Genomic DNA, 71916 nt, shown 5'->3' with positions numbered 1-71916 from the left:
TTGCGCGCAGTGGTGATCTTTTTTATCCTATATGCTGTCGTTAGAGAGAACTTTGCCCTAGCCGGGAACAATGAAGGAAGTGAACGAACGTCGCCACTGATTACATACTCGAGGGAATTTCTTCTTGCCCTAAGGAATAAAGCTGTGTCTGTGGACTTAAATCACGTATCATCAACCCCTCATGGAAAAGCCCAAGGTAGGAAAACGAAAAAAAGAGGCTCGAGGGGGGGCGTTCGTAACAGGTTGAGAAGGCGAGGAAACAGACACCCGCTTCCCATCATAACTCTGTCAAACGTCAGATCATTAAATAATAAACTGGATGAGATCACAACACGTCTCCGATTTGATGAGGATTTTCGGAGGAGTAATTTGCTCTGCTTCACAGAGACATGGCTTCACGAGGACAGCACTTGCATTGATATGGAGGGATTTACAGTTATAAGAGCAGATCGTGATAAGGTGTCATCTCAAAAATCCATCGGGGGAGGACTCTGTATGTTTATTGACAGCGCTTGGGCTTCACAATTCAAAGTACTCAAGAGAGTGTGCACTAGAGACTATGAGCTGCTGTCTGTATCTATCAGGCCGTTTTACCTTCCGCGGGAGTTTGGGCAAATCACCATTATTCTTGTTTATGTCCCAGGGCCTAATAACAAAGAAGCTGCGGAAATAATAACCGACAGCTTCAATGCTGCTCTCTCCCGATCAGCAGATCAGCCGGTGTTTATTTTGGGGGATTTCAACACATGTCAGCTGTCACCTCATCTACCCACTCTGCAGCAGTATGTCACCACGCCCACTCGCTCCACTCGCATACTGGATCAGTGCTTCGGTAACATCCCAGACGCATATAAGGCAGTGAGTCGCCCTCCTCTTGGTAAGTCCGATCACAATGTCATTCATCTCCTTCCAACATACAGACAGAAACTCAGGCGTGAAAAACCACTCCTGAAAACTGTACGTCAATGGACTGAGGATGGGGAGGAGGAGCTAAGAGATTGTTTTGACTCTACAGATTGGCGCATGTTTTTTGACGCATGCTCTGATCATCACGAATTGACAGACACAATCACATGCTATATCAAGTTCTGTGAAGAAACTGTTATCACTTCCAAGATAGTTCAAGTGTTTAGTAATAACAAGCCATGGCTCTCAAAGGATCTTAAAATGTGTCTGAATGAGAAAAGGGCTGCATTTTTGAGAGGAGAAGCTGACTTAGTAAAGGAGAAAGAGAAGGATTTCAAGCGTAAAGCTTTTACAGCAAAAATAGATTTTAAGAATAAGGTTGAGCAAAGATTTTGTACAGGCAATGCAAAACAAGCATGGGAGGGATTAAATACAATAATGGGTAGGGAAAGAAAAAAACAAAGTGTAAACGTGGCAGATTGTGGCACATTTGTTAATGATTAAACATTTTCTATGGAAGATACGATGTGAGAGACCCAAAAATAGGGTGCAATATTACCTGTGATCAGATTGGTAGTTATGAACATATACAGCTTTCTGAAGAAGAAGTAGCCATGTGTCTCTCTAAAATCAGACCAAACAAAGCCCCTGGGCCTGATGGCCTCCAAGGAAGGGTGCTAAAGGTATGCTCTCAACAGCTTAAAGTGGTTCTTACTCAGCTGTTCCAAATTTTGCTGAATTGTGGTGTTTTTCCAAACGTATGGAAGAAGTCCACAATAATACCTGTGCCTAAGGTCTCTAGGGCTACAGACCTTGGAGACTTTAGACCGGTGGCACTCACTCCACTCTTAGCCAAGTGTATGGAGAGAGTGGTCAGCACCCATCTTATGGCTTCTGTTGGGAATCAACTTGACCCCCTTCAATTTGCCTATAGGTCACACAGGGGCACAGAGGACGCAACTCTTACTCTTGTAAATCAAATAGCTAAACATCTGCAACAACCAAAATCACTTGCTCGGGTTCTTTTTATTGATTTTACATCTGCTTTTAATACTATGCAAATTGATATTCTTTTAGAACAACTTCATAGGATGAATGTGAATGGTGGGCTCATTCACTGGATTAGAAGTTTATTAACTGACTGCCCTCAGAGAGTCTTAATGAATGGGGTCTACTCAGATGAGCTTGTCATAAATACTGGAGCACCACAAGGCTGCGTGTTGTCACCTCTGTTGTTTTCAATCTATATAAATGACATGACTGTGCACAGCACCAATGTTAGTTTACTTAAGTATGCTGATGACATGGCCTTGGTAGGACTTCTCACAGAAAATAATGCAGCACATGAGGAAGCTTATTTTAGCCAAGTCACTTTACTGCAGGACTGGTGTCAGACTGTTAAACTGGAAATTAATGTGACTAAAACAAAAGAACTTATAATACGAACGAAACCAAGAGGGGCCAGTAACATCACCCCTGTTGTACTTAACAGCCGGCCTGTGGAAGTAGTGGAAAATTTTAAGTACTTGGGTACAATCATTGATTGCACTTTAAGTTTTAATGTTAACTCAGAGAGTATTTTTAAGAGAGCTAACCAGCGATTGTTTTTAATTAGAAAGCTGAGGAGCTTCAAGGTCAGTCAACACATTCTTGAGATGGCATATAGGGGTCTGGTAGAAAGCATTTTACAGTTCAATATAACAGCTTGGTATTGCAATCTGAATGTGAAAGACAAAAACAAGCTTTCCAAAATTGTTAATATTGCAGGGAAGGTGATTGGCAAGTCACAAAGGCAGCTTGGGGATGTGTATGATAGGGCGGTACTCAGGAAGGCCAGACAGATATCAGCAGACACCCTACACCCACTCAACTCAGAGTTTGAGTTGCTCCTATCTGGCCGTAGATTCAGGGTCCCAAGGGCGAGCCGGAACATTTATAAGAGATCCTTTATTCCCCATGCCATACAGGAACTTAATTTAAACTGAAAGCGTCTTTGTGTTTATATAACTTCTAATCGGCTGCGCTGCTTTCCATTTTCTGTTGTTGTATGTTGACGGTGGTAGTGTCATACTTTTAAACTGTGTGTATTTTGTCATTTTAACTGTTGTGTCACTGATGCATATATGTTTGGAGAAGTCAAAGACAAATTTCCACCAAGGTGGACAATAAAGTCTAATAATAATAATAATAATAATAAGTGGCTGTTAGCTGTGTACGCCAGGGATGTTCTGGGGCGACTGGACGAGGTCAAGGCCAAAATAACATCTGTATTTGGCTCTGTTCTCAAGATGGACTCCACAAAAAAGGTATCACAGCCCTGTTTATATCCAGAAATTGTCCAGATATGGATATGTGTGTGTGTGTGTACATAATGCACAGTTATGAGTTTTTATTTTGTTTTGTTTTTAAAAATCTTTTTTTTCTTCAATAGGTCACAAAAAAACTTGCCGGTGCTGCTTCAGGAACAGCTGCCTGGTGCACAAATGTTGGTAACGAACACGGCCAAGTCCTTGTCTCTGTCCTAACAGCCGCCGAGGGACATGCACTGGACCCCATGGCAGCTGGCCTAATGAAACGCTACCGAGAGGCAGGAGAGGCATCCCCAAAGGTGATGTACGTGGACAGAGATTGCAGCAGTCAGCACGGCCAGTCTCAGGTGAAGGCCATGTTTTCGGAGTGGGATGAGCTTGAAGTGCGCCTGGACATCTGGCATTTCATGCGGCGATTTGCTGCAGGTGTCACGACAGAGGCTCATCCGCTCTATGGGATCTTCATGGCACGTCTATCCATGTCCATATTCCAGTGGGATTCAGAGGATGTGGCTGCTCTTCGCCGTGCAAAGGAGGGTGAGCTGGCAGCAAAGAAGACTGGCTACATCTCAGAAAAGGCGGTCAGTGCTCGCATTAACCGGAGGGAGTTGGCACTGCACTGCCGGAGGAGGACCAGGGGGGAGGAGGAGACCACCATATTAATTGGGTCACTGATTGATCAGTTTGACAGTGCGGACGGGAAGGATACTCTGGGAGTTCCACTTCTGAACCATGAACGGATCCAGCAGATATGGAAAGAACAGCGGAAGCATGTACAGTGTATCCAAGACCCAGAGCACTTTCCGCTCTACATAAAGAAGGGGACACTGAAGAAAGGCGGTGTGGAGCTGTGCTGCTACAGGTGTGCTCGAGGCTCTACCTCCTTGGAGTCATTCCGCCTCCACCTGAACCGTTTTATTCCAGGTATTACATACATATGGATTAGTAATTTTTCTGTAAAAAAATATAAGCACTGTAACTGCTTCCATTACGTTAAATTAATGTCACATTAATAAATGTCACACTTTTACAGTTCTTTTCTGATGTCATAAAAGCATTGACAAAGCTGTCTTGCCTCACAAATCACTAATAACTCTGGTTATAATGACAATAATTTTTTTATGTAATTACATAACTCTATTACATGTAACCAGCTACTTCATAGCACCTCATGTGTAGTAAATATATTGTACATATGTGACATATAAAACCCTTTTTTTTTTTTTTTTTTTACTTTTAGGAACCAGTGCCAGTGATGCGCATTTTCAAGCTTATCTCCTTGAGGGCTTGATGCGTTGGAATGATGACCGGATGGAAGATGCCATAAAAGGAGCGTCCTCCATCCGGTCATATGGCAGTCCCATGAGAGAGGTTGTGGACCAGCTTAGCAAGACAGTCTTTGGGAAGCCCTGGGATGAGCGCTATCGCCCTCCTGGAGCATATACAGGCAAGACATTCATTAATTTGTTATTTTGTAATACTCTACTAAGTATCAATTTAGCCTTAAATGTACTAGACAAAATATTAAGACATAGTTTTTCCCCTTTTATTCTCGTAGGTGAATTGCTAGGAATAGAGTACCTTTACAGCCAGACTGGCAAAACACTGACTCCAGTGCTCCAGAACCCAGAGGATGAAGACAGGCTGGTGGAGGAAATTGATGACCAAGACCTGCAAGATGAGGGGTTTGAGGAAGAGATCACGGAGGACATCACAGTTCCAGTGCTGTACGAGAATGACCCCTGCCATGATCTCGCAAACAGCCCCTCATCTTTGCCTCAGCCTCAGTCCCCAGCATCACTGGCTGATGTATCAATGGCTGACGTGTCACTGGCTGAGCCATCCACATCAACTAGAGAAGGACACCATCTTGCCCCTGCCCCTTCAGTGTTGTCACAGCCATCTGACACTGGAAGCAGTTTCTCCGACGAGGCTCAGGTAAAACACTTTAAGGGCTTTATTTAATTTCAATCTCGTTTTATTCCACATATATTAACATTAATCTGAATTTACTAGGGAGCAGTCATTGGGCCCGATGGCATTGCTGGGTGGGACAAGGTCCAGGATATGGCAGGTTACCTGGTTGTTCTTCGTGAGGCTCCTTACCTCACTGACCTGCAGGTGACAGAGGCCATTCAGCTGTGGACAGCTCTCCATGACATAGACAAACAGCGGGTCAACTATCAGCCTCGACATCAGCCTCAGCTGACACATGGACGCTTTAAGGCACCAAAGCGGTCCGGAGTCACACCGGGTGTGGAGAGTGTAAAACGGTGTCTGATTGGACATCCCGGGGGACCAGCACAGTGGCCCAGCACCAGCCGCTTGGTTGAGGCCATTTGTACAAAGCTGTGTGCTTTACACAAGTCGCCGACCAAGAAGGCTGGAGTTTGCCGCCCCAGGTGGTCTAAAATCCTCTCGGATTACCACCACATCCGAGAGCTGGTGCTTAACAATCACAGGCTGATGGATGAAACAATGATCCAGCTGTTTGAGCTAAACCAGAAGACACTCATTCAGTGGTAAGCAAGGCACATTATTTTCTTCAAATTAACTGAATACTTTTTTAAACATATATATAATACATGTAATTTATTTTCAGGTTTCAACGGCAGCAGAAAAAACAGGAAATGAGTGTCCTCGCTCAGGGACTGACTCCACCTGACCCAATTGCTGTGGCTGATACGCAGCTTCCTCCACCGAGGGAAAAATTGGATGAAGCGGCATCGACCTCACGCCCAAAACATACATTTACCCTTCCGCCAAATCGAGAAGGACAGGCTCCTCTTCTGCGACCAGGTCGACGGCCTGCTGCTGCCACCACCATGGTGTGCCCCATTGCAAATGCCCCCACAGCATCAGGAGTTGTGCAGCCCATTTCAGCACCTGGGTCATTGTCACTAGTCCTTAACCCAGACATGACCGTGTCAATGGTGATTCCACCTTCTGGTGCTTCAACATCCGGTGCAGGCCCAGCCCGTTACACCCAGAGGAACAGGCGCCGGCGGGCCCAGGAGAAGGAAAGCGGAGTCCATAAGAGGAAGTATGTGCGAGGGGTAACCTTTAACATGTGCAGCAAATGTGGGCAGCCCAAAACCAAAGAGTTTGGCCATAGCCGATATGGTAATGCCACATTTTGCTTGCGTGCCTCAAATGGAAAATCTTTAGATGACTGGTTGGCAGAACAGCGCCAGCAAAATACAAGCCAAACTCCACCTCCTCAATAAACAATTTGCTTTTTTCCTGTATATATTTTGTATATATTACTGTACATGGTTCCACCCAGTCTTTCATATTGTCCTATATATATATATATATATATATATATATATATATATATATATATATGTATATATGTGTGTTTGTGTCTGTGTACTCATTTCATTATTTGTGTGTATTCATTTTAATATTTGTTTTTTTACATTTAAAGTGTCATTTAAATATTTGTGTATTCATTTTAATAAAACATTTTAAGTGCCATTGAAATATTTGTGTGTATTCATTTTAATAAAACATTTAAAGTGTCTTAAAGTAATCTAATAAATCATATCTCTCAAATCATATCCCTCACAAAAAACACGCATATTTGAAGAAACATTTTTATTCATTTTATTCAATCATAAACAACATGTAATATGCATTTTTTTTAAATAATATACACAAAAAAAACATTTAATAAAATATTTGAAGTGTCTTAAAACAAATCTGATAAATCATGTCAATCAAATCATATCCCTCCATTTTTATTCATTTTATTAAATAATCAACAACATGTAATGTGCAATATTTAAAAATAATAATAATACACACAAAAAAATATAAATCAATATAATGATGTCATAGATAAATGAAGACGCAGGCGCAGTTGATCACACGCAGAACACAGGTTCAAATCCAGCCCGCGGAGGGTGACTTGTTTCAAATGTGACTAAAATATAGCCCTAATAATGTTGCAGGGGAAATTTGTGGGCAAATTCTCGTTTTTCGCGTCTTTTTGGCTTGTGTGCGGGGGCGCAAAGATTGGGCCCCTTCTTTTGCGCAGCGAGCGCTCTACCATTTGAGCTAATTCCCCTCGATGATGGAGAAGAGGTGTCCATCGCTCTCAAAGACAAAGACGAGGCGCGATCCCTAGCACGTGTGCAGGTGCTGCAGCGTGATTTCCAATGACCACAAAAAAGAGGCTGCATTTCCTCTGTGCTGGCAACTTTGCACTGGCTACCTTTTAATTGTAGATTTAATTAAAATATTGCGCTTTAAGCCATGAAAGCTTTAATGTTTTCGGCCCGGGCAGCAGCAGGGAGGACGTATGTTTAGGCTCGTTGGTCTAGGGGTATGATTCTCTCTTAGGGTGCGAGAGGTCCCGGGTTCAAATGCCGGACGAGCCCATTATCAGGCTTTGCTTTTAATTTCTTCAGCCTGATTAGGGCAACCAGGATATTTATGAGAAATTGGGGATAAAATGAGCCAGAGAGAGGCCGGTTAGCTCAGTTGGTTAGAGCGCGGTGCTAATAGTGCCAAGGTCAAGGGTTCGATCCCCGTACGGGCAACTCATTTTCTCTCTGGGACCTTCGCTCTGCTCTTCTCGAAAATGACTGGCGGTCTCCCAGACATGGCTGCTGGCTAAACCGCACAAGTACCTGGCCGAATTAGCTCAGTTGGGAGAGCGTTAGACTGAAGATCTGAAGGTCCCTGGTTCAATCCCGGGTTTCGGCAGAGGAACCACGTCCGCCTCTCTTAGTCGAGGCGGTCTATTGACTAAACGCCAGCTCTTATCTACCTGATTCCACCTATCTGCCTCTCAGACAGCCAGGTATCAGGGTGTGTTTGTTCCATGGTGTAATGGTTAGCACTCTGGGCTTTGAATCCAGCGATCTGTGTTCAAATCTCGGTGGGACCATCATTTGCCAGGAATGTGTGCAGTACCTCGTTCGAAAAAACATTTTCGGCAGCACTTAGTCGCAAGAGCTCATCTAGGTAGTGCCCCTTGAAGGGGGGCGTAAAAAGGATGTACAGCACTGGAGAATGCAGGCATCGATCCCGCTACCTCTCGCATGCTAAGCGAGCGCTCTACCATTTGAGCTAATTCCCCTCGATGATGGAGAGAAGGTGTCCATCGCTCTCAAAGACAAAGACGAGGCGCGATCCCTAGCACGTGTGCAGGTGCTGCAGCGTGATTTCCAATGACCACAAAAAAACAGGCCGCATTTTCTCTGTGCTGGCAACTTTGCACTGGCTACCTTTTAATTTAATTTAATCAAAAAATTGCGCTTTGACTCCAGCGATCCGAGTTCAAATCTCGGTGGAACCTTTTTAGGTTCTTTGTGGAAGGGAGGGAAAAAACAGAGGTGATGCGCAACTGCTGACGTGGCGGTGAAATTGGCACTCTCAAACCGAGTCGGAATCGGGGAAACATGGGCTTAAAAAGCAAAGGCTTCATTTGCTCCTTGCTATCGTGCTTCTGGACTCAATGACTTAAATCTCTGCTGCTCATGGGAAAATTTGACACACGCCAAGGTTCCATGGTGTAATGGTTAGCACTCTGGGCTCTGAATCCAGCGATCCGAGTTCAAATCTCGGTGGGACCTGCTTTTCCAGGAATGTGTGCAGTACCTCGTTCAAAAAAACTTTTTCGGCAGCACTGAGCCGCAAGAGCTCATCTAGGTAGTGCCCCTTGAAGGGGGGGCGTAAAAAGGATGGACAGCCCTGAAGAATGCAGGCATCGATCCCACTACCTCTCGCTTGCGCTTGCTGCTTCCTACCGATTGAGCTAAAGTAAGCCCAAAGTAAGCCCACGTGAGCCAATCGCGTTTCTCTGCTGTGGCTTACTTTTGACCAATCGCGTTTCTCTCCTGTGGCTTACTTTTGACCAATCGCGTTTCTCTCCTGTGGCTTACTTTTGACCAATCGTGTTTCTCTCCTGTGGCTTACTTTTGACCAATCGCGTTTCTCTCCCATGGCTTACTTTTGACCAATCGTGTTTCTCTTCTGTGACGTACTTTTGACCAATCAGCGGCTCCTATTATTGTCATCTTTGCAACAGGTAAGGCTATTCTTCATTACTGTATAATCGTTTAATATTTATTCATATACATTGTGTATTTTTGGAAAATTAGACATGCCAATATAGCTAGCTAGCGTGTATATTACAGGTTTACTTCAGTACCTGTGAACCTGTAACTTTTCCCATGATAAAATACAGAAAAGAAAACATGTAGCTACTGTTAAGTTAATTAGCCGCTAATTAAGCTATATCCTCCTGAGACCAAAAAAAGTTTAGTTAATAATTTAGTATTTTGTGTGTCATTACATTGTTTAGAGCATAAGAAAGTTTTTTGCAAAAACGTTTTTTTTTTTTTTTAATAATGTTCATATAGGTTATACTATGTCTTCTGTATAGGACACTACTAGGACTCATTTTTTATTATTATTTTATTTAAAAAGACGTGATCTAAAAAAAAAACATTGTTTTTGCCTATTCATGTCTTTAAATAAAATAATAATAAAAAATGAGTCCTAGTGTCCTCTACAGAAGACATAGTATAACCTATATGAACATTATAAAAAAAAAAAAAACCTTTTTGCAAAAAACTTTCTTATGCTCTAAACAATGTAATGACACACATAATACTAAATTAACTACACTTTTTTTGGTCTCAGGAGGATATAGCTTAATTATATCAGTGTTTTATATCCTGAAATTGTTTAGGTTTCAGGATTTTATATACCAAACTTTGTATGAAGATGATTCCCAACTATGTTATAAAAGATAACAGAATGATTTGATATAGACTTCCATTTTGCTTTATGCAATATGTGTGTAAAATGGCCATAAGCGGGTTTTCCCATTTTATACAATGTATCTATGTATCTAATTTGCATATTAATGTATTCTTGGGGCAACATGTAATGAAAAAAGAAGTGTAATAATGGGAGTTAGTAGTAATTGCCAAGATTTTCATAATAATATCTAATATTTCATATAATTTCTTTCCATATTGTCACCCAAAATGCCTGAAAAACATGATTTAAGTCCTGCTGTGTAGTTTGCTAAATTATTGTAACACACTTAACATACAGGTATCTTTTAGATTGACACAGGTAATAGTCTCTTTCTGATTTTCATTTCAGAAAATGTACGCATACCCCGTTTTTCGTCGCCAGTCAGCAACATCAAACCGTCTCCTCATGGCGCCATCGGCGGAGGCGAAGCAACTTCAAAATGTGGTGTCTGGAAGGGCCAAATCGAAGGAGGAGGTGCTGGCAGAGGCAAGTACTTTTGTCTGCACAAACGGTGGAGATCCCAGTGACCAGTTTTTAGTACTGGCTCACTGCAAACTTCAGTTTGGGATGTACCAGGGTCAGAGATTTAGATGGCTCCTGGAAAACTCTCTGGGGTACGCAGTGTATTTGGTGCTCAGCATTTCCAGTGAGAAAGCGCAGACAACCCCCCTGTCAGAAAATAAACAACTGTTCCTACAGTACACTTCTCATATTAGAGAGATGGCAGAAGAAGTAGAGAAGTATAAGAGGAAGCAGGAAATGCAAGCAGAAGCCCGGGCAACTGGAGACCAGGGCTGCTTGATGGTGGAGTTTGGTGACTTTCAGGGCCGGTCCATGAAGGATGTTTATGAAGACCAGAGCAATGAGGCCGAATCCCTCATCAGGTACTTGGTTAAGGCAGATGCCAGGCCCAACACTAACATGGCCATTTTCAAGGCGTATGTCCTGAAAAGACGGGCTTCTGATATGGGCACCAGTGTACATCAGCCTGCACGTCCACCTGCAGCCTCCAGTACCTCTGCACGTCCACCTGCAACCTCTAGTGCCTCTGCACGTCCACCTACAGCCATCCAAACTGATTTACAGCAGACCGCCACTGTGAAAGCACTGTTGGCGCGTGGCAAACATTTGTCACCTTCACAGCTGGCAAAAAAACTAATGTCACCAGTTAAACCCTGTGAGTAGGAGTGTAAATATAGAATTTTCCCTACAGCAGTTCTACATGTATTCATTTATCGTCATGGCAAACTTGTCCACTTGTTGTTTCCAGATCCATTACTGCAGTCCACTTTACCTCCTCCGGCAGCAGAACCCCCAGCCAAACATTTGGTCCCAAAGCAGCTTTTCGCTACTGGTAAGTAAGCAACATCTTACATATGTTTGTCTCCATGTATTGATCACAGTAATAGTTTTAACATTTGTGCTCCAGGCACTTCCATTCCCACTGCTGAAGATGATGATGAGGAGCTGGTATTTGCTGCATCACAATGTGAAGCACAGCTAAATACAGGTGTGGCATATGACACAAATGCAAATATTATAAGAATGTTTTGTGGAAACCCACTGAGAATCATTATTTTTGAAAATAAATAAACATTTTTAAATATTTTTTGTTTACAATACAGAACTATGTGACATCATGCCTCAAGCGGGAGGCATTCTTTGAGTGCACTTCTTCCAAACCTTAAGGATGTCCAAAGGTGTCAGTGTATTTATTTGCGTTTCCGAACTTACCTGTTGCTAAACAATCACTGGATAACTTTTTCACACCGCTTGCTCTTCTCACTCACTCAACCTGAGCAGACAGGATGGTGGAGATTCATTGTTCTAATAATTAGAGGAACAGTTTTTCCTTATTGTGTCTGTGTGCATGCTTCATGTCTGTGGGCATCATACTTTTTTTTACTGAATTCATCACGACTCATTTTCCTTCTTTCATTCCATCTAATCCTCATTCTCAAAGAGCTATATTGATCCCATATTCCTTACATCAATAAAGTGTACACTGTGTTCTTTGCTTCTTGACACTAATACCATTTTCTTCACTGTTATTCCTAAATATAATCATAATTATTATTAATACTTGTTTAAAATTACTGCTTCGCCGGCTGTTTGTGGACTGCATTTATGGCATATTACTATCAAATAACAGTCATCCTTATATTGTTTATGTTACTGTTCACTCAGAGGCCTGTGCCGGTCCGTCTCCATCAGCGGAAACAGCACAGACACCAGCTCTTCCTCATCATCAGCCACCAGCTGAGCTTCCTAGTCACTGGAGAGATCATCTTCCACCTTTCCAGCATGAGTGGATCCGGAACACACTGTTTAAGGCCAACATGCGAACCGGAAAGCCGGAAATAGTGTCCCAGCTGAAGCTTTGGTGGTATCCTCCTCAGCCCCCTTTAATAAACACCCAGCCACCCGCCTCACCTGACCTCTTCTTCTGTCGGCCCATTTTCTTATGGATGCCGCTAAAGATGTGGTTGTTTCCTCTTGTCTGCGTTCGCCCAGACTGTGGTAAGCACAGACTTACAGCGGCAGGACTTTACCGTACCGTGCGCAAGGTCTTGGACATTGATGGGTGGTATGACCTTGCCACTGAGTATCTGGAGTGCAAACGCTGCAAAAAGAAGTATCCAGCTTGGAATGAGGACATCTTAGGACAGCTGGATATGGGCCACCGCAGTCAGTTTCCAGCTTTGCTGACATACAGGTAATTCATAATGACAATCATTCATTATCAGGCGCTTTTATTTGTGTTATTTTTTCCAACCAAAGCATTTGCATGATTATACTGTTGTTTCTTTAGATACTCATGTGACAACCGGGTGGTGAGGATGATGAGGGAGAGGACACTGGGCAACAGTGTGACTCAGCTCTACAAGAAGCTGATGGAACAACACACTGAGGCATGGACACAGCGTGTCCTGCAGTACCTGACTGCCTGTGAACCATTCACAAGGTCCTCCCTTGTGCAGCCTCCTGTGTTTGCTGAGCCTCCCCTTTTACCTGCCCTTCCTAAACCTAAGTGGCTGTTAGCTGTGTACGCCAGGGATGTTCTGGGGCGACTGGACGAGGTCAAGGCCAAAATAACATCTGTATTTGGCTGTGTTCTCAAGATGGACTCCACAAAAAAGGTATCACAGCCCTGTTTATATCCAGAAATTGTCCAGATATGGATATGTGTGTGTGTGTGTACATAATGCACAGTTATGAGTTTTTATTTTGTTTTGTTTTTAAAAATCTTTTTTTTCTTCAATAGGTCACAAAAAAGCTTGCCGGTGCTGCTTCAGGAACAGCTGCCTGGTGCACAAATGTTGGTAACGAACACGGCCAAGTCCTTGTCTCTGTCCTAACAGCCACCGAGGGACATGCACTGGACCCCATGGCAGCTGGCCTAATGAAACGCTACCGAGAGGCAGGAGAGGCATCCCCAAAGGTGATGTACGTGGACAGAGATTGCTGCAGTCAGCACGGCCAGTCTCAGGTGAAGGCCATGTTTTCGGAGTGGGATGAGCTTGAAGTGCGCCTGGACATCTGGCATTTCATGCGGCGATTTGCTGCAGGTGTCACGACAGAGGCTCATCCGCTCTATGGGATCTTCATGGCACGTCTATCCATGTCCATATTCCAGTGGGATTCAGAGGATGTGGCTGCTCTTCGCCGTGCAAAGGAGGGTGAGCTGGCAGCAAAGAAGTCTGGCTACATCTCAGAAAAGGCGGTCAGTGCTCGCATTAACCGGAGGGAGTTGGCACTGCACTGCCGGAGGAGGACCAGGGGGGAGGAGGAGACCACCATATTAATTGGGTCACTGATTGATCAGTTTGACAGTGCGGACGGGAAGGATACTCTGGGAGTTCCACTTCTGAACCATGAACGGATCCAGCAGATATGGAAAGAACAGCGGAAGCATGTACAGTGTATCCAAGACCCAGAGCACTTTCCGCTCTACATAAAGAAGGGGACACTGAAGAAAGGCGGTGTGGAGCTGTGCTGCTACAGGTGTGCTCGAGGCTCTACCTCCTTGGAGTCATTCCACCTCCACCTGAACCGTTTTATTCCAGGTATTACATACATATGGATTAGTAATTTTTCTGTAAAAAAATATAAGCACTGTAACTGCTTCCATTACGTTAAATTAATGTCACATTAATAAATGTCACACTTTTACAGTTCTTTTCTGATGTCATAAAAGCATTGACAAAGCTGTCTTGCCTCACAAATCACTAATAACTCTGGTTATAATGACAATAATTTTTTTATGTAATTACATAACTCTATTACATGTAACCAGCTACTTCATAGCACCTCATGTGTAGTAAATATATTGTACATATGTGACATATAAAACCCTTTTTTTTTTTTTTTTTTTACTTTTAGGAACCAGTGCCAGTGATGCGCATTTTCAAGCCTATCTCCTTGAGGGCTTGATGCGTTGGAATGATGACCGGATGGAAGATGCCATAAAAGGAGCGTCCTCCATCCGGTCATATGGCAGTGCCATGAAGACAGGCTGGTGGAGGAAATTGATGACCAAGACCTGCAAGATGAGGGGTTTGAGGAAGAGATCACGGAGGACATCACAGTTCCAGTGCTGTACGAGAATGACCCCTGCCATGATCTCGCAAACAGCCCCTCATCTTTGCCTCAGCCTCAGTCCCCAGCATCACTGGCTGATGTATCAATGGCTGACGTGTCACTGGCTGAGCCATCCACATCAACTAGAGAAGGACACCAACTTGCCCCTGCCCCTTCAGTGTTGTCACAGCCATCTGACACTGGAAGCAGTTTCTCCGACGAGGCTCAGGTAAAACACTTTAAGGGCTTTATTTAATTTCAATCTCGTTTTATTCCACATATATTAACATTAATCTGAATTTACTAGGGAGCAGTCATTGGGCCCGATGGCATTGCTGGGTGGGACAAGGTCCAGGATATGGCAGGTTACCTGGTTGTTCTTCGTGAGGCTCCTTACCTCACTGACCTGCAGGTGACAGAGGCCATTCAGCTGTGGACAGCTCTCCATGACATAGACAAACAGCGGGTCAACTATCAGCCTCGACATCAGCCTCAGCTGACACATGGACGCTTTAAGGCACCAAAGCGGTCCGGAGTCACACCGGGTGTGGAGAGTGTAAAACGGTGTCTGATTGGACATCCCGGGGGACCAGCACAGTGGCCCAGCACCAGCCGCTTGGTTGAGGCCATTTGTACAAAGCTGTGTGCTTTACACAAGTCGCCGACCAAGAAGGCTGGAGTTTGCCGCCCCAGGTGGTCTAAAATCCTCTCGGATTACCACCACATCCGAGAGCTGGTGCTTAACAATCACAGGCTGATGGATGAAACAATGATCCAGCTGTTTGAGCTAAACCAGAAGACACTCATTCAGTGGTAAGCAAGGCACATTATTTTCTTCAAATTAACTGAATACTTTTTTAAACATATATATAATACATGTAATTTATTTTCAGGTTTCAACGGCAGCAGAAAAAACAGGAAATGAGTGTCCTCGCTCAGGGACTGACTCCACCTGACCCAATTGCTGTGGCTGATACACAGCTTCCTCCACCGAGGGAAAAATTGGATGAAGCGGCATCGACCTCACGCCCAAAACATACATTTACCCTTCCGCCAAATCGAGAAGGACAGGCTCCTCTTCTGCGACCAGGTCGACGGCCTGCTGCTGCCACCACCATGGTGTGCCCCATTGCACCTGTCCCCACAGCATCAGGAGTTGTGCAGCCCATTTCAGCACCTGGGTCATTGTCACTAGTCCTTAACCCAGACATGACCGTGTCAATGGTGATTCCACCTTCTGGTGCTTCAACATCCGGTGCAGGCCCAGCTCCACCTGCTCCTGTGTCTGCTGCTCCTGTTTCCCGTTACACCCAGAGGAACAGGCGCAGGCGGGCCCAGGAGACGGAAAGCGGAGTCCATAAGAGGAAGTATGTGCGAGGGGTAACCTTTAACATGTGCAGCAAATGTGGGCAGCCCAAAACCAAAGAGTTTGGCCATAGCCGATATGGTAATGCCACATTTTGCTTGCGTGCCTCAAATGGAAAATCTTTAGATGACTGGTTGGCAGAACAGCGCCAGCAAAATACAAGCCAAACTCCACCTCCTCAATAAACAATTTGCTTTTTTCCTGTATATATTTTGTATATATTACTGTACATGGTTCCACCCAGTCTTTCATATTGTCCTATATATATATATATATATATATATATATATATATATATATATATATATATATATATATATATATATGTATATATGTGTGTTTGTGTCTGTGTACTCATTTCATTATTTGTGTGTATTCATTTTAATATTTGTTTTTTTTACATTTAAAGTGTCATTTAAATATTTGTGTATTCATTTTAATAAAACATTTTAAGTGTCATTGAAATATTTGTGTGTATTCATTTTAATAAAACATTTAAAGTGTCTTAAAGTAATCTAATAAATCATATCAATCAAATCATATCCCTCACAAAAAACACACATATTTGAAGAAACATTTGTATTCATTTTATTCAATCATAAACAACATGTAATATGCAATTTTTAAAAAATAATATACACAAAAAAAAACATTTAATAAAACATTTGAAGTGTCTTAAAACAAATCTGATAAATCATGTCAATCAAATCATATCCCTCCATTTTTATTCATTTTATTAAATAATCAACTACATGTAATGTGCAATATTTAAAAATAATAATAATACACACAACAAAAATATAAATCAATATAATGATGTCATAGATAAATGAAGACGCAGGCGCAGTTGATCACACGCAGAACACGGGTTCGAATCCAGCCCGCGGAGGGTGACTTGTTTCAAATGTGACTAAAACTCCTTCATAACGCACAGGAATATAGCCCTAATAATGTTGCAGGGGAAATTTGTGGGCAAATTCTCGTTTTTCGCGTCTTTTTGGCTTGTGTGCGGGGGCGCAAAGATTGGGCCCCTTCTTTTGCGCAGCAAGCGCTCTACCATTTGAGCTAATTCCCCTCGATGATGGAGAGAAGGTGTCCATCGCTCTCAAAGACAAAGACGAGGCGCGATCCCTAGCACGTGTGCAGGTGCTGCAGCGTGATTTCCAATGACCACAAAAAAACAGGACGCATTTCCACTCTGCTGGCAACTTTGCACTGGCTACCTTTTAATTGTAGATTTAATCAAAAAATTGCGCTTTGAATCCAGCGATCCGAGTTCAAATCTCGGTGAAACCTTTTTAGGTTCTTTGCGGAAGGGAGGGAAAAAACAGAGGTGATGCGCAACTGCTGACGTGGCGGTGAAATTGGCACTCTCAATTCCGAGTCGGAATTGGGGAAACATGGGCTTAAAAAGCAAAGGCTTCATCTGCTTCTTGCTATCGTGCTTCTGGACTCAATGACTTAAATCCTTGCTATCATGCTTCTGGACTCAATGACTTAAATCCTGCTGCTCATGGGAAAAGTTGACACACGCCAAGGTTCGATGGTGTAATGGTTAGCACTCTGGGCTCTGAATCCAGCGATCTGAGTTCAAATCTCGGTGGGACCTGCTTTTGCCAGGAATGTGTGCAGTACCTCGTTTGAAAAAACTTTTTCGGCAGCACTGAGCCGCAAGAGCTCATCTAGGTAGTGCCCCTTGAAGGGGGGCGTAAAAAGGATGGACAGCACTGGAGAATGCAGGCATCGATCCCACTACCTCTCGCTTGCGCCTACTGCTTCCTACCGATTGAGCCAAAGTAAGCCCAACGTAAGCCCACGTGAGCCAATCGTGTTTCTCTGCTGTGGCTTACTTTTGACCAATCGCGTTCTCTCCTGTGGCTTACTTTTGACCAATCGTGTTTCTCTCCTGTGGCTTACTTTTGACCAATCGCCTTTCTCTCCTTTGGCTTACTTTTGACCAATCGCGTTTCTCTCCTGGCTCTGCTCCTGTGGCTTACTTTTGACCAATCGGCGACCGCTATTATTAGGCAAGGCAAGGCAAGGCAAGTTTATTTATATAGCACATTTCATACACAATGGTAATTCAAAGTGCTTTACATAGAAGAAATTAAAATAATCAAAAGAAATCAGAATAATTAAAACAGTTTGGAATAAAAGATAAAATACAGAAATAATCAAATGAAATCAGAATAATTAAAACATAAAATAAAATACAGTGCAAACAGTCGGACGAACAGTGGCACAGTGCTCATTCAGTAAATGCACAGTTAAACAGATGTGTTTTGAGTCTGGATTTGAATGTGACTACTGTAGGAGCACATCTGATCTCTTCTGGAAGCTGGTTCCAGCTGCGGCTGGCATAGTAGCTAAAAGCAGACTCGCCATGCTTAGAGTGAACCCTTGGTATTTCTAGCCGATGTGATCCTAATGATCTGAGTGATCTGTTGGGTTTATATTCACTGAGCATATCTGGAATGTATTGAGGTCCTAGGCCATTGAATGATTTATATACCAGTAATAATACTTTAAAATCAATCCTAAATGTAACTGGCAGCCAGTGTAAAGACCTGAGGACTGGTGTGATGTGTTCATATTTTCTGGTTCTGCTCAGAATCCTAGCAGCAGCGTTCTGTATGAGCTGCAACTGTCTTATGGTCTTTTTGGGAGGGCCAGTGAGAAGTCCATTACAATAATCCACCCTACTGGTGATGAAAGCATGCACAAGTTTTTCTAAGTCTTGACTGGAAACAAAGCATCTAATTCTTGCAATATTTTTCAGGTGATAATATGCTGATTTAGTTATTGCTTTGGCATGACTACTGAAACTAAGGTCTGACTCTACAGACACACCCAGATTCCTGACTTGATTTTTTCAGTTGTTTGACCCCTAGACTGAAGGTATGCGTTCACCTTGAGAACTTCATCTTTGTTTCCAAACGCAATGACTTCAGTTTTGTATTTGTTTAACTGAAGAAAGTTTTGGCACATCCAATTGTTTACTTCATCAATGCATTGGCAAAGGGAGTCAATGGGGCTGTAATCGTTAGGCGATAGGGATAAGTAGAGCTGTGTGTCGTCTGCATAGCTATGGTAAGCGATTTGGTTCTTTCTCATTATTTGGCTCATTGGGAGCATGTACAGGTTGAATAGGAGTGGCGCAAGAATTGAGCCTTGAGGGACTCCGCATGTCATGGATGTCCACTCAGACTTATGGTCTCCTATACTCACATAATAACCTCTGCCTCGTAAGTATGACCTGAACCATTTTAGGACTATCCCAGAAAGCCCGACCCAGTTTTCCAGCCTGTCAAGAAGTATTTTGTGATCGACAGTGTCAAATGCAGCACTGAGGTCGAGTAGTACCAGCACTGATAATTAGCCTGTATCAGTATTTAAGCGAATATCATTTATTATCTTTATGAGCGCGGTCTCTGTACTGTGGTGCGGTCGGAAACCAGAGTGAAAATGGTCAAAGTATCCATTCGAGCGTAAGAATTTGATCAGCTGATTGAAGACAACTTTTTCAATGATCTTGCCTATGAAAGGAAGATTTGATATCGGTCTATAGTTGTTTAATATGGTCTTATCCAGATTGCTCTTTTTCAGGAGGGGCTTGACGACAGCAGTTTTCAGGGAGGTCGGAAAACTCCCAGAGAGAAGTGAGGCATTTACCACTTCCAGGAGATCTGCTTCTAAGCTGTGTAACACATTTTTGAAAAAAGATGTGGGAAGTGCGTCAAGGGCGCAGGTTGATGTTTTTAGTTGCTGTACGGTTTCTTCCAAAATTTTGCCATCAATTTCTTCGAAATCAGACATAGTGGCTACTTTCTCGTGCTGTTGTCTGATCTGCCTGACCCCAGCGCAACTCAAGGATGAGCTGATCACCTTTCTGATATTATTGATTTTCTCAGAGAAGAAAGAAGTAAACTCACTGCACTTTCTCACTGAGAGCATTTCACTGGGAATCTGGCTTGGGGGGGTTGTCAGTCTCTCTACAGTAGCAAAAAGAGTGCGCGTGTTGTTTATATTGCTGTTTATAATATTCGAGAAAAAAGTCTGTCTAGCTTTGCTTAGTTCCTTATTGAAAGCATGGATGCTGTCTTTGTAGATGTTATAATGGACTACAAGTTTTGTCTTCCGCCACATGCGCTCTGCTTTTCTCCATTGTCTTTTCATATTTTGCACTGCTGTTGAGTTTCTCCAAGGTGCTTTTTGTCTGCCACTCTTCTTCCTGACTTTCACAGGAGCAATATCATCAATTACACTCTTAACTTTTGAGTTAAAAGAATCAAGGAGAAAATCAACAGAGTCAGCAGATATGCTTGGTGTTAAAGATATAGCCTTCATAAATAGTACACTAGTGTTCTCATTTAAGCATCTCTTCTTGACAGACACAGATCTAGCTTCAATGGCAGGAGAGATCAATATATCAAAGAAAATACAAAAATGATCAGACAGTGCTACATCCTTAATAACAATTGATGAAATGTTTAGACCCTTACTGATAAGTAAATCTAGAGTGTGTCCACGATTATGTGTGGGTCCATGTACATGCTGAGTCAGATCAAAAGTTTTTAAAACAGTTTTGATTTCTTTTGCCATATTGTTTTCTGCATTATCTATGTGAATGTTAAAATCTCCAGCAATGGCAAAGCAGTCAAACTCTGAGGAAATTGTTGATAACAGTTCTGTTAAGTTCTCAGCAAAAGCTGGAGAGTATTTTGGAGGCCTGTAAACAATGATAAGTAAATTGCGTGGAGCACCTTTTAACACAATACCCAGATACTCGAAAGACGGGTAATTCCCAAATGATATTTGCTTACATTGATAGACATCTTAATAAAGAGCAGCTAAACCTCCGCCTCTTCTGACAGCTCTGCAGACACTCAGAAAAGTAAAGTTAGGAGGGGCTGTTTCATTGAGGACTGTTGCACTGCAACTTTCTTCTAGCCAAGTTTCATTTAGCAACATAAAATCCAGGTTGTATGTGGTTATTAAGTCGTTGACTAAAAGTGATTTATTTTTAAGTGAGAGGATGTTTAAAAGTGCTAACTTAACAGTCTTACTTTTTGTCCCCACAGCAATCTTGGTATGTCGTGTAATAGGCACCAGATTAGATGGGTTTGCTGTACGGCTTTTGAAGGCCTTAGACTTTCTATCATGTAATCGAACAGCAATAGAAAAAGATACAGGCACACTGGGTTCCCGCTTGTTCTGTAAACATTTGAGAAAGTTATTGTTATCATAGCGGGGACCCGACACATATCACTGAGAGTTGGTATCAGTTGTTTTTGGTTCACCTCGAGCCGCTGGAGGAGGGTGTGGGCCCTGGCGCTGTGGCAGAGGCCGAAGAGCTCTCACAGGAGGAGAGGGAGGGCGAGCTGGGCCCGCAGGCTTTGGTGGTTGTGGGGCCTGGCGTTTTTTGGTTGGTATCTGGGGGCTCGCAGCAAAAGAGTGGGATAGTCTAGTTCCAGCATGCACCAGTTGTTCCATTTTCTCTGAGAAGCACAGAAGTGGAGATGCTGGAGAGAGTGGTAATGTTTCCGGTGAGAGGGATTTTTGCTCTGGTGTTATTGGAGGCTGTAATATGCTGTCCTGGTTTCCCTGGCTGTTTTCCAGAAAGTCGTCTATGGGTGCTGTATCTTGGAGCAGTGCTGGTATGTCACAGTCTGTCTGTGGTGAGCTCTGTGGGCAGGGCTCAGCTGAGATTGTGTCCGTGAGCAGAGGTTGTTGTGGCTGAGTGGTGTTATCACTGTCCTTGTGTGATGTGTCAACCGCATGTCCATTCAGGTGCTGAAATGAAATCCTGTGGTCATTCATACTGTATCCAGGTGTGTGTGTGCCATTCAGGTTGAGTGGATTGGCACACATTGCAGAAGGATGACGGAGGGAGAAGTAGATATTGTCCTTTAGCACTCTTGAACCAAGTTTGTTTGGGTGGTGGCCATCCTGTTGAAACAGTTGCCTCTGACTCCAGAAAAGATTGAAGTTGTCAATAAAGTTCACTCCTTTTATATTGCAGGTTTTTTGCAGCCATGTATTAAGCCCAAGCAACCGTGAAAACCTGTTTGTTCCTCTTGCTGGGAGTGGTCCACTGATGAATGTTTGAACTTTCAGTCTTTTAAGTGTTTCAAAAAGTTCATTGAAATCCTTTTTAAGAAGTTCCGACTGCTCTTTATGAATATCATTCTTCCCCACATGAATGATGAGTCGATTTGCAGTCTTATGTTTCATCAGAATGTTCTGAAGTTCCCTGTTTACATCAGAAGTTGTTGCTTGTGGAAGGCAGCACGTTGTTGTATCCCTGCTATTAATGCTTCTGATTACGGAGTCGCCCACTATCAGAGTCCTGGGCTCGGCTGCACTGTGAGCTGAGTGCCGACTGTCTGCTCGACCTTGAGCCCCAGTTAGCATCAGTGTTAGCTACTGGCTGATTCTGTCTGTGTGCGATCACATTCATCAAATTTGGGGATTCCTCATTCATTAATACTTCAAATCTGTTCTCAAGATGTATAGGCGGTGGTAGGAGACCAGTGTTTGCAGTCCTTGTCAGAGCCGTATCTGGGGTAGAGGATGCTACTGCAGTAATATGTGATGCTCGTGACAATCTGATGTCTCGAGTGCCTTTGGGTCTCGCACCCTGTTTGTGCCATCGATTAGTAAAACGATCGGCTTGTTTCTCTACACTCAGTATGGCCTGTCGAGAAGCACTAGATTCATGGGACTCACCGGCTGTATGCTGAGGACGTCCATGATGAAGCTCTGTTGTGTATTCCGTCTGGTTTGGTGGTCCCGCAATTAACTTTGTTTCAAGAATTGCAATCCTTTGTAAAAGTCTGTGGCAGTTGGAGCAGCAAGTAGATTCCAGAGGAGGCATTTTCTTATCCTTATGAATGTAGGCAGTTGTGTTTTCTCTTCCCCGGAATGTAAGCTTTCAGTGGGAGGCTGGTCGAATAAAATAATTCTGCTTTTTTTGTAGTAATCCAAGCGTTTGAGCACTGTGCTGATTTGCTGAAGTTAAAATTAGATGATAAAAGGAGATAAATTATAGAAATATAAAAGCGATAGAGCAAAGCGCGGAGCAGTAAGCGAGAGCGTCCGAACAGTAGCTGAGCAGGAAGTAGTCGTCATCAGTAGTAATTATCGTCATCTTTGCAACAGGTAAGTCTATTCTTCACGACTGTATAATCGATCATTATTTATTCATAAACAGTGTTTGTTTTTAGACAATTAAACATGCCAATAAAGCTAGCTAGCGTGTAATAGCACACGTTTTCTTCTGTACATGTGAACCTGCAACTTTACCATGATATACAGTAAAAAACATGCCACTACTGTCAAGATAATTAGCCGACCGCTAATTAAGCTATATCCTCCTTAAACCATTTTTTTGTTGTTGTTAATTTAGTATTTTTTTGTGTCATTCATTACATTATTTTGAGCACAAGAAGATTTTTACTAAAACCTTTAAAAAAAAGTTTAATTCATATATGTTATACTATACTATGTTATACACCAGTATACATATTTATGTTATCTTTTTAAATACTATGTTATACATATTTAAAAAGACATGAATAGGCAAAAACAAGTGTTTTTTTGTTTCAACAAATGATTCTCAACTATGTTATAAAAGATATACCAAAACGATTTGATATACCATTTTAAGTTTTAGATCTGTTTGATGATCATATTATTATGAATTGTCATAAACGCCTTTATGTTATATTTGGTGTTTCTTAGTAATCTCTGCTACAAAAGCTAAACAAAACAAAAGGATTTAAGCATGGCATGATACCAGCAAGATTGTACCAAGAAGTGTTATTGATTTTCTTATTAATAAGTTCATCACACTATTTACAATTTGTACACAAGGCAATTCAAAGTGATTCACAGTTGTATAAAAAACAATAATGCTTATGCTCATAATAATAATTATAATATTCATTAATTATTATAATATTATAATAATTAATTACATAAAAAAAATGCTGTAGTAAAATACTTTCAGTTGGAATATGACAGCTATGTAACGTTCTGTTTATGCCTGTGTCCTTTCAGATTATGTATGCATACCCGGTTTTACGAAGAACCTCTGAGGGTCGATTCCTTATGGGGCCAACTGAGGAAGCCAATAGGAGGGAGATCGTGTTGGCAGGGAGGGCCAGGTGTAAGGAGGAGGTCCTGGCTGAGGCCACTGCCTTTGTGAGGCAGAATGGAGGGAATCCTGGAGACCAGTTCCTGGTTCTGGCTCAATGCAAGATCCAGTTTGGGAAACACCAGGGTCAGAGGTTCCTGTGGCTGCTGGAGAACTCACTGGGGTATGCCTGCTATCTGGTCAGCAGCATTTTGGGGGAGGAGGAGAGGGACAACCCGCTGTCGGACAACAAACACCTGTTCCTCAGATACACCTCGCAGATCAGGGAGGTAGGCGAGGCTGTGGAGGTGTATAATATAAAACAGGCCATGCTGCAGGAGGCCCAGAGGACAGGAGACTCTGGATGTCTGATGGTGGAGTTTGGGGATTTTAAGGGTAGGTCAATGAAGGAGGTGTATGAGGACCCAAGCAAGGAGGCCCAGGCTCTCATCACCTACCTGAAGAAGGCAAAGGCCAGGCCTACCACCAATATGGCCCTTTTCAAAGCATACGTGCTGAAGAGGCAGGCTCCAGCCCACGTGCCCACCACCACTGTGCCCACTGCATCTGTCCTCACTGCTGCTGTGCCCACTGCCACTGTGTCTGTTCCTCCTCCACCTAATGCCACTAAGAACAGGCCACTGCTGGCGACCAATGTGAAGGCCCTGTTGGCGCGGGGGAAGCATTTATTTGCTTCACAGCTGGCACAAAAGATTTTGGCTCCAGCCAAACCCTGTAAGTGATTTGCAAGCTTTAAAATCAATATAGTATATATATTATGCAGTATATATGTCTAACGAAAATACGTGTTCAACAGCTGCAGGACCACGTGTACATCCTGCGTCTGAGTCCGCAGCCCGGAGACAGCTCTTTACATGTGGTGAGTATCACTTAACGCATACAAGTGTGTTGGTGACATGTGCTTAGTGTTTTATGTTATTTTACAGACTCTGCTGCTACGGATTTTTTTGAGGAGGAAGATGACCTGGAGATGGCAACTGTAGCCTTGCAAGCTGAGGAACAACTTCCTCAAGGTATGTAAATCTTAAACAATATTTTACAAACAATTACAAATAAAACAAAACAGTATTTTTTAAATGACATATTATTTTATTTCACAACACAGAGGAATGGCACTTCTCAGGTGTCAATCTACATTCACTCTTTGAGTGAACATCCTCAAAGGAAAAAAGATAATTTAAAGGTGTATGTAAAAGGTTTTATTTCATTTTTTATCGTAATCACTGACTAAAGCTCATTCTTGTCATCTCACACTTCCCCCCCTCCCCTTGGAATAAGTGGCTGTTGTAGTGTTTGGTCTGCTTCGCTTCACACTTGGCTGATCCCATCTTTTTTTCTTCTTGTATTTCTTCTAATGGTGCTTGGATGAAAAACAGGATGATTTTCACTGCTTCCTTCCATCTTTTCATCATCATGTCATCTCTCTACTTATCATACATGCTTTGCAGTAAACCTTGTAATCGCAGTAGCTGTCCAGCAGAGCTGAGAAAGTCAAGCAGTGAAAGTCTAAAACAATAAGATAATTTTGTTGTGTTTTTTTACGCTCCAGCCACTGCAGGCTCGAGAGGCCCTGCTCCTGCCCCGGCTCGTGCTACTGCCCCTGCTCCTGCCCCTTATCCTGCTCCTCCAGCATTGTGGACCCCTGGCCAGGTGTCCCAGTCGCCTGCAGAGCTTCCTGTCCACTGGAAAGAGCAACTCCCATCTTTCCAGCAAGGCCTTCAACCCCTGTCCCTCTGCACCAGGACCATCCTCACTACAGCCACCCACAGGACTGCAGCGCCCTGCCCAGCCTCCTCTGCAGTCTCCTCCTCTGCGCCCTGCCCAGCCTCCTCTGCAGTCTCCTCCTCTGCGCCCTGCCCAGCCTCCTCTGCAGTCTCCTCCTCTGCGCCCTGCCCAGCCTCCTCTGCAGTCTCCTCCTCTGCGCCCTGTTCAGCCTCCTCTGCAGTCTCCTCCACAGCCTTCTGTCCAGCCAAGTGCTGCCTCTGCTCCTGCAACATCAACTGGGTCCAGTGTTGCAGACCAGGCTCCTGTAAGTAAGCTTCTCATTATTCGTGTGCAGGTGCTGCAGCGTGATTTCCAATGACCACAAAAAAAGAGGCCGCATTTCCTCTGTGCTGGAAACTTTGCACTGGCTACCTTTTAATTGTAGATTTAATCAAAAAATTGCGCTTTAAGCCATGCAAGCTGAAATGTTTGCGGCTCGGCAGCAGCAGGGAGGATGTATGTTTCGGCGTATTGGTATAGGGGTATGATTCTCGCAAAGGGTGCGAGAGGTCCCTGGTTCAAATCCCGGATGAGCCCATTATTAGGCTTTGCTTTTAATCTCTTCAGCCTGATTAGGGCAACCAGGATATTTATATCCCGGGTTTCGGCAGAGGAACCACGTCCGCCTCTTTTAGTCTACCTGATTCCACCTAGCCTCATCGCTATCTGCCTCTCAGACAGCCAGCTATCAGGAAGTGTTGGTTCCATGGTGTAATGGTTAGCACTTTGGGCTTTGAATCCAGCGATCCAAGTTCCAATCTCGGTAGAACCTTTTTAGGTTCTTTGCGGAAGGGTGGGAAAAAGCAGAGGTGATGCGCAACTGCTGACGTGGCAGTGAAATTGGCAATCTCAAACAGAGTCGGAATTGGGGAAACATGGGCTTAAAAAGCAAAGGCTTCATTTGCTCCTTGCTATCGTGCTTTTGGACTCAATGACTTAAATCTCTGCTGCTCATGGGAAAAGTTGACACACGCCAAGGTTCCATGGTGTAATGGTTTGCACTCTTGGCTCTGAATCCAGCGATCCGAGTTCAAATCTCGGTGGGACCTGCTTTTGCCAGGAATGTGTGCAGTACCTCGTTCGAAAAAACATTTTCGGCAGCACTGAGCCGGAAGAGCTCATCTAGGTAGTGCCTCTTGAAAGGGGGCGTAAAAAGGATGGACAGCACTGGAGAATGCAGGCATCGATCCCGCTACCTCTCGCATGCTAAGCGAGCGCTCTACCATTTGAGCTAATTCCCCTCGATGATGGAGAGGAGGTGTCCATCGCTCTCAAAGACAAAGACGAGGTGCGATCACTGGCTACCTTTTAATTGTATATCCGAGTTCAAATCTCGGTGGGACCTGCATTTGCCAGGAATGTGTGCAGTACCTCGTTCGAAAAAACATTTTCGGCAGCACTGAGCCGTAAGAGCTCATCTAGGTAGTGCCCCTTGAAGGGGGGCGTAAAAAGGATGGACAGCACTGGAGAATGCAGGCATCGATCCCACTACCTCTCGCTTGCGCCTACTGCTTCCTACCGATTGAACCAAAGTAAGCCCAAAGTAAGCCCACGTGAGCCAATCGTGTTTCTCTGCTGTGGCTTACTTTTGACCAATCGTGTTCTCTCCTGTGGCTTACTTTTGACCAATCGTTTTTCTCTCCTGTGGCTTACTTTTGACCAATCGCCTTTCTCTCCTGTGGCTTACTTTTGACCAATCGCGTTTCTCTCCTGGCTCTGCTCCTGTGGCTTACTTTTGACCAATCGGTGACCGCTATTATTATCGTCATCTTTGCAATCTTTGCAACAGGTAAGTCTATTCTTCACGACTGTATAATCGATCATTATTCATTCATAAACAGTGTTTGTTTTTGGACAATTAAACATGCCAATAAAGCTAGCTAGCGTGTAATAGCACACGTTTTATTCTGTACATGTGAACCTGCAACTTTACCATGATATACAGTAAAAAACATGCCACTACTGTCAAGATAATTAGCCGACCGCTAATTAAGCTATATCCTCCTTAAACCATTTTTTTGTTGTTGTTAATTTAGTATTTTTTTGTGTCATTCATTACATTATTATATACATTACTCCAGCCCACGTGCCCACCACCACTGTGCCCACTGCATCTGTCCTCACTGATGCTGTGCCCACTGCCACTGTGTCTGTTCCTCCTCCACCTACTGCCACTAAGAACAGGCCACTGCTGGCGACCAATGTGTAGGCCCTGTTGGCGCGGGGGAAGCATTTATTTGCTTCACAGCTGGCACAAAAGATTTTGTCTCCAGCCAAACCCTGTAAGTGGGTAAGTTTTTTCTTTTTTCTCCAGCCACTGCAGGCTCGAGAGGCCCTGCTCCTGCCCCGGCTCGTGCTACTGCCCCTGCTCCTGCCCCTTATCCTGCTCCTCCAGCATTGTGGACCCCTGGCCAGGTGTCCCAGTCGCCTGCAGAGCTTCCTGTCCACTGGAAAGAGCAACTCCAATCTTTCCAGCAAGGCCTTCAACCCCTGTCCCTCTGCACCAGGACCATCCTCACTACAGCCACCCACAGGACTGCAGCGCCCTGCCCAGCCTCCTCTGCAGTCTCCTCCTCTGCGGCCTGCCCAGCCTCCTCTGCAGTCTCCTCCTCTGCGCCCTGCCCAGCCCCTCTGCAGTCTCCTCCTCTGCGCCCTGCTCAGCCTCCTCTGCAGTCTCCTCCACAGCCTTCTGTCCAGCCAAGTGCTGCTTCTGCTCCTGCAACATCAACTGGGTCCAGTGTTGCAGACCAGGCTCCTGTAAGTAAGCTTCTCATTATTCGTGTGCAGGTCCTGCAGCGTGATTTCCAATGACCACAAAAAAAGAGGCCGCATTTCCTCTGTGCTGGAAACTTTGCACTGGCTACCTTTTAATAGTAGATTTAATCAAAAAATTGCGCTTTAAGCCATGGAAGCTGAAATGTTTGCGGCCCGGCAGCAGCAGGGAAGATGTATGTTTCGGCTCGTTGGTCTAGGGGTATGATTCTCGCTTAGGGTGCGAGAGGTCCCGGGCTCAAATCCCAGACGAGCCCATTATTAGGCTTTGCTTTTAATCTCTTCAGCCTGATTAGGGCAACCAGGATATTTGTGAGAAATTGGGGATAAAATGTGCCAGAGAGAGGCCGGTTAGCTCAGTTGCTTAGAGCGTGGTGCTAATAACGCCAAGGTGGCGGGTTTTCATCCCCGTACGGGCCACTCATTTTCTCTCTGGGACCTTCGCTCTGCTCTTCTCGAAAATGACGGGCGGTCTCCCAGACATCCCTGCTGGCTAAACCATACAAGTATCTGGCCGAAATAGCTCAGTTGGGAGAGCGTTAGACTGAAGATCTAAAGGTCCCTGGTTCAATACCGGATTTCGGCAGAGGAACCACGTCCGCCTCTTTTAGTCTACCTGATTCCACCTAGCCTCATCGCTATCTGCCTCTCAGACAGCCAGCTAGCAGAGTGTGTTGGTTCCATGGTGTAATGATTAGCACTCTGGGCTTTGAATCCAGATATCTGAGTTCAAATCTCGGTGGAAACTTTTTAGGTTATTTGCGGAAGGGAGGGAAAAAACAGAGGTGATGCGCAACTGCTGACGTGGCGGTGAAATTGGCACTCTCAAACCGAGTCGGAATTGGGGAAACATGGGCTTAAAAAGCAAAGGCTTCATTTGCTCCTTGCTATCGTGCTTCTGGACTCAATGACTTAAATCCTTGCTATCGTGCTTCTGGACTCAATGACTTAAATCTCTGCTGCTCATGGGAAAAGTTGACACACGCCAAGGTTCCATCGTGTAATGGTTAGCACTCTGGGCTCTGAATCCAGCGATCCGAGTTCAAATCTCGGTGGGACCTGCTTTTGCCAGGAATGTGTGCAGTACCTCGTTCGAAAAAACTTTTTCGGCAGCACTGAGCCGCAAGAGCTCATCTAGGTAGTGCCCCTTGAAGTGGGGCGTAAAAAGGATGGACAGCACTGGAGAATGCAGGCATCGATCCCACTACCTCTCGCTTGCGCCTACTGCTTCCTACCGATTGAGCCAAAGTAAGCCCAAAGTAAGCCCACTTGAGCCAATTGTGTTTCTCTGCTGTGGCTTACTTTTGACCAATCGTGTTCTCTCCTGTGGCTTACTTTTGACCAATCGTGTTTCTCTCCTGTGGCTTACTTTTGACCAATCGCCTTTCTCTCCTGTGGCTTACTTTTGACCAATCGCGTTTCTCTCCTGGCTCTGCTCCTGTGGCTTACTTTTGACCAATCGGCGACCGCTGTTATTATCGTCATCTTTGCAATCTTTGCAACAGGTAAGTCTATTCTTCACGACTCTATAATCGATCATTATTTATTCATAAACAGTGTTTGTTTTTAGACAATTAAACATGGCAATAAAGCCAGCTAGCGTGTAATAGCACACGTTTTCTTCTGTACATGTGAACCTGCAACTTTACCATGATATACAGTAAAAAAAATTGTCACTACTGTCAAGATAATTAGCCGACCGCTAATTAAGCTATATCCTCCTTAAACCATTTTTTGTTGTTGTTAATTTAGTATTTTTTGTGTCATTCATTACATTATTTTGAGCACAAGAAGATTTTTACTAAAACCTTTAAAAAAAAGTTTAATTCATATATGTTATACTATACTATGTTATACACCAGTATACATATTTATGTTATCTTTTTAAATACTATGTTATACATATTTAAAAAGACATGAATAGGCAAAAACAAGTGTTTTTTTGTTTCAACAAATGATTCTCAACTATGTTATAAAAGATATACCAAAACGATTTGATATACCATTTTAAGTTTTAGATCTGTTTGATGATCATATTATTATGAATTGTCATAAACGCCTTTATGTTATATTTGGTGTTTCTTAGTAATCTCTGCCACAAAAGCTAAACAAAACAAAACGATTTAAGCATGGCATGATACCAGCAAGATTGTACCAAGAAGTGTTATTTATTTTCTTATTAATTAGTTCATCACACTATTTACAATTTGTACACAAGGCAATTCAAAGTGATTCACAGTTGTATAAAAAACAATAATGCTTATGCTCATAATAATAATAATCATTAATTATTATAATATTATAATAATTAATTACATTAAAAAAATGCTGTAGTAAAATACTTTCAGTTGGAATATGACAGCTATGTAACGTTCTGTTTATGCCTGTGTCCTTTCAGATTATGTATGCATACCCGGTTTTACGAAGAACCTCTGAGGGTCGACTCCTTATGGGGCCAACTGAGGAGGCCAATAGGAGGAAGATCGTGTTGGCAGGGAGGGCCAGGTGTAAAGAGGAGGTCTTGGCTGAGGCCACTGCCTTTGTGAGGCAGAATGGAGGGAATCCTGGAGACCAGTTCCTGGTTCTGGCTCACTGCAAGATCCAGTTTGGGAAACACCAGGGTCAGAGGTTCCTGTGGCTGCTGAAGAACTCACTGTGGTATGCCTGCTATCTGGTCAGCAGCATTTTGGGGGAGGAGGAGAGGGACAACCCGCTGTCGGACAACAAACACCTGTTCCTCAGATACACCTCGCAGATCAGGTAGGTAGGCGAGGCTGTAGAGGTGTATCAGAAAAAAACAGGCCATGCTGCAGGATGCCCACAGGACAGGAGACTCTTGGTGTCTGATGGTGGAGTTTGGGGATTTTAAGGGTAGGTCAATAAAGGAGGTGTATGAGGACCCAAGCAAGGAGGCCCAGGCTCTCATCACCTACCTGAAGAAGGCAAAGGCCGGGCCTAAAACCAATATGGCCCTTTTCAAAACATACGTGCTGAAGAGGCAGGCTCCAGCCCACGTGCCCACCGCCACTGTGCCCACTGCATCTGTCCTCACTGCTGCTGTGCCCACTGCCACTGTGTCTGTTCCTCCTCCACCTACTGCCACTAAGAACAGCCCACTGCTGGCGACCAATGTGAAGGCCCTGTTGGCGCGGGGGAAGCATTTATTTGCTTCACAGCTGGCACAAAAGATTTTGTCTCCAGCCAAACCCTGTAAGTGGGTACGTTTTTTCTTTTTTCTCCAGCCACTGCAGGCTCGAGAGGCCCTGCTCCTGCCCCGGCTCGTGCTACTGCCCCTGCTCCTGCTCCTTATCCTGCTCCTCCAGCATTGTGGACCCCTGGCCAGGTGTCCCAGTCGCCTGCAGAGCTTCCTGTCCACTGGAAAGAGCAACTCCCATCTTTCCAGCAAGGCTTTCAACCCCTGTCCCTCTGCACCAAGACCATCCTCACTACAGCCACCCACAGGACTGCAACGCCCTGCCCAGCCTCCTCTGCAGTCTCCTCCTCTGCACCCTGCCCAGCCTCCTCTGCAGTCTCCTCCTCTGCGCCCTGCCCAGTCTCCTCTGCAGTCTCCTCCTCTGCGCCCTGCCCAGCCTCCTCTGCAGTCTCCTCCTCTGCGCCCTGCTCAGCCTCCTCTGCAGTCTCCTCCACAGCCTTCTGTCCAGCCAAGTGCTGCCTCTGCTCCTGCAACATCAACTGGGTCCAGTGTTGCAGACCAGGCTCCTGTAAGTAAGCTTCTCATTATTCGTGTGCAGGTCCTGCAGCGTGATTTCCAATGACCACAAAAAAAGAGGCCCCATTTCCTCTGTGCTGGAAACTTTGCACTGGCTACCTTTTAATTGTTGATTTAATCAAAAAATTGCGCTTTAAGCCATGGAAGCTGAAATGTTTGCGGCCCGACAGCAGCAGGGAGGATGTATATTTCGGCCCGTTGGTCTAGGGGTATGATTCTCGCTTAGGGTGCGAGAGGTCCCGGGTTCAAATCCTGGACGAGCCCATAATTAGGCTTTGCTGTTAATCTCTTCAGCCTGATTAGGGCAACCAGGATATCTCTGAGCAATTGGGGATAAAATGTGCCAGAGAGAGGCCGGTTAGCTCAGTTGGTTAGAGCGTGGTGCTAATAACGCCAAGGTCGCGGGTTCGATCCCCGTACGGGCCACTGATTTTCTCTCTGTGACCTTCGCTCTGCTCTTCTCGAAAATGACGGGCGGTCTCCCATACATCCATGCTGGCTAAACCACACAAGTACCTGGCCGAAATAGCTCAGTTGGGAGAGCGTTAGACTGAAGATTTAAAGGTCCCTGGTTCAATACCGGGTTTCGGCAGAGGAACAAACTCCGCCGCTTTTATTCTACCTGATTCCACCTCTCAGACAGCCAGTTAGCAGGGTGTTTTGGTTCCATGGTGTAATAGTTAGCACTCTGGGCTTTGAATCCAGCGATTCGAGTTAAAATCTCGGTGGAACCTTTTTAGGATCTTTGCGGAAGGGAGGGGAAAAACAGAGGTGATGCGCAACTGCTGACGTGGCGGTGAAATTGGCACTCTCAAACCGAGTCGGAATTGGGGAAACATGGGCTTAAAAAGCAAAGGCTTCTTTTGCTCCTTGCTATCGCGCTTCTGGACTGAATGACTTACATCTCTGCACCACATGGGAAAAGTTGACACACGCCGAGGTTCCATGGTGTAAGGGTTCGCACTCTGGGCTCTGAATCCAGTGATCCGAATTCAAATCTCGGTGGGACCTTCATTTGCCAGGCTAAACAGCACAAGTACCTGGCCGAAATAGCTCAGTTGGGAGAGTGTTAGACTGAAGATCTAAAGGTCCCTGGTTCAATCTCGGGTTTCGGCAGAGGAACCACGCCCGCCTCCTTTAGGCTACCTGATTCCACCTAGCCTCATCGCTATCTGCCTCTCAGACAGACAGCTGGGAGGGTGTGTTGGTTCCATGGTGTAATGGTTAGCACTCTGGGCTTTGAATCCAGCGATCCGAGTTCAAATCTCGGTAGAACCTTTTTAGGTTCTTCGCGGAAGGGAGGGAAAAAACAGAGGTGATGCGCAACTGCTGACGTGGCGGTGAAATTGGCACTCTCAAACCGAGTCGGAATTGGGGAAACATAGGGTGCTTCTCAATATCCCTCCTCATCTCCTCGTTCCTCTGTCCTCCATCCTATGACCCGGAAACCGATCGAGCTCAGCCATCTTGAAGGACATCTCAATTATCTAATTGCACCGCGAGGAGGCGAGGATCGAGGAGTGAGGAGGCTTTCAGAGGAGTCATGAGCGAGGATACACAGGTGTATCCTATGCGGAAGTGTTTTATTGACTAAACGTGACGCACGTATACATTCTCCTCCCCCTTCACATCGGTCACAATCTGTTTTAAAGTATACTTTACCTTTGCAGTTTATATAAACCACACATTACACATATTTCAACAGGGTATCTTGCTTTATTATTATTTATTATGAATTTCTTAAATAAACAAACTGCAACAACATGAGGGCAGATCCTTTGAGCGCTGCTGATGACGCTATGAAGTGACGCTCGAGTGATCAAGTATTCCAATGTATAAAAAAACTTTCATTCGATTCCTCCATCCTCATTTTTGTCATTCATTACATTATTTTGAGCACAAGAAGATTTTTACTAAAACCTTTAAAAAAAAAAGTTTAATTCATATATGTTATACTATACTATGTTATACACCAGTATACATATTTATGTTATCTTTTTAAATACTATGTTATACATATTTAAAAAGACATGAATAGGCAAAAACAAGTGTTTTTTTGTTTCAACAAATGATTCTCAACTATGTTATAAAAGATATACCAAAACGATTTGATATACCATTTTAAGTTTTAGATCTGTTTGATGATCATATTATTATGAATTGTCATAAACGCCTTTATGTTATATTTGGTGTTTCTTAGTAATCTCTGCCACAAAAGCTAAACAAAACAAAACGATTTAAGCATGGCATGATACCAGCAAGATTGTACCAAGAAGTGTTATTTATTTTCTTATTAATTAGTTCATCACACTATTTACAATTTGTACACAAGGCAATTCAAAGTGATTCACAGTTGTATAAAAAACAATAATGCTTATGCTCATAATAATAATAATCATTAATTATTATAATATTATAATAATTAATTACATAAAAAAAATGCTGTAGTAAAATACTTTCAGTTGGAATATGACAGCTATGTAACGTTCTGTTTATGCCTGTGTCCTTTCAGATTATGTATGCATACCCGGTTTTACGAAGAACCTCTGAGGGTCGACTCCTTATGGGGCCAACTGAGGAGGCCAATAGGAGGAAGATCGTGTTGGCAGGGAGGGCCAGGTGTAAAGAGGAGGTCTTGGCTGAGGCCACTGCCTTTGTGAGGCAGAATGGAGGGAATCCTGGAGACCAGTTCCTGGTTCTGGCTCACTGCAAGATCCAGTTTGGGAAACACCAGGGTCAGAGGTTCCTGTGGCTGCTGAAGAACTCACTGTGGTATGCCTGCTATCTGGTCAGCAGCATTTTGGGGGAGGAGGAGAGGGACAACCCGCTGTCGGACAACAAACACCTGTTCCTCAGATACACCTCGCAGATCAGGGAGGTAGGCGAGGCTGTAGAGGTGTATCAGAAAAAAACAGGCCATGCTGCAGGATGCCCACAGGACAGGAGACTCTTGGTGTCTGATGGTGGAGTTTGGGGATTTTAAGGGTAGGTCAATAAAGGAGGTGTATGAGGACCCAAGCAAGGAGGCCCAGGCTCTCATCACCTACCTGAAGAAGGCAAAGGCCAGGCCTAACACCAATATGGCCCTTTTCAAAGCATACGTGCTGAAGAGGCAGGCTCCAGCCCACGTGCCCACCACCACTGTGCCCACTGCATATGTCCTCACTGCTGCTGTGCCCACTGCCACTGTGTCTGTTCCTCCTCCACCTACTGCCACTAAGAACAGCCCACTGCTGGCGACCAATGTGAAGGCCCTGTTGGCGCGGGGGAAGCATTTATTTGCTTCACAGCTGGCACAAAAGATTTTGGCTCCAGCCAAACCCTGTAAGTGATTTGCAAGCTTTAAAATCATTACAGTATATATTATGCAGTATATATGTCTAACGAAAATACGTGTTCAACAGCTGCAGGACCACGTGTACATCCTGCGTCTGAGTCCGCAGCCCGGAGACAGCTCTTTACATGTGGTGAGTATCACTTAACGCATACAAGTGTGTTGGTGACATGTGCTTAGTGTTTTATGTTATTTTACAGACTCTGCTGCTACGGATTTTTTTGAGGAGGAAGATGACCTGGAGATGGCAACTGTAGCCTCGCAAGCTGAGGAACAACTTCCTCAAGGTATGTAAATCTTAAACAATATTTTACAAACAATTACAAATAAAACAAAACAGTATTTTTTAAATGACATATTATTTTATTTCACAACACAGAGGAATGGCACTTCTCAGGTGTCAATCTACATTCACTCTTTGAGTGAACATCCTCAAAGGAAAAAAGATAATTTAAAGGTGTATGTAAAAGGTTTTATTTCATTTTTTATCGTAATCACTGACTAAAGCTCATTCTTGTCATCTCACACTTCCCCCACTCCCCTTGGAATAAGTGGCTGTTGTAGTGTTTGGTCTGCTTCGCTTCACACTTGGCTGATCCCATCTTTTTTTCTTCTTGTATGTCTTCTAATGGTGCTTGGATGAAAAACAGGATGATTTTCACTGCTTCCTTCCATCTTTTCATGATCATGTCATCTCTCTACTAATCATACATGCTTTGCAGTAAACCTTGTAATCGCAGTAGCTGTCCAGCAGAGCTGAGAAAGTCATGCAGTGAAAGTCTAAAACAATAAGATAATTTTGTTGTGTTTTTTTACGCTCCAGCCACTGCAGGCTCGAGAGGCCCTGCTCCTGCCCCGGCTCGTGCTACTGCCCCTGCTCCTGCCCCTTATCCTGCTCCTCCAGCATTGTGGACCCCTGGCCAGGTGTCCCAGTTGCCTGCAGAGCTTCCTGTCCACTGGAAAGAGCAACTCCCATCTTTCCAGCAAGGCCTTCAACCCCTGTCCCTCTGCACCAGGACCATCCTCACTACAGCCACCCACAGGCCTGAAGCGCCTTGCCCAGCCTCCTCTGCAGTCTCCTCCTCTGCGCCCTTCCCAGCCTCCTCTGCAGTCTCCTCCTCTGCGCCCTGCCCAGCCTCCTTTGCAGTCTCCTCCTCTGCGCCCTGCCCAGCCTCCTCTGCAGTCTCCTCCTCTGCGCCCTGTTCAGCCTCCTCTGCAGTATCCTCCACAGCCTTCTGTCCAGCCAAGTGCTGCCTCTGCTCCTGCAACATCAACTGGGTCCAGTGTTGCAGACCAGGCTCCTGTAAGTAAGCTTCTCATTATTCGTGTGCAGGTGCTGCAGCGTGATTTCCAATGACCACAAAAAAAGAGGCCGCATTTCCTCTGTGTTGGAAACTTTGCACTGGCTACCTTTTAATTGTAGATTTAATCAAAAAATTGCGCTTTAAGCCATGCAAGCTGAAATGTTTGCGGCTCGGCAGCAGCAGGGAGGATGTTTGTTTCGGCTCATTGGTATAGGGGTATGATTCTCGCTTAGGGTGCGAGAGGTCCCGGGTTCAAATCCCGGACGAGCCCATTATTAGGCTTTGCTTTTAATCTCTTCAGCCTGATTAGGGCAACCAGGATATTTATATCCCGGGTTTCGGCAGAGGAACCACGTCCGCCTCTTTTAGTCTACCTGATTCCACCTAGCCTCATCGCTATCTGCCTCTCAGACAGCCAGCTGTCAGGAAGTGTTGGTTCCATGGTGTAATGGTTAGCACTTTGGGCTTTGAATCCAGCGATCCAAGTTCCAATCTCGGTAGAACCTTTTCAGGTTATTTGCGGAAGGGTGGGAAAAAACAGAGGTGATGCGCAACTGCTGACGTGAAAGTGAAATTGGCACTCTCAAACAGAGTCGGAATTGGGGAAACATGGGCTTAAAAAGCAAAGGCTTCATTTGCTCCTTGCTATCGTGCTTTTGGACTCAATGACTTAAATCTCTGCTGCTCATGGGAAAAGTTGACACACGCCAAGGTTCCACGGTGTAATGGTTTGCACTCTGGGCTCTGAATCCAGCGATCCGAGTTCAAATCTCGGTGGGACCTGCTTTTGCCAGGAATGTGTGCAGTACCTCGTTCGAAAAAACTTTTTCGGCAGCACTGAGCCGCAAGAGCTCATCTAGGTAGTGCCCCTTGAAGGGGGGCGTAAAAAGGATGGACAGCACTGGAGATTGCAGGCATCGATCCCGCTACCTCTCGCTTGCGCTTGCTGCTTCCTACCGATTGAGCTAAAGTAAGCCCAAAGTAAGCCCACGTGAGCCAATCGCGTTTCTCTGCTGTGGCTTACTTTTGACCAATCGCATTTCTCTCCTGTGGCTTACTTTTGACCAATCGCGTTTCTCTCCTGTGGCTTACTTTTGACCAATCGCGTTTCTCTCCTGTGGCTTAATTTTGACCAATCGCGTTTCTCTGCTGTGGCTTACTTTTGACCAATCGCGTTTCTCTCCTGTGGCTTACTTTTGACCAATCGCGTTTGTCTCCTGTGGCTTACTTTTGACCAATCGTGTTTCTCTTCTGTGACGTACTTTTGACCAATCAGCGGCTCCTATTATTGTCATCTTTGCAACAGGTAAGGCTATTCTTCATTACTGTATAATCGTTTAATATTTATTCATATACATTGTGTATTTTTGGAAAATTAGACATGCCAATATAGCTAGCTAGCGTGTATATTACAGGTTTACTTCAGTACCTGTGAACCTGTAACTTTTCCCATGATAAAATACAGAAAAGAAAACATGTAGCTACTGTTAAGTTAATTAGCCGGCCGCTAATTAAGCTATATCCTCCTGAGACCAAAAAAATTTTAGTTAATAATTTAGTATTTTGTGTGTCATTACATTGTTTAGAGCATAAGAAAGTTTTTTGCAAAAACGTTTATTTTTATTTTTATAATGTTCATATAGGTTATACTATGTCTTCTGTATAGGACACTACTAGGACTCATTTTTTTATTATTATTTTATTTAAAAAGACGTGATCTAAAAAAAAACCATTGTTTTTGCCTATTCATGTCTTTAAATAAAATAATAATAAAAAATGAGTCCTAGTGTCCTCTACAGAAGACATAGTATAACCTATATGAACATTATTAAAAAAAAAAACGTTTTTGCAAAAAACTTTCTTATGCTCTAAACAATGTAATTACACACATAATACTAAATTAACTAAACTTTTTTTGGTCTCAGGAGGATATAGCTTAATTATATCAGTGTTTTATATCCTGAAATTGTTTAGGTTTCAGGATTTTATATACCAAACTTTGTATGAAGATGATTCCCAACTATGTTATAAAAGATAACAGAATGATTTGATATAGACTTCCATTTTGCTTTATGCAATATGTGTGTAAAATGGCCATAAGCGGGTTTTCCCATTTTATACAATGTATCTATGTATCTAATTTGCATATTAATGTATTATTGGGGCAACATGTAATGAAAAAAGAAGTGTAATAATGGGAGTTAGTAGTAATTGCCAAGATTTTCATAATAATATCTAATATTTCATATAATTTCTTTCCATATTGTCACCCAAAATGCCTGAAAAACATGATTTAAGTCCTGCTGTGTAGTTTGCTAAATTATTGTAACACACTTAACATACAGGTATCTTTTAGATTGACAGAGGTAATAGTCTCTTTCTGATTTTCATTTCAGAAAATGTACGCATACCCCGTTTTTCGTCGCCAGTCAGCAACATCAAACCGTCTCCTCATGGCGCCATCGGCGGAGGCGAAGCAACTTCAAAATGTGGTGTCTGGAAGGGCCAAATCGAAGGAGGAGGTGCTGGCAGAGGCAAGTACTTTTGTCTGCACAAACGGTGGAGATCCCAGTGACCAGTTTTTAGTACTGGCTCACTGCAAACTTCAGTTTGGGATGTACCAGGGTCAGAGATTTAGATGGCTCCTGGAAAACTCTCTGGGGTACGCAGTGTATTTGGTGCTCAGCATTTCCAGTGAGAACGCGCAGACAACCCCCCTGTCAGAAAATAAACAACCGTTCCTACAGTACACTTCTCATATTAGAGAGATGGCAGAAGAAGTAGAGAAGTATAACAGGAAGCAGGAAATGCAAGCAGAAGCCCGGGCAACTGGAGACCAGGGCTGCTTGATGGTGGAGTTTGGTGACTTTCAGGGCCGGTCCATGAAGGATGTTTATGAAGACCAGAGCAATGAGGCCGAATCCCTCATCAGGTACTTGGTTAAGGCAGATGCCAGGCCCAACACTAACATGGCCATTTTCAAGGCGTATGTCCTGAAAAGACGGGCTTCTGATATGGGCACCAGTGTACATCAGCCTGCACGTCCACCTGCAGCCTCCAGTACCTCTGCACGTCCACCTGCAACCTCTAGTGCCTCTGCACGTCCACCTACAGCCATCCAAACTGGTTTACAGCAGACCGCCACTGTGAAAGCACTGTTGGCGCGTGGCAAACATTTGTCACCTTCACAGCTGGCAAAAAAACTAATGTCACCAGTTAAACCCTGTGAGTAGGAGTGTAAATATAGAATTTTCCCTACAGCAGTTCTACATGTATTGATTTATCGTCATGGCAAACTTGTCCACTTGTTGTTTCCAGATCCATTACTGCAGTCCACTTTACCTCCTCCGGCAGCAGAACCCCCAGCCAAACATTTGGTCCCAAAGCAGCTTTTCGCTACTGGTAAGTAAGCAACATCTTACATATGTTTGTCTCCATGTATTGATCACAGTAATAGTTTTAACATTTGTGCTCCAGGCACTTCCATTCCCACTGCTGAAGATGATGATGAGGAGCTGGTATTTGCTGCATCACAATGTGAAGCACAGCTAAATACAGGTGTGGCATATGACACAAATGCAAATATTATAAGAATGTTTTGTGGAAACCCACTGAGAATCATTATTTTTGAAAATAAATAAACATTTTTTAAATATTTTTTGTTTACAATACAGAATTATGTGACATCATGCCTCAAGCGGGAGGCATTCTTTGAGTGCACTTCTTCCAAACCTTAAGGATGTCCAAAGGTGTCAGTGTATTTATTTGCGTTTCCGAACTTACCTGTTGCTAAACAATCACTGGATAACTTTTTCACACCGCTTGCTCTTCTCACTCACTCAACCTGAGCAGACAGGATGGTGGAGATTCATTGTTCTAATAATTAGAGGAACAGTTTTTCCTTATTGTGTCTGTGTGCATGCTTCATGTCTGTGGGCATCATACTTTTTTTTACTGAATTCATCACGACTCATTTTCCTTCTTTCATTCCATCTAATCCTCATTCTCAAAGAGCTATATTGATCCCATATTCCTTACATCAATAAAGTGTACACTGTGTTCTTTGCTTCTTGACACTAATACCATTTTCTTCACTGTTATTCCTAAATATAATCATAATTATTATTAATACTTGTTTAAAATTACTGCTTCGCCGGCTGTTTGTGGACTGCATTTATGGCATATTACTATCAAATAACAGTCATCCTTATATTGTTTATGTTACTGTTCACTCAGAGGCCTGTGCCGGTCCGTCTCCATCAGCGGAAACAGCACAGACACCAGCTCTTCCTCATCATCAGCCACCAGCTGAGCTTCCTAGTCACTGGAGAGATCATCTTCCACCTTTCCAGCATGAGTGGATCCGGAACACACTGTTTAAGGCCAACATGCGAACCGAAAAGCCAGAAATAGTGTCCCAGCTGAAGCTTTGGTGGTATCCTCCTCAGCCCCCTTTAATAAACACCCAGCCACCCGCCTCACCTGACCTCTTCTTCTGTCGGCCCATTTTCTTATGGATGCCGCTAAAGATGTGGTTGTTTCCTCTTGTCTGCGTTCGCCCAGACTGTGGTAAGCACAGACTTACAGCGGCAGGACTTTACCGTACCGTGCGCAAGGTCTTGGACATTGATGGGTGGTATGACCTTGCCACTGAGTATCTGGAGTGCAAACGCTGCAAAAAGAAGTATCCAGCTTGGAATGAGGACATCTTAGGACAGCTGGATATGGGCCACCGCAGTCAGTTTCCAGCTTTGCTGACATACAGGTAATTCATAATGACAATCATTCATTATCAGGCGCTTTTATTTGTGTTATTTTTTCCAACCAAAGCATTTGCATGATTATACTGTTGTTTCTTTAGATACTCATGTGACAACCGGGTGGTGAGGATGATGAGGGAGAGGACACTGGGCAACAGTGTGACTCAGCTCTACAAGAAGCTGATGGAACAACACAGTGAGGCATGGACACAGCGTGTCCTGCAGTACCTGACTGCCTGTGAACCATTCACAAGCTCCTCCCTTGTGCAGCCTCCTGTGTTTGCTGAGCCTCCCCTTTTACCTGCCCTTCCTAAACCTAAGTTGAACTAGGGGGCGCGGCACGGCTGCTGACCCTGTGCTTCTCCGTTCGTTTGTTTGTTGTTTGTGAATTTTTGGCGTTTATCGTGTTGTAAACTTTTGTTTTGTTCACGTCCTTGAGTTAAGCAACATGGAAATGGATTACTTGCGCGCAGTGGTGATTTTTATCCTATATGCTGTCGTTAGAGAGAACTTTGCCCTAGCCGGGAACAATGAAGGAAGTGAACGAACGTCGCCACTGATTACATACTCGAGGGAATTTCTTCTTGCCCTAAGGAATAAAGCTGTGTCTGTGGACTTAAATCACGTATCATCAACCCCTCATGGAAAAGCCCAAGGTAGGAAAACGAAAAAAAGAGGCTCGAGGGGGGGCGTTCGTAACAGGTTGAGAAGGCGAGGAAACAGACACCCGCTTCCCATCATAACTCTGTCAAACGTCAGATCATTAAATAATAAACTGGATGAGATCACAACACGTCTCCGGTTTGATGAGGATTTTCGGAGGAGTAATTTGCTCTGCTTCACAGAGACATGGCTTCACGAGGACAGCACTTGCATTGATATGGAGGGATTTACAGTTATAAGAGCAGATCGTGATAAGGTGTCATCTCAAAAATCCATCGGGGGAGGACTCTGTATGTTTATTGACAGCGCTTGGGCTTCACAATTCAATGTACTCAAGAGAGTGTGCACTAGAGACTATGAGCTGCTGTCTGTATCTATCAGGCCGTTTTACCTTCCGCGGGAGTTTGGGCAAATCACCATTATTCTTGTTTATGTCCCAGGGCCTAATAACAAAGAAGCTGCGGAAATAATAACCGACAGCTTCAATGCTGCTCTCTCCCGATCAGCAGATCAGCCGGTGTTTATTTTGGGGGATTTCAACACATGTCAGCTGTCACCTCATCTACCCACTCTGCAGCAGTATGTCACCACGCCCACTCGCTCCACTCGCATACTGGATCAGTGCTTCGGTAACATCCCAGACGCATATAAGGCAGTGAGTCGCCCTCCTCTTGGTAAGTCCGATCACAATGTCATTCATCTCCTTCCAACATACAGACAGAAAGTCAGGCGTGAAAAACCACTCCTGAAAACTGTACGTCAATGGACTGAGGATGGGGAGGAGGAGCTAAGAGATTGTTTTGACTCTACAGATTGGCGCATGTTTTTTGACGCATGCTCTGATCATCACTAATTGACAGACACAATCACATGCTATATCAAGTTCTGTGAAGAAACTGTTATCACTTCCAAGATAGTTCAAGTGTTTAGTAATAACAAGCCATGGCTCTCAAAGGATCTTAAAATGTGTCTGAATGAGAAAAGGGCTGCATTTTTGAGAGGAGAAGCTGACTTAGTAAAGGAGAAAGAGAAGGATTTCAAGCGTAAAGCTTTTACAGCAAAAATAGATTTTAAGAATAAGGTTGAGCAAAGATTTTGTACAGGCAATGCAAAACAAGCATGGGAGGGATTAAATACAATAATGGGTAGGGAAAGAAAAAAACAAAGTGTAAACGTGGCAGATTGTGGCAAATTTGTTATTGATTAAACATTTTCTATGGAAGATACGATGTGAGAGACCCAAAAATAGGGTGCAATATTACCTGTGATCAGATTGGTAGTTATGAACATATACAGCTTTCTGAAGAAGAAGTAGCCATGTGTCTCTCTAAAATCAGACCAAACAAAGCCCCTGGGCCTGATGGCCTCCAAGGAAGGGTGCTAAAGGTATGCTCTCAACAGCTTAAAGGGGTTCTTACTCAGCTGTTCCAAATTTTGCTGAATTGTGGTGTTTTTCCAAACGTATGGAAGAAGTCCACAATAATACCTGTGCCTAAGGTCTCTAGGGCTACAGACCTTGGAGACTTTAGACCGGTGGCACTCACTCCACTCTTAGCCAAGTGTATGGAGAGAGTGGTCAGCACCCATCTTATGGCTTCTGTTGGGAATCAACTTGACCCCCTTCAATTTGCCTATAGGTCACACAGGGGCACAGAGGACGCAACTCTTACTCTTGTAAATCAAATAGCTAAACGTCTGCAACAACCAAAATCACTTGCTCGGGTTCTTTTTATTGATTTTACATCTGCTTTTAATACTATGCAAATTGATATTCTTTTAGAACAACTTCATAGGATGAATGTGAATGGTGGGCTCATTCACTGGATTAGAAGTTTATTAACTGACTGCCCTCAGAGAGTCTTAATGAATGGGGTCTACTCAGATGAGCTTGTCATAAATACTGGAGCACCACAAGGCTGCGTGTTGTCACCTCTGTTGTTTTCAATCTATATAAATGACATGACTGTGCACAGCACCAATATTAGTTTACTTAAGTATGCTGATGACATGGCCTTGGTAGGACTTCTCACAGAAAATAATGCAGCACATGAGGAAGCTTATTTTAGCCAAGTCACTTTACTGCAGGACTGGTGTCAGACTGTTAAACTGGAAATTAATGTGACTAAAACAAAAGAACTTATAATACGAACGAAACCAAGAGGGGCCAGTAACATCACCCCTGTTGTACTTAACAGCCGGCCTGTGGAAGTAGTGGAAAATTTTAAGTACTTGGGTACAATCATTGATTGCACTTTAAGTTTTAATGTTAACTCAGAGAGTATTTTTAAGAGAGCTAACCAGCGATTGTTTTTAATTAGAAAGGTGAGGAGCTTCAAGGTCAGTCAACACATTCTTGAGATGGCATATAGGGGTCTGGTAGAAAGCATTTTACAGTTCAATATAACAGCTTGGTATGGCAATCTGAATGTGAAAGACAAAAACAAGCTTTCCAAAATTGTTAATATTGCAGGGAAGGTGATTGCCAAGTCACAAAGGCAGCTTGGGGATGTGTATGATAGGGCGGTACTCAGGAAGGCCAGACAGATATCAGCAGACACCCTACACCCACTCAACTCAGAGTTTGAGTTGCTCCCATCTGGCCGTAGATTCAGGGTCCCAAGGGCGAGCCGGAACATTTATAAGAGATCCTTTATTCCCCATGCCATACAGGAACTTAATTTAAACTGAAAGCGTCTTTGTGTTTTATATAACTTCTAATCGGCTGCGCTGCTTTCCATTTTCTGTTGTTGTATGTTGACGGTGGTAATGTCATACTTTTAAACTGTGTGTATTTTGTCATTTTAACTGTTGTGTCACTGATGCATATATGTTTGGAGAAGTCAAAGACAAATTTCCACCAAGGTGGACAATAAAGTCTAATAATAATAATAATAATAATAAGTGGCTGTTAGCTGTGTACGCCAGGGATGTTCTGGGGCGACTGGACGAGGTCAAGGCCAAAATAACATCTGTATTTGGCTCTGTTCTCAAGATGGACTCCACAAAAAAGGTATCACAGCCCTGTTTATATCCAGAAATTGTCCAGATATGGATATGTGTGTGTGTGTACATAATGCACAGTTATGAGTTTTTATTTTGTTTTGTTTTTAAAAATCTTTTTTTTCTTCAATAGGTCACAAAAAAAACTTGCCGGTGCTGCTTCAGGAACAGCTGCCTGGTGCACAAATGTTGGTAACGAACACGGCCAAGTCCTTGTCTCTGTCCTAACAGCCGCCGAGGGACATGCACTGGACCCCATGGCAGCTGGCCTAATGAAGCGCTACCGAGAGGCAGGAGAGGCATCCCCAAAGGTGATGTACGTGGACAGAGATTGCTGCAGTCAACACGGCCAGTCTCAGGTGAAGGCCATGTTTTCGGAGTGGGATGAGCTTGAAGTGCGCCTGGACATCTGGCATTTCATGCGGCGATTTGCTGCAGGTGTCACGACAGAGGCTCATCCGCTCTATGGGATCTTCATGGCACGTCTATCCATGTCCATATTCCAGTGGGATTCAGAGGATGTGGCTGCTCTTCGCCGTGCAAAGGAGGGTGAGCTGGCAGCAAAGAAGACTGGCTACATCTCAGAAAAGGCGGTCAGTGCTCGCATTAACCGGAGGGAGTTGGCACTGCACTGCCGGAGGAGGACCAGGGGGGAGGAGGAGACCACCATATTGATTGGGTCACTGATTGATCAGTTTGACAGTGCGGACGGGAAGGATACTCTGGGAGTTCCACTTCTGAACCATGAACGGATCCAGCAGATATGGAAAGAACAGCGGAAGCATGTACAGTGTATCCAAGACCCAGAGCACTTTCCGCTCTACATAAAGAAGGGGACACTGAAGAAAGGCGGTGTGGAGCTGTGCTGCTACAGGTGTGCTCGAGGCTCTACCTCCTTGGAGTCATTCCACCTCCACCTGAACCGTTTTATTCCAGGTATTACATACATATGGATTAGTAATTTTTCTGTAAAAAAATATAAGCACTGTAACTGCTTCCATTACGTTAAATTAATGTCACATTAATAAATGTCACACTTTTACAGTTCTTTTTGTCACGACGCACACACAGGGAAACAGTAGATCCAGAAGCAGTATATTTATTGGGTAATCCGTACACGTAATCCAGTCCAGGCAAGGGTCAAACACCGTATAAGCAATCCTAGAACAAAACAACAAAAACGAGAAACGAGCAGAAACAAACCTCAGAAGTGTGGGGACATAAAACAACGACTCCGTGACATGGACTGAAACAGACAGGGTATTTATACACAGAACTAAACAATGTAATGGAAAACAGCTGCGTACAATGATGAGTGATGAGAACAGACAAAGGATCGTGGGAAATGCAGTTCCAGAATGAATGGTGACAGTAAGGGAAAGAGACCTCTAGTGGACACCCGGGGAAAACACAAAAACAAGCAGACGACCCATCGGGCGGCCAGGGCGAAGCAGACGACCCATCGGGCGGCCAGGGCGAAGCAGACGGCCCATCGGGCGGCCAGGGCGCTGAAGACCCCTCGGGCGGCCAGGGCGGTGAAGACCCCTCGGGCGGCCAGGGCGGTGCAGACCCCTCGGGCGGCCAGGGCGGTGAAGACCCCTCGGGCGGCCAGGGCGGTGCAGACCCCTCGGGCGGCCAGGGCGGAGCAGACCCCTCGGGCGGCCAGGGCGTAGCAGACCCCTCGGGCGGCCAGGGCGGTGAAGACCCTTCGGGCGGCCATGGCAGAGGCTCTGGAACAGACACTGGCTCAGGAATATCAGACACCGGCTCTGGAACAGCAGACACTGGCTCTGGAACAGACGGCACCGGCTCTGGCTCTAAAACAGCCACTGGCTCCAGCTCTGGAACAGACACTGGCACTGGCACTGGCTCAGGAACAGGCATTAGCTCAGGAACAGACACCGGCTCTGGAACAGCAGACACTGGCTCTGGAACAGACGGCACCGGCTCTGGCTCTAAAACAGCCACTGGCTCCAGCTCTGGAACAGACACTGGCACTGGCACTGGCTCAGGAACAGGCATTAGCTCAGGAACAGACACCCGCTCAGGAACATACACCAAAACTGTAACAGCCACAAGAACAGACACAAACACAGAAACAAACACTGGCTCTGGCGCTGGAACAGGCACTGGCTCTGGAACAGACATTGGCTCCGGCTCTGGAACAGGCACTGGCTCTGCCTCCGGCTCTGGAACAGGCACTGGCTCTGCCTCCGGCTCTGGAACAGGCACTGGCTCTGCCTCCGGCTCTGGAACAGGCACTGGCTCTGCCTCCGGCTCTGGAACAGGCACTGGCTCTGCCTCCGGCTCTGGAACAGGCACTGGCTCTGCCTCCGGCTCTGGAACAGGCACTGGCTCTGCCTCCGGCTCTGGAACAGGCACTGGCTCTGCCTCCGGCTCTGGAACAGGCACTGGCTCTGCCTCCGGCTCTGGAACAGGCATTGGCTCTGCCTCCGGCTCTGGAACAGGCATTGGCTCTGCCTCCGGCTCTGGAACAGGCATTGGCTCTGCCTCCGGCTCTGGAACAGGCATTGGCTCTGCATCCGGCTCTGGAACAGGCATTGGCTCTGCCTCCGGCTCTGGGATAGTAGACACTGGCATGTCCAGGATCCGAGCCAGACGCTCCAGATAGTCCAGGTCCATGAAGGAAGACGGCACTGGCTCTGCCTCTGGCTCTGGGACGGGTACTGGCTCTGCCTCCGGCTCTGGAACGGGCATTGGCTCTGCCTCCGGCTCTGGAACGGGCACTGGCTCTGCCTCCGGCTCTGGAACGGGCACTGGCTCTGCCTCCGGCTCCGGCTCTGGAACAGCAGACACTGGCTGCGGCACTGGGACAGGAGACACGGGCATGTCCAGGATCCGAGCCAGACGCTCCAGATAGTCCAGGTCCATGAAGGCAGACGGAACGTGAACAGTCTCTCGCTGGGCAGACGTGACGTGAACAGTCTCTCGCTGGGCAGACGTGACGTGAACAGTCTCTCGCTGGGCAGACGTGACGTGAACAGTCTCTCGCTGGGCAGACGTGACGTGAACAGTCTCTCGCTGGGCAGACGTGACGTGAACAGTCTCTGACTGGGCAGACGCGACGTGAACGGTCTCTGACTGGGCAAACGGGACGTGAACAGTCTCTGACTGGGCAAACGGGACGTGAACCATCTCCGAATCAGCCTCCAGAAAAGCGGCGGGCTGCTGGGACACGGCCTCCGGGCCATTGGAGAGGCTAGAGGCTAGAGGCTAGAGGCTCCTCCGCCGTTTCCGCTGGTGAAGTGCGCGCTCTGGGCTGGATGGAAGCAGCGCCGGATGAAACTCTGGAATGGATCGCACCAGCCCAGGGTCGAAGAGGGGCCTGAGTGGAAAATGGTGTTGGAATTCCTCTCGACCACCTCCTCCAATGCGACCTCCACGGGTCCCGCGAAACTTGACCAACCGGGTCCCCTCAAACAAATCCCTTCTCTCCCGCTCGGTGGCTGGGGAAGAGATATTAAAAAACATACCGCTGGATCTTGATGACGGAGTCGTTCTGTCACGACGCACACACAGGGAAACAGTAGATCCAGAAGCAGTATATTTATTGGGTAATCCGTACACGTAATCCAGTCCAGGCAAGGGTCAAACACCGTATAAGCAATCCTAGAACAAAACAACAAAAACGAGAAACGAGCAGAAACAAACCTCAGAAGTGTGGGGACATAAACAACGACTCCGTGACATGGACTGAAACAGACAGGGTATTTATACACAGAACTAAACAATGTAATGGAAAACAGCTGCGTGCAATGATGAGTGATGAGAACAGACAAAGGATCGTGGGAAATGCAGTTCCAGAATGAATGGTGACAGTAAGGGAAAGAGACCTCTAGTGGACACCCGGGGAAAACACAAACCAACACTGTGACACTTTTCTGATGTCATAAAAGCATTGACAAAGCTGTCTTGCCTCACAAATCACTAATAACTCTGGTTATAATGACAATAATTTTTTTATGTAATTACATAACTCTATTACATGTAACCAGCTACTTCATAGCACCTCATGTGTAGTAAATATATTGTACATATGTGACATATAAAACCTTTTTTTTTTTTTTTTTTTACTTTTAGGAACCAGTGCCAGTGGTTCAAGCATCAAGCCTTGAGGGCTTGATGCGTTGGAATGATGACCGGATGGAAGATGCCATAAAAGGAGCCTCCTCCATCCGGTCATATGGCAGTGCCATGAGAGAGGTTGTGGACCAGCTTAGCAAGACAGTCTTTGGGAAGCCCTGGGATGAGCGCTATCGCCCTCCTGGAGCATATACAGGCAAGACATTCATTAATTTGTTATTTTGTAATACTCTACTAAGTATCAATTTAGCCTTAAATGTACTAGACAAAATATTAAGACATATTTTTTCCCCTTTTATTCTCGTAGGTGAATTGCTAGGAATAGAGTACCTTTACAGCCAGACTGGCAAAACACTGACTCCAGTGCTCCAGAACCCAGAGGATGAAGACAGGCTGGTGGAGGAAATTGATGACCAAGACCTGCAAGATGAGGGGTTTGAGGAAGAGATAACGGAGGACATCACAGTTCCAGTGCTGTACGAGAATGACCCCTGCCATGATCTCGCAAACAGCCCCTCATCTTTGCCTCAGTCTCAGTCCCCAGCATCACTGGCTGATGTATCAATGGCTGACGTGTCACTGGCTGAGCCATCCACATCAACTAGAGAAGGACACCAACTTGCCCCTGCCCCTTCAGTGTTGTCACAGCCATCTGACACTGGAAGCAGTTTCTCCGACGAGGCTCAGGTAAAACACTTTAAGGGCTTTATTTAATTTCAATCTCGTTTTATTCCACATATATTAACATTAATCTGAATTTACTAGGGAGCAGTCATTGGGCCCGATGGCATTGCTGGGTGGGACAAGGTCCAGGATATGGCAGGTTACCTGGTTGTTCTTCGTGAGGCTCCTTACCTCACTGACCTGCAGGTGACAGAGGCCATTCAGCTGTGGACAGCTCTCCATGACATAGACAAACAGCGGGTCAACTATCAGCCTCGACATCAGCCTCAGCTGACACATGGACGCTTTAAGGCACCAAAGCGGTCCGGAGTCACACCGGGTGTGGAGAGTGTAAAACGGTGTCTGATTGGACATCCCGGGGGACCAGCACAGTGGCCCAGCACCAGCCGCTTGGTTGAGGCCATTTGTACAAAGCTGTGTGCTTTACACAAGTCGCCGACCAAGAAGGCTGGAGTTTGCCGCCCCAGGTGGTCTAAAATCCTCTCGGATTACCACCACATCCGAGAGCTGGTGCTTAACAATCACAGGCTGATGGATGAAACAATGATCCAGCTGTTTGAGCTAAACCAGAAGACACTCATTCAGTGGTAAGCAAGGCACATTATTTTCTTCAAATTAACTGAATACTTTTTTAAACATATATATAATACATGTAATTTATTTTCAGGTTTCAACGGCAGCAGAAAAAACAGGAAATGAGTGTCCTCGCTCAGGGACTGACTCCACCTGACCCAATTGCTGTGGCTGATACGCAGCTTCCTCCACCGAGGGAAAAATTGGATGAAGCGGCATCGACCTCACGCCCAAAACATACATTTACCCTTCCGCCAAATCGAGAAGGACAGGCTCCTCTTCTGCGACCAGGTCGACGGCCTGCTGCTGCCACCACCATGGTGTGCCCCATTGCAAATGCCCCCACAGCATCAGGAGTTGTGCAGCCCATTTCAGCACCTGGGTCATTGTCACTAGTCCTTAACCCAGACATGACTGTGTCAATGGTGATTCCACCTTCTGGTGCTTCAACATCCGGTGCAGGCCCAGCCCGTTACACCCAGAGGAACAGGCGCCGGCGGGCCCAGGAGACGGAAAGCGGAGTCCATAAGAGGAAGTATGTGCGAGGGGTAACCTTTAACATGTGCAGCAAATGTGGGCAGCCCAAAACCAAAGAGTTTGGCCATAGCCGATATGGTAATGCCACATTTTGCTTGCGTGCCTCAAATGGAAAATCTTTAGATGACTGGTTGGCAGAACAGCGCCAGCAAAATACAAGCCAAACTCCACCTCCTCAATAAACAATTTGCTTTTTCCTGTATATATTTTGTATATATTACTGTACATGGTTCCACCCAGTCTTTCATATTGTCCTATATATATATATATATATATATATATATATATATATATATATATATATATATATATATATATGTGTGTGTTTGTGTCTGTGTACTCATTTCATTATTTGTGTGTATTCATTTTAATATTGGTTTTTTTACATTTAAAGTGTCATTTAAATATTTGTGTATTCATTTTAATAAAACATTTTAAGTGCCATTGAAATATTTGTGTGTATTCATTTTAATAAAACATTTAAAATGTCTTAAAGTAATCTAATAAATCATATCTCTCAAATCATATCCCTCACAAAAAACACACATATTTGAAGAAACATTTTTATTCATTTTATTCAATCATAAACAACATGTAATATGCATTTTTTTAAAATAATATACACAAAAAAAACATTTAATAAAATATTTGAAGTGTCTTAAAACAAATCTGATAAATCATGTCAATCAAATCATATCCCTCCATTTTTATTCATTTTATTAAATAATCAACAACATGTAATGTGCAATATTTAAAAATAATAATAATACACACAAAAAAATATAAATCAATATAATGATGTCATAGATAAATGAAGACGCAGGCGCAGTTGATCACACGCAGAACACGGGTTCGAATCCAGCCCGCGGAGGGTGACTTGTTTCAAATGTGACTAAAATATAGCCCTAATAATGTTGCAGGGGAAATTTGTGGGCAAATTCTCGTTTTTCGCGTCTTTTTGGCTTGTGTGCGGGGGCGCAAAGATTGGGCCCCTTCTTTTACGCAGCGAGCGCTCTACCATTTGAGCTAATTCCCCTCGATGATGGAGAAGAGGTGTCCATCGCTCTCAAAGACAAAGACGAGGCGCGATCCCTAGCACGTGTGCAGGTGCTGCAGCGTGATTTCCAATGACCACAAAAAAGAGGCCGCATTTCCTCTGTGCTGGCAACTTTGCACTGGCTACCTTTTAATTGTAGATTTAATTAAAATATTGCGCTTTAAGCCATGCAAGCTTTAATGTTTTCGGCCCGGCAGCAGCAGGGAGGACGTATGTTTAGGCTCGTTGGTCTAGGGGTATGATTCTCTCTTAGGGTGCGAGAGGTCCCGGGTTCAAATCCCGGACGAGCCCATTATCAGGCTTTGCTTTTAATCTCTTAGGGCAACCAGGATATTTATCAGAAATTGGGGATAAAATGAGCCAGAGAGAGGCCGGTTAGCTCAGTTGGTTAGAGTGCGGTGCTAATAGTGCCAAGGTCAAGGGTTCGAACCCCGTACGGGCAACTCATTTTCTCTCTGGGACCTTCGCTCTGCTCTTCTCGAAAATGTCTGGCGGTCTCCCAGACATGACTGCTGGCTAAACCGCACAAGTACCTGGCCGAATTAGCTCAGTTGGGAGAGCGTTAGACTGAAGATCTAAAGGTCCCTGGTTCAATCCCGGGTTGCGGCAGAGGAACCACGTCCGCCTCTCTTAGTCGAGGCGGTCTATTGACCAAACGCCAGCTCTTATCTACCTGATTCCACCTAGCCTCATCGTTATCTGTCTCTCAGACAGCCAGCTATCAGGGTTTGTTTGTTCCATGGTGTAATGGTTAGCACTCTGGGCTTTGAATCCAGCGATCCGAGTTCAAATCTCGGTGGGACCATCATTTGCCAGGAATGTGTGCAGTACCTCGTTCGAAAAAACATTTTCGGCAGCACTGAGTCGCAAGAGCTCATCTAGGTAGTGCCCCTTGAAGGGGGGCGTAAAAACGATGTACAGCACTGGAGAATGCAGGCATCGATCCCGCTATCTCTCGCATGCTAAGCGAGCGCTCTACCATTTGAGCTAATTCCCCTCGATGATGGAGAGAAGGTGTCCATCGCTCTCAAAGACAAAGACGAGGCGCGATCCCTAGCACGTGTGCAGGTGCTGCAGCGTGATTTCCAATGACCACAAAAAAACAGGCCGCATTTTCTCTGTGCTGGCAACTTTACACTGGCTACCTTTTAATTTAATTTAATCAAAAAATTGCGCTTTGACTCCAGCGATCCGAGTTCAAATCTCGGTGGAACCTTTTTAGGTTCTTTGTGGAAGGGAGGGAAAAAACAGAGGTGATGCGCAACTGCTGACGTGGCGGTGAAATTGGCACTCTCAAACCGAGTCGGAATCGGGGAAACATGGGCTTAAAAAGCAAAGGAATGTGTGCAGTACCTCGTTCAAAAAAACTTTTTCGGCAGCACTGAGCCGCAAGAGCTCATCTAGGTAGTGCCCCTTGAAGGGGGGGCGTAAAAAGGATGGACAGCCCTGGAGAATGCAGGCATTGATCCCACTACCTCTCGCTTGCGCTTGCTGCTTCCTACCGATTGAGCTAAAGTAAGCCCAAAGTAAGCCCACGTGAGCCAATCGCGTTTCTCTGCTGTGGCTTACTTTTGACCAATCGCGTTTCTCTCCTGTGGCTTACTTTTGACCAATCGCGTTTCTCTCCTGTGGCTTACTTTTGACCAATCGCGTTTCTCTCCTGTGGCTTACTTTTGACCAATCGCGTTTCTCTCCCATGGCTTACTTTTGACCAATCGTGTTTCTCTTCTGTGACGTACTTTTGACCAATCAGCGGCTCCTATTATTGTCATCTTTGCAACAGGTAAGGCTATTCTTCATTACTGTATAATCGTTTAATATTTATTCATATACATTGTGTATTTTTGGAAAATTAGACATGCCAATATAGCTAGCTAGCGTGTATATTAGAGGTTTACTTCAGTACCTGTGAACCTGTAACTTTTCCCATGATAAAATACAGAAAAGAAAACATGTAGCTACTGTTAAGTTAATTAGCCGGCCGCTAATTAAGCTATATCCTCCTGAGACCAAAAAAAGTTTAGTTAATAATTTAGTATTTTGTGTGTCATTACATTGTTTAGAGCATAAGAAAGTTTTTTGCAAAAACGTTTTTTTTTTTTTATAATGTTCATATAGGTTATACTATGTCTTCTGTATAGGACACTACTAGGACTCATTTTTTATTATTATTTTATTTAAAAAGACGTGATCTAAAAAAAACCCATTGTTTTTGCCTATTCATGTCTTTAAATAAAATAATAATAAAAAATGAGTCCTAGTGTCCTCTACAGAAGACATAGTATAACCTATATGAACATTATAAAAAAAAAAAAAACGTTTTTGCAAAAAACTTTCTTATGCTCTAAACAATGTAATGACACACATATTACTAAATTAACTACACTTTTTTTGGTCTCAGGAGGATATAGCTTAATTATATCAGTGTTTTATATCCTGAAATTGTTTAGGTTTCAGGATTTTATATACCAAACTTTGTATGAAGATGATTCCCAACTATGTTATAAAAGATAACAGAATGATTTGATATAGACTTCCATTTTGCTTTATGCAATATGTGTGTAAAATGGCCATAAGCGGGTTTTCCCATTTTATACAATGTATCTATGTATCTAATTTGCATATTAATGTATTCTTGGGGCAACATGTAATGAAAAAAGAACCGAATAATGGGAGTTAGTAGTAATTGCCAAGATTTTCATAATAATATCTAATATTTCATATAATTTCTTTCCATATTGTCACCCAAAATGCCTGAAAAACATGATTTAAGTCCTGCTGTGTAGTTTGCTAAATTATTGTAACACACTTAACATACAGGTATCTTTTAGATTGACACAGGTAATAGTCTCTTTCGGATTTTCATTTCAGAAAATGTACGCATACCCCGTTTTTCGTCGCCAGTCAGCAACATCAAACCGTCTCCTCATGGCGCCATCGGCGGAGGCGAAGCAACTTCAAAATGTGGTGTCTGGAAGGGCCAAATCGAAGGAGGAGGTGCTGGCAGAGGCAAGTACTTTTGTCTGCACAAACGGTGGAGATCCCAGTGACCAGTTTTTAGTACTGGCTCACTGCAAACTTCAGTTTGGGATGTACCAGGGTCAGAGATTTAGATGGCTCCTGGAAAACTCTCTGGGGTACGCAGTGTATTTGGTGCTCAGCATTTCCAGTGAGAAAGCGCAGACAACCCCCCTGTCAGAAAATAAACAACTGTTCCTACAGTACACTTCTCATATTAGAGAGATGGCAGAAGAAGTAGAGAAGTATAAGAGGAAGCAGGAAATGCAAGCAGAAGCCCGGGCAACTGGAGACCAGGGCTGCTTGATGGTGGAGTTTGGTGACTTTCAGGGCCGGTCCATGAAGGATGTTTATGAAGACCAGAGCAATGAGGCCGAATCCCTCATCAGGTACTTGGTTAAGGCAGATGCCAGGCCCAACACTAACATGGCCATTTTCAAGGCGTATGTCCTGAAAAGACGGGCTTCTGATATGGGCACCAGTGTACATCAGCCTGCACGTCCACCTGCAGCCTCCAGTACCTCTGCACGTCCACCTGCAACCTCTAGTGCCTCTGCACGTCCACCTACAGCCATCCAAACTGGTTTACAGCAGACCGCCACTGTGAAAGCACTGTTGGCGCTTGGCAAACATTTGTCACCTTCACAGCTGGCAAAAAATCTAATGTCACCAGTTAAACCCTGTGAGTAGGAGTGTAAATATAGAATTTTCCCTACAGCAGTTCTACATGTATTCATTTATCGTCATGGCAAACTTGTCCACTTGTTGTTTCCAGATCCATTACTGCAGTCCACTTTACCTCCTCCGGCAGCAGAACCCCCAGCCAAACATTTGGTCCGAAAGCAGCTTTTCGCTACTGGTAAGTAAGCAACATCTTACATATGTTTGTCTCCATGTATTGATCACAGTAATAGTTTTAACATTTGTGCTCCAGGCACTTCCATTCCCACTGCTGAAGATGATGATGAGGAGCTGGTATTTGCTGCATCACAATGTGAAGCACAGCTAAATACAGGTGTGGCATATGACACAAATGCAAATATTATAAGAATGTTTTGTGGAAACCCACTGAGAATCATTATTTTTGAAAATAAATAAACATTTTTAAATATTTTTTGTTTACAATACAGAATTATGTGACATCATGCCTCAAGCGGGAGGCATTCTTTGAGTGCACTTCTTCCAAACCTTAAGGATGTCCAAAGGTGTCAGTGTATTTATTTGCGTTTCCGAACTTACCTGTTGCTAAACAATCACTGGATAACTTTTTCACACTGCTTGCTCTTCTCACTCACTCAACCTGAGCAGACAGGATGGTGGAGATTCATTGTTCTAATAATTAGAGGAACAGTTTTTCCTTATTGTGTCTGTGTGCATGCTTCATGTCTGTGGGCATCATACTTTTTTTTACTGAATTCATCACGACTCATTTTCCTTCTTTCATTCCATCTAATCCTCATTCTCAAAGAGCTATATTGATCCCATATTCCTTACATCAATAAAGTGTACACTGTGTTCTTTGCTTCTTGACACTAATACCATTTTCTTCACTGTTATTCCTAAATATAATCATAATTATTATTAATACTTGTTTAAAATTACTGCTTCGCCGGCTGTTTGTGGACTGCATTTATGGCATATTACTATCAAATAACAGTCATCCTTATATTGTTTATGTTACTGTTCACTCAGAGGCCTGTGCCGGTCCGTCTCCATCAGCGGAAACAGCACAGACACCAGCTCTTCCTCATCATCAGCCACCAGCTGAGCTTCCTAGTCACTGGAGAGATCATCTTCCACCTTTCCAGCATGAGTGGATCCGGAACACACTGTTTAAGGCCAACATGCGAACCAAAAAGCCAGAAATAGTGTCCCAGCTGAAGCTTTGGTGGTATCCTCCTCAGCCCCCTTTAATAAACACCCAGCCACCCGCCTCACCTGACCTCTTCTTCTGTCGGCCCATTTTCTTATGGATGCCGCTAAAGATGTGGTTGTTTCCTCTTGTCTGCGTTCGCCCAGACTGTGGTAAGCACAGACTTACAGCGGCAGGACTTTACCGTACCGTGCGCAAGGTCTTGGACATTGATGGGTGGTATGACCTTGCCACTGAGTATCTGGAGTGCAAACGCTGCAAAAAGAAGTATCCAGCTTGGAATGAGGACATCTTAGGACAGCTGGATATGGGCCACCGCAGTCAGTTTCCAGCTTTGCTGACATACAGGTAATTCATAATGACAATCATTCATTATCAGGCGCTTTTATTTGTGTTATTTTTTCCAACCAAAGCATTTGCATGATTATACTGTTGTTTCTTTAGATACTCATGTGACAACCGGGTGGTGAGGATGATGAGGGAGAGGACATTGGGCAACAGTGTGACTCAGCTCTACAAGAAGCTGATGGAATAACACAGTGAGGCATGGACACAGCGTGTCCTGCAGTACCTGACTGCCTGTGAACCATTCACAAGGTCCTCCCTTGTGCAGCCTCCTGTGTTTGCTGAGCCTCCCCTCTTACCTGCCCTTCCTAAACCTAAGTGGCTGTTAGCTGTGTACGCCAGGGATGTTCTGGGGCGACTGGACGAGGTCAAGGCCAAAATAACATCTGTATTTGGCTGTTTTCTCAAGATGGACTCCACAAAAAAGGTATCACAGCCCTGTTTATATCCAGAAATTGTCCAGATATGGATATGTGTGTGTGTGTACATAATGCACAGTTATGAGTTTTTATTTTGTTTTGTTTTTAAAAATCTTTTTTTTTCTTCAATAGGTCACAAAAAAGCTTGCCGGTGCTGCTTCAGGAACAGCTGCCTGGTACACAAATGTTGGTAACGAACACGGCCAAGTCCTTGTCTCTGTCCTAACAGCCGCCGAGGGACATGCACTGGACCCCATGGCAGCTGGCCTAATGAAACGCTACCGAGAGGCAGGAGAGGCATCCCCAAAGGTGATGTACGTGGACAGAGATTGCTGCAGTCAGCACGGCCAGTCTCAGGTGAAGGCCATGTTTTCGGAGTGGGATGAGCTTGAAGTGCGCCTGGACATCTGGCATTTCATGCGGCGATTTGCTGCAGGTGTCACGACAGAGGCTCATCAGCTCTATGGGATCTTCATGGCACGTCTATCCATGTCCATATTCCAGTGGGATTCAGAGGATGTGGCTGCTCTTCGCCGTGCAAAGGAGGGTGAGCTGGCAGCAAAGAAGACTGGCTACATCTCAGAAAAGGCGGTCAGTGCTAGCATTAACCGGAGGGAGTTGGCACTGCACTGCCGGAGGAGGACCAGGGGGGAGGAGGAGACCACCATATTGATTGGGTCACTGATTGATCAGTTTGACAGTGCGGACGGGAAGGATACTCTGGGAGTTCCACTTCTGAACCATGAACGGATCCAGCAGATATGGAAAGAACAGCGGAAGCATGTACAGTGTATCCAAGACCCAGAGCACTTTCCGCTCTACATAAAGAAGGGGACACTGAAGAAAGGCGGTGTGGAGCTGTGCTGCTACAGGTGTGCTCGAGGCTCTACCTCCTTGGAGTCATTCCACCTCCACCTGAACCGTTTTATTCCAGGTATTACATACATATGGATTAGTAATTTTTCTGTAAAAAAATATAAGCACTGTAACTGCTTCCATTACGTTAAATTAATGTCACATTAATAAATGTCACACTTTTACAGTTCTTTTCTGATGTCATAAAAGCATTGACAAAGCTGTCTTGCCTCACAAATCACTAATAACTCTGGTTATAATGACAATAATTGTTTTTATGTAATTACATAACTCTATTACATGTAACCAGCTACTTCATAGCACCTCATGTGTAGTAAATATATTGTACATATGTGACATATAAAACCCTTTTTTTTTTTTTTTTTTTACTTTTAGGAACCAGTGCCAGTAGTGCGCATTTTCAAGCCTATCTCCTTGAGGGCTTGATGCGTTGGAATGATCACCGGATGGAAGATGCCATAAAAGTAGCGTCCTCCATCCGGTCATATGGCAGTGCCATGAGAGAGGTTGTGGACCAGCTTAGCAAGACAGTCTTTGGGAAGCCCTGGGATGAGCGCTATCGCCCTCCTGGAGCATATACAGGCAAGACATTCATTAATTTGTTATTTTGTAATACTCTACTAAGTATCAATTTAGCCTTAAATGTACTAGACAATATATTAAGACATTTTTTTCCCCTTTTATTCTCGTAGGTGAATTGCTAGGAATAGAGTACCTTTACAGCCAGACTGGCAAAACACTGACTCCAGTGCTCCAGAACCCAGAGGATGAAGACAGGCTGGTGGAGGAAATTGATGACCAAGACCTGCAAGATGAGGGGTTTGAGGAAGAGATCACGGAGGACATCACAGTTCCAGTGCTGTACGAGAATGACCCCTGCCATGATCTCGCAAACAGCCCCTCATCTTTGCCTCAGCCTCAGTCCCCAGCATCACTGGCTGATGTATCAATGGCTGACGTGCCACTGGCTGAGCCATCCACATCAACTAGAGAAGGACACCAACTTGCCCCTGCCCCTTCAGTGTTGTCACAGCCATCTGACACTGGAAGCAGTTTCTCCGACGAGGCTCAGGTAAAACACTTTAAGGGCTTTATTTAATTTCAATCTCGTTTTATTCCACATATATTAACATTAATCTGAATTTACTAGGGAGCAGTCATTGGGCCCGATGGCATTGCTGGGTGGGACAAGGTCCAGGATATGGCAGGTTACCTGGTTGGTCTTCGTGAGGCTCCTTACCTCACTGACCTGCAGGTGACAGAGGCCATTCAGCTGTGGACAGCTCTCCATGACATAGACAAACAGCGGGTCAACTATCAGCCTCGACATCAGCCTCAGCTGACACATGGACGCTTTAAGGCACCAAAGCGGTCCGGAGTCACAACGGGTGTGGAGATTGTAAAACGGTGTCTGATTGGACATCCCGGGGGACCAGCACAGTGGCCCAGCACCAGCCGCTTGGTTGAGGCCATTTGTACAAAGCTGTGTGCTTTACACAAGTCGCCGACCAAGAAGGCTGGAGTTTGCCGCCCCAGGTGGTCTAAAATCCTCTCGGATTACCACCACATCCGAGACCTGTTGCTTAACAATCGCAGGCTGATGGATGAAACAATGATCCAGCTGTTTGAGCTAAACCAGAAGACACTCATTCAGTGGTAAGCAAGGCACATTATTTTCTTCAAATTAACTGAATACTTTTTTAAACATATATATAATACATGTAATTTATTTTCAGGTTTCAACGGCAGCAGAAAAAACAGGAAATGAGTGTCCTCGCTCAGGGACTGACTCCACCTGACCCAATTGCTGTGGCTGATACGCAGCTTCCTCCACCGAGGGAAAAATTGGATGAAGCGGCATCGACCTCACGCCCAAAACATACATTTACCCTTCCGCCAAATTGAGAAGGACAGGCTCCTCTTCTGCGACCAGGTCGACGGCCTGCTGCTGCCACCACCATGGTGTGCCCCATTGCACCTGCCCCCACAGCATCAGGAGTTGTGCAGCCCATTTCAGCACCTGGGTCATTGTCACTAGTCCTTAACCCAGACATGACCGTGTCAATGGTGATTCCACCTTCTGGTGCTTCAACATCCGGTGCAGGCCCAGCCCGTTACACCCAGAGGAACAGGCGCCGGCGGGCCCAGGAGACGGAAAGCGGAGTCCATAAGAGGAAGTATGTGCGAGGGGTAACCTTTAACATGTGCAGCAAATGTGGGCAGCCCAAAACCAAAGAGTTTGGCCATAGCCGATATGGTAATGCCACATTTTGCTTGCGTGCCTCAAATGGAAAATCTTTAGATGACTGGTTGGCAGAACAGCGCCAGCAAAATACAAGCCAAACTCCACCTCCTCAATAAACAATTTGCTTTTTCCTGTATATATTTTGTATATATTACTGTACATGGTTCCACCCAGTCTTTCATATTGTCCTATATATATATATATATATATATATATATATATATATATATATATATATATATATATATATATATATATATATATATGTGTGTGTGTTTGTGTCTGTGTACTCATTTCATTATTTGTGTGTATTCATTTTAATATTGGTTTTTTTACATTTAAAGTGTCATTTAAATATTTGTGTATTCATTTTAATAAAACATTTTAAGTGCCATTGAAATATTTGTGTGTATTCATTTTAATAAAACATTTAAAATGTCTTAAAGTAATCTAATAAATCATATCTCTCAAATCATATCCCTCACAAAAAACACACATATTTGAAGAAACATTTTTATTCATTTTATTCAATCATAAACAACATGTAATATGCATTTTTTTAAAATAATATACACAAAAAAAACATTTAATAAAATATTTGAAGTGTCTTAAAACAAATCTGATAAATCATGTCAATCAAATCATATCCCTCCATTTTTATTCATTTTATTAAATAATCAACAACATGTAATGTGCAATATTTAAAAATAATAATAATACACACAAAAAAATATAAATCAATATAATGATGTCATAGATAAATGAAGACGCAGGCGCAGTTGATCACACGCAGAACACGGGTTCGAATCCAGCCCGCGGAGGGTGACTTGTTTCAAATGTGACTAAAATATAGCCCTAATAATGTTGCAGGGGAAATTTGTGGGCAAATTCTCGTTTTTCGCGTCTTTTTGGCTTGTGTGCGGGGGCGCAAAGATTGGGCCCCTTCTTTTACGCAGCGAGCGCTCTACCATTTGAGCTAATTCCCCTCGATGATGGAGAAGAGGTGTCCATCGCTCTCAAAGACAAAGACGAGGCGCGATCCCTAGCACGTGTGCAGGTGCTGCAGCGTGATTTCCAATGACCACAAAAAAGAGGCCGCATTTCCTCTGTGCTGGCAACTTTGCACTGGCTACCTTTTAATTGTAGATTTAATTAAAATATTGCGCTTTAAGCCATGCAAGCTTTAATGTTTTCGGCCCGGCAGCAGCAGGGAGGACGTATGTTTAGGCTCGTTGGTCTAGGGGTATGATTCTCTCTTAGGGTGCGAGAGGTCCCGGGTTCAAATCCCGGACGAGCCCATTATCAGGCTTTGCTTTTAATCTCTTAGGGCAACCAGGATATTTATCAGAAATTGGGGATAAAATGAGCCAGAGAGAGGCCGGTTAGCTCAGTTGGTTAGAGCGCGGTGCTAATAGTGCCAAGGTCAAGGGTTCGAACCCCGTACGGGCAACTCATTTTCTCTCTGGGACCTTCGCTCTGCTCTTCTCGAAAATGTCTGGCGGTCTCCCAGACATGACTGCTGGCTAAACCGCACAAGTACCTGGCCGAATTAGCTCAGTTGGGAGAGCGTTAGACTGAAGATCTAAAGGTCCCTGGTTCAATCCCGGGTTGCGGCAGAGGAACCACGTCCGCCTCTCTTAGTCGAGGCGGTCTATTGACCAAACGCCAGCTCTTATCTACCTGATTCCACCTAGCCTCATCGTTATCTGTCTCTCAGACAGCCAGCTATCAGGGTTTGTTTGTTCCATGGTGTAATGGTTAGCACTCTGGGCTTTGAATCCAGCGATCCGAGTTCAAATCTCGGTGGGACCATCATTTGCCAGGAATGTGTGCAGTACCTCGTTCGAAAAAACATTTTCGGCAGCACTGAGTCGCAAGAGCTCATCTAGGTAGTGCCCCTTGAAGGGGGGCGTAAAAACGATGTACAGCACTGGAGAATGCAGGCATCGATCCCGCTATCTCTCGCATGCTAAGCGAGCGCTCTACCATTTGAGCTAATTCCCCTCGATGATGGAGAGAAGGTGTCCATCGCTCTCAAAGACAAAGACGAGGCGCGATCCCTAGCACGTGTGCAGGTGCTGCAGCGTGATTTCCAATGACCACAAAAAAACAGGCCGCATTTTCTCTGTGCTGGCAACTTTACACTGGCTACCTTTTAATTTAATTTAATCAAAAAATTGCGCTTTGACTCCAGCGATCCGAGTTCAAATCTCGGTGGAACCTTTTTAGGTTCTTTGTGGAAGGGAGGGAAAAAACAGAGGTGATGCGCAACTGCTGACGTGGCGGTGAAATTGGCACTCTCAAACCGAGTCGGAATCGGGGAAACATGGGCTTAAAAAGCAAAGGAATGTGTGCAGTACCTCGTTCAAAAAAACTTTTTCGGCAGCACTGAGCCGCAAGAGCTCATCTAGGTAGTGCCCCTTGAAGGGGGGGCGTAAAAAGGATGGACAGCCCTGGAGAATGCAGGCATTGATCCCACTACCTCTCGCTTGCGCTTGCTGCTTCCTACCGATTGAGCTAAAGTAAGCCCAAAGTAAGCCCACGTGAGCCAATCGCGTTTCTCTGCTGTGGCTTACTTTTGACCAATCGCGTTTCTCTCCTGTGGCTTACTTTTGACCAATCGCGTTTCTCTCCTGTGGCTTACTTTTGACCAATCGCGTTTCTCTCCTGTGGCTTACTTTTGACCAATCGCGTTTCTCTCCCATGGCTTACTTTTGACCAATCGTGTTTCTCTTCTGTGACGTACTTTTGACCAATCAGCGGCTCCTATTATTGTCATCTTTGCAACAGGTAAGGCTATTCTTCATTACTGTATAATCGTTTAATATTTATTCATATACATTGTGTATTTTTGGAAAATTAGACATGCCAATATAGCTAGCTAGCGTGTATATTACAGGTTTACTTCAGTACCTGTGAACCTGTAACTTTTCCCATGATAAAATACAGAAAAGAAAACATGTAGCTACTGTTAAGTTAATTAGCCGGCCGCTAATTAAGCTATATCCTCCTGAGACCAAAAAAAGTTTAGTTAATAATTTAGTATTTTGTGTGTCATTACATTGTTTAGAGCATAAGAAAGTTTTTTGCAAAAACGTTTTTTTTTTTTATAATGTTCATATAGGTTATACTATGTCTTCTGTATAGGACACTACTAGGACTCATTTTTTATTATTATTTTATTTAAAAAGACGTGATCTAAAAAAAACCCATTGTTTTTGCCTATTCATGTCTTTAAATAAAATAATAATAAAAAATGAGTCCTAGTGTCCTCTACAGAAGACATAGTATAACCTATATGAACATTATAAAAAAAAAAAAACGTTTTTGCAAAAAACTTTCTTATGCTCTAAACAATGTAATGACACACATATTACTAAATTAACTACACTTTTTTTGGTCTCAGGAGGATATAGCTTAATTATATCAGTGTTTTATATCCTGAAATTGTTTAGGTTTCAGGATTTTATATACCAAACTTTGTATGAAGATGATTCCCAACTATGTTATAAAAGATAACAGAATGATTTGATATAGACTTCCATTTTGCTTTATGCAATATGTGTGTAAAATGGCCATAAGCGGGTTTTCCCATTTTATACAATGTATCTATGTATCTAATTTGCATATTAATGTATTCTTGGGGCAACATGTAATGAAAAAAGAACCGAATAATGGGAGTTAGTAGTAATTGCCAAGATTTTCATAATAATATCTAATATTTCATATAATTTCTTTCCATATTGTCACCCAAAATGCCTGAAAAACATGATTTAAGTCCTGCTGTGTAGTTTGCTAAATTATTGTAACACACTTAACATACAGGTATCTTTTAGATTGACACAGGTAATAGTCTCTTTCGGATTTTCATTTCAGAAAATGTACGCATACCCCGTTTTTCGTCGCCAGTCAGCAACATCAAACCGTCTCCTCATGGCGCCATCGGCGGAGGCGAAGCAACTTCAAAATGTGGTGTCTGGAAGGGCCAAATCGAAGGAGGAGGTGCTGGCAGAGGCAAGTACTTTTGTCTGCACAAACGGTGGAGATCCCAGTGACCAGTTTTTAGTACTGGCTCACTGCAAACTTCAGTTTGGGATGTACCAGGGTCAGAGATTTAGATGGCTCCTGGAAAACTCTCTGGGGTACGCAGTGTATTTGGTGCTCAGCATTTCCAGTGAGAAAGCGCAGACAACCCCCCTGTCAGAAAATAAACAACTGTTCCTACAGTACACTTCTCATATTAGAGAGATGGCAGAAGAAGTAGAGAAGTATAAGAGGAAGCAGGAAATGCAAGCAGAAGCCCGGGCAACTGGAGACCAGGGCTGCTTGATGGTGGAGTTTGGTGACTTTCAGGGCCGGTCCATGAAGGATGTTTATGAAGACCAGAGCAATGAGGCCGAATCCCTCATCAGGTACTTGGTTAAGGCAGATGCCAGGCCCAACACTAACATGGCCATTTTCAAGGCGTATGTCCTGAAAAGACGGGCTTCTGATATGGGCACCAGTGTACATCAGCCTGCACGTCCACCTGCAGCCTCCAGTACCTCTGCACGTCCACCTGCAACCTCTAGTGCCTCTGCACGTCCACCTACAGCCATCCAAACTGGTTTACAGCAGACCGCCACTGTGAAAGCACTGTTGGCGCGTGGCAAACATTTGTCACCTTCACAGCTGGCAAAAAATCTAATGTCACCAGTTAAACCCTGTGAGTAGGAGTGTAAATATAGAATTTTCCCTACAGCAGTTCTACATGTATTCATTTATCGTCATGGCAAACTTGTCCACTTGTTGTTTCCAGATCCATTACTGCAGTCCACTTTACCTCCTCCGGCAGCAGAACCCCCAGCCAAACATTTGGTCCGAAAGCAGCTTTTCGCTACTGGTAAGTAAGCAACATCTTACATATGTTTGTCTCCATGTATTGATCACAGTAATAGTTTTAACATTTGTGCTCCAGGCACTTCCATTCCCACTGCTGAAGATGATGATGAGGAGCTGGTATTTGCTGCATCACAATGTGAAGCACAGCTAAATACAGGTGTGGCATATGACACAAATGCAAATATTATAAGAATGTTTTGTGGAAACCCACTGAGAATCATTATTTTTGAAAATAAATAAACATTTTTAAATATTTTTTGTTTACAATACAGAATTATGTGACATCATGCCGCAAGCGGGAGGCATTCTTTGAGTGCACTTCTTCCAAACCTTAAGGATGTCCAAAGGTGTCAGTGTATTTATTTGCGTTTCCGAACTTACCTGTTGCTAAACAATCACTGGATAACTTTTTCACACTGCTTGCTCTTCTCACTCACTCAACCTGAGCAGACAGGATGGTGGAGATTCATTGTTCTAATAATTAGAGGAACAGTTTTTCCTTATTGTGTCTGTGTGCATGCTTCATGTCTGTGGGCATCATACTTTTTTTTACTGAATTCATCACGACTCATTTTCCTTCTTTCATTCCATCTAATCCTCATTCTCAAAGAGCTATATTGATCCCATATTCCTTACATCAATAAAGTGTACACTGTGTTCTTTGCTTCTTGACACTAATACCATTTTCTTCACTGTTATTCCTAAATATAATCATAATTATTATTAATACTTGTTTAAAATTACTGCTTCGCCGGCTGTTTGTGGACTGCATTTATGGCATATTACTATCAAATAACAGTCATCCTTATATTGTTTATGTTACTGTTCACTCAGAGGCCTGTGCCGGTCCGTCTCCATCAGCGGAAACAGCACAGACACCAGCTCTTCCTCATCATCAGCCACCAGCTGAGCTTCCTAGTCACTGGAGAGATCATCTTCCACCTTTCCAGCATGAGTGGATCCGGAACACACTGTTTAAGGCCAACATGCGAACCGAAAAGCCAGAAATAGTGTCCCAGCTGAAGCTTTGGTGGTATCCTCCTCAGCCCCCTTTAATAAACACCCAGCCACCCGCCTCACCTGACCTCTTCTTCTGTCGGCCCATTTTCTTATGGATGCCGCTAAAGATGTGGTTGTTTCCTCTTGTCTGCGTTCGCCCAGACTGTGGTAAGCACAGACTTACAGCGGCAGGACTTTACCGTACCGTGCGCAAGGTCTTGGACATTGATGGGTGGTATGACCTTGCCACTGAGTATCTGGAGTGCAAACGCTGCAAAAAGAAGTATCCAGCTTGGAATGAGGACATCTTAGGACAGCTGGATATGGGCCACCGCAGTCAGTTTCCAGCTTTGCTGACATACAGGTAATTCATAATGACAATCATTCATTATCAGGCGCTTTTATTTGTGTTATTTTTTCCAACCAAAGCATTTGCATGATTATACTGTTGTTTCTTTAGATACTCATGTGACAACCGGGTGGTGAGGATGATGAGGGAGAGGACACTGGGCAACAGTGTGACTCAGCTCTACAAGAAGCTGATGGAATAACACAGTGAGGCATGGACACAGCGTGTCCTGCAGTACCTGACTGCCTGTGAACCATTCACAAGGTCCTCCCTTGTGCAGCCTCCTGTGTTTGCTGAGCCTCCCCTCTTACCTGCCCTTCCTAAACCTAAGTGGCTGTTAGCTGTGTACGCCAGGGATGTTCTGGGGCGACTGGACGAGGTCAAGGCCAAAATAACATCTGTATTTGGCTGTTTTCTCAAGATGGACTCCACAAAAAAGGTATCACAGCCCTGTTTATATCCAGAAATTGTCCAGATATGGATATGTGTGTGTGTGTACATAATGCACAGTTATGAGTTTTTATTTTGTTTTGTTTTTAAAAATCTTTTTTTTTCTTCAATAGGTCACAAAAAAGCTTGCCGGTGCTGCTTCAGGAACAGCTGCCTGGTGCACAAATGTTGGTAACGAACACGGCCAAGTCCTTGTCTCTGTCCTAACAGCCGCCGAGGGACATGCACTGGACCCCATGGCAGCTGGCCTAATGAAACGCTACCGAGAGGCAGGAGAGGCATCCCCAAAGGTGATGTACGTGGACAGAGATTGCTGCAGTCAGCACGGCCAGTCTCAGGTGAAGGCCATGTTTTCGGAGTGGGATGAGCTTGAAGTGCGCCTGGACATCTGGCATTTCATGCGGCGATTTGCTGCAGGTGTCACGACAGAGGCTCATCAGCTCTATGGGATCTTCATGGCACGTCTATCCATGTCCATATTCCAGTGGGATTCAGAGGATGTGGCTGCTCTTCGCCGTGCAAAGGAGGGTGAGCTGGCAGCAAAGAAGACTGGCTACATCTCAGAAAAGGCGGTCAGTGCTAGCATTAACCGGAGGGAGTTGGCACTGCACTGCCGGAGGAGGACCAGGGGGGAGGAGGAGACCACCATATTGATTGGGTCACTGATTGATCAGTTTGACAGTGCGGACGGGAAGGATACTCTGGGAGTTCCACTTCTGAACCATGAACGGATCCAGCAGATATGGAAAGAACAGCGGAAGCATGTACAGTGTATCCAAGACCCAGAGCACTTTCCGCTCTACATAAAGAAGGGGACACTGAAGAAAGGCGGTGTGGAGCTGTGCTGCTACAGGTGTGCTCGAGGCTCTACCTCCTTGGAGTCATTCCACCTCCACCTGAACCGTTTTATTCCAGGTATTACATACATATGGATTAGTAATTTTTCTGTAAAAAAATATAAGCACTGTAACTGCTTCCATTACGTTAAATTAATGTCACATTAATAAATGTCACACTTTTACAGTTCTTTTCTGATGTCATAAAAGCATTGACAAAGCTGTCTTGCCTCACAAATCACTAATAACTCTGGTTATAATGACAATAATTGTTTTTATGTAATTACATAACTCTATTACATGTAACCAGCTACTTCATAGCACCTCATGTGTAGTAAATATATTGTACATATGTGACATATAAAACCCTTTTTTTTTTTTTTTTTTTACTTTTAGGAACCAGTGCCAGTGATGCGCATTTTCAAGCCTATCTCCTTGAGGGCTTGATGCGTTGGAATGATCACCGGATGGAAGATGCCATAAAAGTAGCGTCCTCCATCCGGTCATATGGCAGTGCCATGAGAGAGGTTGTGGACCAGCTTAGCAAGACAGTCTTTGGGAAGCCCTGGGATGAGCGCTATCGCCCTCCTGGAGCATATACAGGCAAGACATTCATTAATTTGTTATTTTGTAATACTCTACTAAGTATCAATTTAGCCTTAAATGTACTAGACAATATATTAAGACATTTTTTTCCCCTTTTATTCTCGTAGGTGAATTGCTAGGAATAGAGTACCTTTACAGCCAGACTGGCAAAACACTGACTCCAGTGCTCCAGAACCCAGAGGATGAGGACAGGCTGGTGGAGGAAATTGATGACCAAGACCTGCAAGATGAGGGGTTTGAGGAAGAGATCACGGAGGACATCACAGTTCCAGTGCTGTACGAGAATGACCCCTGCCATGATCTCGCAAACAGCCCCTCATCTTTGCCTCAGCCTCAGTCCCCAGCATCACTGGCTGATGTATCAATGGCTGACGTGCCACTGGCTGAGCCATCCACATCAACTAGAGAAGGACACCAACTTGCCCCTGCCCCTTCAGTGTTGTCACAGCCATCTGACACTGGAAGCAGTTTCTCCGACGAGGCTCAGGTAAAACACTTTAAGGGCTTTATTTAATTTCAATCTCGTTTTATTCCACATATATTAACATTAATCTGAATTTACTAGGGAGCAGTCATTGGGCCCGATGGCATTGCTGGGTGGGACAAGGTCCAGGATATGGCAGGTTACCTGGTTGGTCTTCGTGAGGCTCCTTACCTCACTGACCTGCAGGTGACAGAGGCCATTCAGCTGTGGACAGCTCTCCATGACATAGACAAACAGCGGGTCAACTATCAGCCTCGACATCAGCCTCAGCTGACACATGGACGCTTTAAGGCACCAAAGCGGTCCGGAGTCACAACGGGTGTGGAGATTGTAAAACGGTGTCTGATTGGACATCCCGGGGGACCAGCACAGTGGCCCAGCACCAGCCGCTTGGTTGAGGCCATTTGTACAAACCTGTGTGCTTTACACAAGTCGCCGACCAAGAAGGCTGGAGTTTGCCGCCCCAGGTGGTCTAAAATCCTCTCGGATTACCACCACATCCGAGAGCTGTTGCTTAACAATCGCAGGCTGATGGATGAAACAATGATCCAGCTGTTTGAGCTAAACCAGAAGACACTCATTCAGTGGTAAGCAAGGCACATTATTTTCTTCAAATTAACTGAATACTTTTTTAAACATATATATAATACATGTAATTTATTTTCAGGTTTCAACGGCAGCAGAAAAAACAGGAAATGAGTGTCCTCGCTCAGGGACTGACTCCACCTGACCCAATTGCTGTGGCTGATACGCAGCTTCCTCCACCGAGGGAAAAATTGGATGAAGCGGCATCGACCTCACGCCCAAAACATACATTTACCCTTCCGCCAAATTGAGAAGGACAGGCTCCTCTTCTGCGACCAGGTCGACGGCCTGCTGCTGCCACCACCATGGTGTGCCCCATTGCACCTGCCCCCACAGCATCAGGAGTTGTGCAGCCCATTTCAGCACCTGGGTCATTGTCACTAGTCCTTAACCCAGACATGACCGTGTCAATGGTGATTCCACCTTCTGGTGCTTCAACATCCGGTGCAGGCCCAGCTCCACCTGCTCCTGTGTCTGCTGCTCCTGTTTCCCGTTACACCCAGAGGAACAGGCGCTGGCGGGCCCAGGAGACGGAAAGCGGAGTCCATAAGAGGAAGTATGTGCGAGGGGTAACCTTTAACATGTGCAGCAAATGTGGGCAGCCCAAAACCAAAGAGTTTGGCCATAGCCGATATGGTAATGCCACATTTTGCTTGGGTGCCTCAAATGGAAAATCTTTAGATGACTGGTTGGCAGAACAGCGCCAGCAAAATACAAGCCAAACTCCACCTCCTCAATAAACAATTTGCTTTTTTCCTGTATATATTTTGTATATATTACTGTACATGGTTCCACCCAGTCTTTCATATTGTCCTATATATATATTATATATATATATATATATATATATATATATATATATATATATATATATATATATATATATATATATATATATTTGTGTTTGTGTCTGTGTACTCATTTCATTATTTGTGTGTATTCATTTTAATATTTGTTTTTTTACATTTAAAGTGTCATTTAAATATTTGTGTATTCATTTTAATAAAACATTTTAAGTGTCATTGAAATATTTGTATGTATTCATTTTAATAAAACATTTAAAGTGTCTTAAAGTAATCTAATAAATCATATCAATCAAATCATATCCCTCACAAAAAACACACATATTTGAAGAAACATTTGTATTAATTTTATTCAATCATAAACAACATGTAATATGCAATTTTTAAAAAATAATATACACAAAAAAAAACATTTAATAAAACATTTGAAGTGTCTTACAACAAATCTGATAAATCATGTCAATCAAATCATATCCCTCCATTTTTATTCATTTTATTAAATAATCAACTACATGTAATGTGCAATATTTAAAAATAATAATAATACACACAACAAAAATATAAATCAATATAATGATGTCATAGATAAATGAAGACGCAGGCGCAGTTGATCACACGCAGAACACGGGTTCGAATCCAGCCCGCGGAGGGTGACTTGTTTCAAATGTGACTAAACTCCTGCATAATGCACAGGAATATAGCCCTAATAATGTTGCAGGGGAAATTTGTGGGCAAATTCTCGTTTTTCGCGTCTTTTTGGCTTGT

At 44.2% G+C, this 71916-nt stretch overlaps 13 non-coding genes across 13 annotated transcripts; all 13 read left to right on the top strand.

Moving 5' to 3' along the window:
- The first annotated feature begins 8728 nt into the window (after positions 1-8728).
- On the top strand, positions 8729-8800 carry trnaq-cug (transfer RNA glutamine (anticodon CUG)). The gene has a single exon. It is a non-coding gene; the product is annotated as a tRNA-Gln (tRNA).
- An 8679-nt stretch (positions 8801-17479) lies between these two features.
- trnaq-cug (transfer RNA glutamine (anticodon CUG)) lies at positions 17480-17551 on the top strand. The gene has a single exon. It is a non-coding gene; the product is annotated as a tRNA-Gln (tRNA).
- Positions 17552-29149: 11598 nt separating this feature from the next.
- trnaf-gaa (transfer RNA phenylalanine (anticodon GAA)) lies at positions 29150-29222 on the top strand. The gene has a single exon. It is a non-coding gene; the product is annotated as a tRNA-Phe (tRNA).
- Positions 29223-29625: 403 nt separating this feature from the next.
- trnaq-cug (transfer RNA glutamine (anticodon CUG)) lies at positions 29626-29697 on the top strand. The gene has a single exon. It is a non-coding gene; the product is annotated as a tRNA-Gln (tRNA).
- Positions 29698-32558: 2861 nt separating this feature from the next.
- Positions 32559-32630, top strand: trnap-agg (transfer RNA proline (anticodon AGG)). Its single transcript has one exon. It is a non-coding gene; the product is annotated as a tRNA-Pro (tRNA).
- An 88-nt stretch (positions 32631-32718) lies between these two features.
- On the top strand, positions 32719-32792 carry trnai-aau (transfer RNA isoleucine (anticodon AAU)). Its single transcript has one exon. It is a non-coding gene; the product is annotated as a tRNA-Ile (tRNA).
- Positions 32793-32885: 93 nt separating this feature from the next.
- Positions 32886-32958, top strand: trnaf-gaa (transfer RNA phenylalanine (anticodon GAA)). The gene has a single exon. It is a non-coding gene; the product is annotated as a tRNA-Phe (tRNA).
- Positions 32959-33409: 451 nt separating this feature from the next.
- Positions 33410-33482, top strand: trnaf-gaa (transfer RNA phenylalanine (anticodon GAA)). The gene has a single exon. It is a non-coding gene; the product is annotated as a tRNA-Phe (tRNA).
- Positions 33483-33572: 90 nt separating this feature from the next.
- On the top strand, positions 33573-33644 carry trnaq-uug (transfer RNA glutamine (anticodon UUG)). The gene has a single exon. It is a non-coding gene; the product is annotated as a tRNA-Gln (tRNA).
- An 18957-nt stretch (positions 33645-52601) lies between these two features.
- trnap-agg (transfer RNA proline (anticodon AGG)) lies at positions 52602-52673 on the top strand. Its single transcript has one exon. It is a non-coding gene; the product is annotated as a tRNA-Pro (tRNA).
- Positions 52674-53115: 442 nt separating this feature from the next.
- trnaq-uug (transfer RNA glutamine (anticodon UUG)) lies at positions 53116-53187 on the top strand. The gene has a single exon. It is a non-coding gene; the product is annotated as a tRNA-Gln (tRNA).
- A 9197-nt stretch (positions 53188-62384) lies between these two features.
- trnap-agg (transfer RNA proline (anticodon AGG)) lies at positions 62385-62456 on the top strand. The gene has a single exon. It is a non-coding gene; the product is annotated as a tRNA-Pro (tRNA).
- Positions 62457-62898: 442 nt separating this feature from the next.
- trnaq-uug (transfer RNA glutamine (anticodon UUG)) lies at positions 62899-62970 on the top strand. The gene has a single exon. It is a non-coding gene; the product is annotated as a tRNA-Gln (tRNA).
- Positions 62971-71916: the final 8946 nt, after the last annotated feature.

The sequence above is a fragment of the Siphateles boraxobius genome, unplaced genomic scaffold (genome assembly GCF_051911475.1).
Source record: "Siphateles boraxobius isolate OS27281-9 unplaced genomic scaffold, OSU_SipBor_1 269, whole genome shotgun sequence".
Classification (NCBI taxonomy): Eukaryota; Metazoa; Chordata; class Actinopteri; order Cypriniformes; family Leuciscidae; genus Siphateles; species Siphateles boraxobius.
Note: the sequence above shows the minus strand (reverse complement) of the source record. Positions and strands in the feature narration are given on the sequence as shown.